General features: G+C 34.4%; 2 protein-coding genes and 1 pseudogene across 2 annotated transcripts; 1 reads left to right on the forward strand and 2 right to left on the reverse strand.

Moving 5' to 3' along the window:
- Window positions 1–11,737: 11,737 nt before the first annotated feature.
- On the reverse strand, window positions 11,738–15,751 carry LOC134256126 (bifunctional 3'-5' exonuclease/ATP-dependent helicase WRN-like; annotated as a pseudogene).
- Window positions 15,752–23,140: 7,389 nt separating this feature from the next.
- LOC134256128 (zinc finger protein 862-like) lies at window positions 23,141–25,609 on the reverse strand. The gene is made up of 5 exons (XM_062738735.1): window positions 24,884–25,609; window positions 24,534–24,760; window positions 24,218–24,339; window positions 23,806–23,929; window positions 23,141–23,708 (listed from the first exon to the last, which is right to left on the reverse strand). Exons 1-5 carry the CDS (start codon window positions 25,607–25,609, stop codon window positions 23,141–23,143), a joined length of 1,767 nt encoding a protein of 588 aa, XP_062594719.1.
- Window positions 25,610–49,306: 23,697 nt separating this feature from the next.
- Window positions 49,307–50,093, forward strand: LOC134256129 (uncharacterized). Its single transcript, XM_062738736.1, has 2 exons — window positions 49,307–49,773; window positions 49,940–50,093. Exons 1-2 carry the CDS (start codon window positions 49,307–49,309, stop codon window positions 50,091–50,093), a joined length of 621 nt encoding a protein of 206 aa, XP_062594720.1.
- Window positions 50,094–72,089: the final 21,996 nt, after the last annotated feature.

Raw genomic sequence — 72,089 nt, forward strand, 5'->3', positions numbered from 1 at the left:
ATCAAAAAAAATTATTATTTTCACGGGTAAAATATACACTCAGAAGAATTAATATATCTGTTAGAAGATCCTGGAAACTCTGACGAGTGTAGCAAAGAACCAATGAGGGCGCTTCTTACAGTTAGAAGGTGGGACTTAATATCAGTCAATCAGACGATTTAAGAATTTATAGGTCACCAAACAGACTTCGTGTCGAGATCGTCATGCCCTACGGAAAGTCCAAAGTGACGGACACCCCATCATGCTGTATATACTCCCGCTTTACAAGCAGGCGTATTTAAAAAAATAAGGTAAACGTGCAATTACAATAACCGTATAACTGAAGTAAGATTAGTTGTACTGATAATTATCACCTTTGGTCCTCCGTAGGAAGGCTACGCTATTGTTCATAAACTTCTTCTGATTTCCATGATTTGCAGCAGTAGAGGCAATATTTTGAAGCAAATTTATTGAGATGAGACAATAAATAACGAATTGTTATATTCAAAGTTAACACGATTACAGTTTGAAATGTTTCTCGGTTTTCCATTATGATGAGATGATCTCGCTAAAGGGGATGTGTTCCCAACCTGTTGAATTCAACTTTCAATTGTCATAAAACGCAAAGAAAAAATCTACCGTACTTCTCTGGAGATCTTAAAATCACCTTCTTCATTATACTCATCGTGATACCAACCCCAACATGTAACTACCTGAAACATAAGAGTATACTGTTTTCTCTTCAACATATCTAAAACTTTTCCTTTTAGTAGCACATTTGACAAAATGGCAAGAAACTGAAATTGAAAAATAAATTCAAACAATTTTAAGTCCTTGATATTTTCTATACTCAAAAAATGTCCATGTTATAATGCTGATGCACTTAGGACATTTTAAAATTATAAGCAAATATATTTAATTGGATATAAGTGCAAATATTATATCTTATAAATTCTATACTTGCATTAATTGAAAAATAAAATAAATTATCGTAACGTATTTGTTTTCATTTTCAGAAACACCAGTTTCCTTCCATGAACAAATCCATCTTTCTACAAAACAAATTATCTATTTCTGGAAATATCTTCTATTATCACAGCAAAGATAAAATATTTATCAATATATAAAACAATCAAGAATTAAACCATGATATACTGACGAGAATTAACGAATCTCATAAATTAATACAATCATGTATTTGTTTTCAAATTCTCTCTATTACAAATCTTGTTATCACTAATTTATTACTATTCAAAAACTGATCAATTGTATTCTCAAATGAATACTTATCTTATGAAAACAAGCTCTAAGATAGCTTTTCTTTGACCTCGTTTTCCACACTGTCAAATCTCTCTCCAACTCTATTTTCTGTGATTACATATCATCTACAATGGCTAAAACTGTCGATGAACCACTCCCTACACTACTTCGTTCTGCTTCTGAGATTTAAACTTTATCGTGCTCTACGTGTCGTCCTAAACTGGTATTTAAACCACTATTCACCTCTTATATAGCCTTGCTAACGAGACCGGTTCTAAAGAACCACGTGATATTCACCAGGTATTCGAATGAAAACCTTGTAATTCCGAAAATTAAAGTAATTCATTATCACACCAAGTAGAAATTGATTTCTGTCTAATTCGTTCCTCAAACGAAAGAAATCATATTTCTCCGAGGACAAGAATAACTCGCTCTGCGTTTTCTTGGCAGCATTGAGCTGTGATGAATTTCAATTGTATATATTCCTAAGAATTTTATCACATTGATTTTGGTTTCATATATCAGTAACTGTACTCCCTTGGATTTCATTTAGGCCTATATAATTTGCACACATTAATGGCATGTTTTATTATATCCACGGAAAAATAGCCTATATATAAAGAACAGAATTTCAGAGACAGCAGACATTACCATTAAGCACAATGACAAGTAAAGACTAATATCAATTATTACATTTGGAGATAACAAACTCAGAAAATCAATGAAAGGGTTCCTCCTACCTCTACTCACTGAGATAAAGATTAAGGAAAAACAAAATGTTAGAAGTATTCAGCCTAATGTCAATAATCGGAACGGAAATAGACAAGCTTTTTGTAGAGAAAAAAAACAAGCCCGGTCCTATAGGTCACATCCCTATTTATAATGAAGTGATCCTTTTTTTTAACGAATTTTCCTATATATTTCAATGTAAAATTTGGATTCCCTATTTTGGCCCCGCCCTACCCCAGGGGTTCTTGATTAAAACAATTGAGAATCCACACTATCCCAGGATGCTTCCATTTAAGTTTCAGCTTTTCAGGTCCAGTGGTTCTTGAGAAGATTATTAAAGATTTTTTCTATGTATTTCAATGTAAAACTTGGATTCCCTAGAGCTATTGTGACCCCGCCCTACACCCAGGGGGGGGGGGGGGGTTCATGATTTTAACAATTTAAACTCGACACTATGCCAGGATGCTTCCACATAAGTTTCAGCTTTTCAGGCCCAGTGGCTCTTGAGAAGAAAAAATTTAAAGATTTTTCCTATATATTTCAATGTAAAACTTGAATTCACTATTGTGGCCCGTCCTACCCCCGTGGGTCATAATTTGAACAATTTAGAATCTACACTATCCCAGAATGCTTCCACATAACTTTTACAAAAAATCGTACGACTTAGACTAAAATTTCACCACTTTTTAATTTTCTATTGAATAAAGATATTTTTAAATAATTATTTACAAAATTATCATAAAAAATATTTAAATACTGTAATAAAAAAGAATTTTTTTTGCAGCTAAAATATTAGTTGTAGAATAGGGCGAAACTTAAGTCTTAGTCGTAAGAATTTTTGTAAAAAGGGCCACATCTTTTCAGGCCCAGTGGTTCTTCAGAAAACGATTTTTACAGATTTTTCCTATACATGTATACTTCTACGTGAAACTTGGATTCCCTATTGTGGCCCCGCTCTACACCCGAGGGTCATGATATTAACAATTTAGAATCTACACTATACCAGGATGCTTCCACATGAAAGTTTTAGCATTTCAGGTCCAGTGGTTCTTCATCAGAAGATTTTTTTAAAAGATTTTTTCTATATATTTCAATGTAAAACTTTGATTCCCTATTGTGGCCCTTCCCTACCCGCGGGGGGAGGGGAAGGGGTCATGATTTTAACAATTTAGAATCTACACTATGTCAGGATGCTTCAACATAAGTTTCAGCTTTTCAGGCCCAGTGGTTCTTGAGAAGAAATTTTTTAAAGATTTTTCCGATATATATCAATGTAAAACTTCGATTCATGCACTATTGTGGCCCCGACCTATCCCGGGGGTCATGATTCAAACAATTGAATCTACACTATCCCAGGATGCTTTCACATAAGTTTCAGTGGCCCTTTTCACAAACCAGAAGTCTCTGTCGAGACTGAAGCTCTACTGGATTGTACTAATAGCAAATGAAGGGAAAAGTAGCAGTTGGGATTTGAAACTTTACAACAACAATAAATAGAATATTGATGCTTGATTGAGATCTTTTTGTGTCAAGATATTGCAATAGGACTATACAGCTGTAGGCGTAGCTTTTAATAAACCTGTACAGTATTATCAATTTTAGTAACCGTGGCAACACCTTTCATCGACATCAAAAACCGAAACACAGAATTATGTATCTCAGTGTAGTCTACCTGTGTGCCAAGTTATATTGAAATCAGATCAAAACTGTAGGAGGAGAAGCATTTTGGAAGTATTTCACAGAAATTTCTATTATTAGTAACCACGGCAACATCATTCATCGAAATCATAAACCAATATACAGAATAATGTATCTTAGTAAAGTCTACTTGTATGCCAAGTTATATTGTAATCAGCCCAAAAACTGTAGGTGGAGTAGCATTTTGAAAGTATTTCACAGAAATTTCTATGTTTAGTAGCTACGGCAACACCGTTTATCGAAATCATCTCAAAATCAATACACAGAATTATGTGCATTGTATCTTATTGTAGTCTTCTTGTGTGCCGTGTTATATTGAAATCAGATCAAAACTGTGGGAAGAGTAGCATTTTGAAAATATTTCACAGAAATTTCTATTTTGTGTATGAGTCTTAGTAGGGGCTTAAGGTGTCATCTTTTAAAAACTAAAAAACCCTATGAAGGAAAATAACATACAGATTATACACTGTTTGCATAATTATCCTTTTATTTGAGTTCTTTCACTACATTTTCAAAAAGTATCATAGTCTTGTTAATTTTCTAAGAAATTATACTTCAAAGTAAGAATATGTAATGTTTCAGGTAGTCTATATATTGTGTGCATGGACAAAAAAAGATTGCAAGGGTAGGCATTGAAAAAATTCCTGTTATTGTGCTTCTTCATGAAATGGGCATCTCATTTTAATTTTATCTATTTTTTTTTATTCACCGAGTTTAAATCTGGTTCTTTAAAAGTGTGAGTTAAAGTTAAACATTGTTGAGTACCTTAATTTTTTGTCTCGCAACTATACAGTCTAATTTTATAGTATTTTTAAACAAGCATTTTGTGATCTCTCATATCAGTGAAATAATCCAGAAAGGGAGAAAAAACAAGTATTGAACAAACAGAGGCCATATCAAGAATTTTATTTCTTTACAATCATTACATGTTTGAAAGTTGTTTTTGTTGTAGTCTGCCATTCTTGCTACAAGTTTTTTTGGTAATAGCAGTGCCAAATTCAAATAAGATAAACAGTTCACTAATACCTGTTTTGGCCACCTGTTACTGTATTTTGATGAAACATAGAAGTCAGAACCTTACAGCATTCCACAAGATGACTTCAGCTATTGCTGCTGAAGGAGGTCTTGATGACAGGGTAGGTTTTGAAATTAAAAGGAATGGTAATTAAAAATAATACCGGTCTCAACCTTCTTTTTTTGTCAGGGATGTTACTGATGTTACTGAAAGTGATTTCTGGCTTCTAATTACATTTAAATGCCCATATAATATACCGGTATTTCAGATAAATTCTCAAACAATATTGTTTGAAAAATATTTGAAAGACAGGCAAGATTTAAGAAAATTTTTGTGGTTAGAGCTTTTAGTTTTTCCTACATGAAATACTAATTGAAGCTACATTGATCTTGCATGGTAACATCCCAGAAAGCTTCTATTCATGGTTTTCAACTGATTCTAAATCGGAATTAGGTGTTTATATTAACTTGAATTCTGAGTTTGATTTTCTCTATGACATTTTTTTTTCTGTTTTTCATAAATTATCTGAATTTCAAAGAAACTGATTAATTGAAGATAATTCATAATTTACTTTATTCAAACTTTTTATATTGATACAAAACCTGATTATTAAGAATTTGCAATCAAATCCATTAGTGAAGGTGACAGGTAGGTTGTTAGCTGGGAATGTTTTTTTGTTGTTGTTTTTTTTTGTTTTTTTTGTAATTTATATGTTACCCTTACTTTATCATATATTACAAATATCACAAATACAAATTATCTAATGGCTTGCATACCATAAATGGGGAAAATGCAGTATTATTTACATGCTGTGGGTTAAAAATCGTAAAGATCTTTTTTTGAAAACAGAGAAGACTTACTTATTGTGTCTACTGATGTACTAAATATATTTATACACAAAGGATAAGGCTGAATTTCTTGTTTCTCTTTAACAGGTGACAATCTAGACCAATATGTGAAAGCTTCACAGTTAACAGCAGAGAACAGAAATAAAGATCTACACTTTTTCACTTCTAACTTAATATTTCCCTGCATTGCCACAGTGGACATGTGCAATGACCGCCCAAAGGTTGATATTGAAACACTGTCAGCAGACTGTATTCTTCTTGCATCACACAGTGTTCACAGGGAAAGACTGAAGTATTCATATTGTGTTCTACTGTGCAGAATTCTTTGTACAATTCCTGCATTTCAACACTTGAAAAGGTTGTTACCAGATCATCTTCCTCATGAGTACACCAAGAAAATGTCAGGGCCTTCAAAAGTTTATCCACTACCTATAATGTTCAAAAACGAAGCTAAACATGATGATTGCCTGGCAATAATGGATGGATATGAGAACCATTTGATTGATATTTATACCAAAGCATTCGGTAAATTAAATGAAATTCACTAAAACTTATCAAACAAACCTCACTACTGAAGGGCTTTATGATACGTCATTTGATTAGTTCTAAAATTATCATTTGTTGATAATGTTTGTAGTTTGTTGTAAAGCATCTTAACTATGTTAAAAATTAAATTAAAAGTTGTCAATTATTCTTCTAAAAAAAATAAAAATCTTAGCCTTTTATGCTGTTTTCCATTAAAGAAAAATGACATTTCACTAGAATTAGGAAAAACAGAAAATTTAGAATGGAAGAAAATAAACTTCAATTTAATAGGTAGTGTTGAGCTTCTGAGGAAATACAAGTGTGTCATAGGTGGTAACCAGTTGACACGACGCAGGCTAAAGGAAGCCAAAAACCTGCGAACGTTATCTGTCACACCGGAAAAACGGCTGGAAGATTTACACCCAATTGTTTGTGAAACACAGCAAGCAGGACTTTTTGGATGTAAGTACATGTATTCAATTGTAATACATGTGTTATGTTATGCTGTTGTCTAATTTAAGTAATAATTCCCACTTATGGGGAGAATATACCCCATAGTACGGAGATGTTTTGGGCAAAAAAAGACCGAGTCTAAGGGAAAGGTTTTTATTTGCCAACAAAATCTTGAGAAAGGGGTATATTCTCGAGCAATTTCGCTGACAAGAAAATTATTTCTATTCTGCTATGGGGATTCTTTTAACTCCGATATAGAGAAACAGAGAAGTAAATGTCAACATAAGTGCCTCATTACGGCACAAATGAATGCTACTTCTCATTCACTTCATGCATTACAAAAAGTATGAATTTCTTTGATCTTTCAAATACCATAGTTGAATTTGACTTATTCTATTTTCTAGCTTGAATTTAGGTACTAGCCATTTTTATGAAATTCTCACAGAAAGTGTAAATAACTAAAATAATTTTGAATGATTTTCAGGCAAGATATTCATATATTCATTCATTTTTATCTTGTAATATTTTTCTGTTTGTAGAAATGCTCCAAGAGGTTGTACACCAATAAGAATTCTCCCGGAACTCTTCATTACTTTAAAACCCTACTTCATAGATCAAACGTCAATGGAAAGGTAAAAGGAACATTTAGACCACACCATGATCTGCTAACGGTAACCGGTGAGGCAATGATCAAAGAGCAGTTTCTGGAGTTTTTCAAGATGGAAAATTTGGAAAGCAATCCTGAAAATAATTTGACAAACACAGATGAGAAAGCTGATGTTGAATTGAGGGAACAACTTTTTGACATTATCAATGAGTTTATGGATTATTATGGATACTGCAAAGTCGACACCGTACAGAGTGATTCGCCAAAGAATCTTGAAAATGTGCAGTTATCAGTTGTTAAATGTAGGTGACCAATTTGTGCTCATCCCTTATAGCATGGAGAAGAAAAGTGATGCTTTATATAACTGTTCTTTTCAACTATGTCACTGGTACCTGCATTTATTGCAAATGAATGATACTGCGAAAGAAGGAGACTTGTACAGAGCCATTCTCAACTGTCAGTACTCCCTTCCATTTTTCTTCTCTCACTCAGCATTGAGCAAATACTTGGTAGAGAACATTTATTATATTTGTAATGTTATCATTTGCTTTTTCCCCTTGAAATGATAAGAGTGTTAGAAGGATCCTTCACACGCCTGTATAAAGAACTCCGAAGGTTGAGGCCATTTCGACATACCCCTGACAGAACTTGTGAAGGTTTCATAATATTTGCCATAAACCATTAAAATCTGAAGACTTTCCTAAACTTAAATGCAGATTAATCAAATCATAAATCGTCTAACAAGGGGCTTTAATGTTACAGTTGAAGAGGAGGAAGACGACAATGAAGATGAAGTGAACTTACCACCTGTATGATTACGTATGCTCCCCAAAAGAAGTTTGGGAACATATTGTTTTTATATACTCTTCAAAAAAAAGAAACGCATAGTAGGAACAATGCCCTGAAAAATGTATGATAGTTTTGTCATACCTTTTATTTCTATATGGATATAACGTATTCGAGTGAAATGCGTGATTTTATAATGCAATTGTTGACTTTACAGCTATTCTACAAGTCTCACAGACAAAAAGACCTGAATTTGCAAAATTTCCCCAAAATTTTGATCTCAGTTTTCATTTGTTGAATTCTGATGCGATTCCTTTAGGTACAAAGGGGCTATCAACAGCGGGGGTTCTCGATATTTTGAATCTAATTTTATTTGAAAAATGACGCTTCCTAAAAATGCTGCATCTGAATGTTGCATAGCACAAAAAGGAAAATGGGCGGCGGGAAGCAGGGGTACCGCAATCAACATTGCAAGAGGTTTTAATGTTACGCACAGCGCCATATCTAACCTATAAAACGTAAACCATTAACATCAAACACCCAATGTTCGCAAAAAATATGGTAGACTACGTGTGACATCAGCAGCACAGTATCACTTCAGAGGATTACGTAAATTGCATGAATGTAATGCAATGACGTCATCTAAAGCATTAGCTATCCCTGAACTGCACAGATCATCTAACAAGACCGTTTTCAGTTGACTACGAATTATTGCAAGTTCAATAGAGTATGACCACAGCATCACTGCTGAACAATGGTTTAGCTACTAGTCCAGAATGTTTATCTGAAAGCCTCTTATAAGTTTAAGAGTGCTAATGCTTTGTAATGAATGTTAGACAGATAACTGCCTCCAGGACGTTAAAAAAAGTTGGTGGTGGTAGTGTAATGATATGGAAAACGGTATTATAAGAAAGTAAGATTGATTTGGTTCGAATTCAATGGACTTTAATGAAACAAGAGGCCCACGGGCCTTATAGATCACCTGAGTACCGTGTAACATCTTTCAACCAATTAAAATTGGTTCGTGTTTTAAACCAGAGGCCATGAAATTCACAAATCACAATTTTGAAAGAGGCACCATTGCTTATCATAATTATAAAGTTAGCATAATACATTACTTAATACCCAGAGGTAGATCAGAGTAACAAAGAGAAAATGCACTTCCACTTTATAACCAGTTTTGCACCTCAACCCAAAGCAACCACTGACCCTGGGGCCACATATTTCAAAATGTTGCAAATTTTATCATAAAATGGTTGATTAATACTAAAGAGCAGATTTCAAGGCATTAATTTATTTTCACACTATGTAAGTAACCCAGGGGGCATAAAAAATAACCATTTTGCTAGATGCACTTTTCTTCATCATAAATATATACATGTTTACTTGGATCACTGGCATAAGACCCAGGAGCAAAGGAAAAGATTTTCAAAGAATTAATGCATTTTCACTGTATAATCAATAGAGCCCCGCCCTAACACCAGAACCCCTGACCCTGGGGCCATAAAATTCACAATTTTGGAAGTGGCACTCTTGCTCATCATAACTATCTACTTAGTTAGTTTATTTGATACCCCGAAGCAGAGAAGAAGATTTTCAAAGAATAAATGCATTTTCACTCTATGATCAATACAGCCCCACCCTAACACCAGAACCCCTGACCCTGGGGCCATAAAATTAACAATTTTGGAAGTGGCACTCTTGCTCATCATAACTTTCTACATAGTACTTAATTAGTTTATTTAATACCCAGAAGCAGAGAAGAAGTTTCTCAAAGAATAATGCATTTTCACTATAAGATCAATACAGCCCCGCCCTAACACCAGAATCCCTGACCCTGGGGCCATAAAATTTACAATTTTGGAAGAAGCACTCTTGCTCATCATAACTATGTGCTTAGTTAGTTAAATTATTTAATACCCAGAAGCAGAGAAGAAGATTTTCAAAGAATAAATGCATTTTCACCATATAATCAATAGAGCCTCGCCCTAACACCAGAACCCCTGACCCTGGGGTCATAAAATTCACAATTTTGGAAGTGGCACTCTTGCTCATCATAACTATCTACTTAGTTAGTTTATTTAATACCCAGAAGCAGAGAAAAAGATTTTCAAAGAATAAATGCATTTTCACTGTATAATCAATACAGCACCACCCTAACACCAGAACCCCTGACCCTGGGGCCATAAAATTCACAATTTTGGTAAAGGACTCAATGCTCATCATAACTATCTACTTAATTAGTTTATTTAATACCCAGAAGAAGTTTCTCAAGGAATAATGCATTTTCACCATATAATCAATAGAGCCTCGCCCTAACACCAGAACCCCTGACCCTGGGGCCATAAAATTCACAATTTTGGAAGTGGCACTCTTGCTCATCATAACTATCTATTTACTTAGTTTATTTAATACCCAGAAGCAGAGAAGAAGATTTTCAAAGAATAAATGCATTTTCACTGTATAATCAATACAGCACCACCCTAACACCAGAACCCCTGACCCTGGGGCCATAAAATTCACAATTTTGGTAAAGGACTCAATGCTCATCATAACTATCTACTTAATTAGTTTATTTAATACCCAGAAGAAGTTTCTCAAAGAATAATGCATTTTCACTATATGATCAATAGAGCCCCGCCCTAACACCAGAACCCCTGACCCTGGGGCCATGAATTTCACAATTTTGGTAAAGGACTCAATGCTCATTACATTCATGCCAACAGTTTGCCTGTTTGATGTCCAGGAGTAAAGAAGAAGATTTTTAAAGATTGCAATAATTTTGATGGTTTTTGCCCCACCCCTCAGGCCCCATGGGGGCTGGGACCATAAAATTCACAATTTTTGTTCCCCTTCACCCATACATGCTGTATACCAAATTTGGTTGAAATTGGTTCAGTGGTTTCAGAGAAGATGCTGAAAATGTTCAAATGTTAACACACGACGGACAACGCACGTCGCACGACGACGGACGAAAACGGATAGCAATAGGTCACCTGAGTTACTCAGGTGACCTAAAAAGGTACTCTAACAATGTTCTACCTATACATGCCCATTCAATTTTGCAGCATTCTAGAGTCGTATTGCAATCTCACAATACACAGCCACATACGGCTTGTTTGACACCTCAATTCTTGCAAAGCAACAGCAACTTGTTTCTGTCACAGTCATCTAAATCGCTAGATTTAATCCAAATTAAGCGGCAAAGGACAAAATGGATTGACAAGATTTGCCAAAGACAATCGCATCCCCAGATTCTGCAACAGCTGACCAAAGTTCTACATTTGGAGTGGGAGAGTATTCCTATACAGTTTTTATTACACACATTTGCTTCCAGTAGATGCCGTTTGTGGATATCACTTGTGTCTGCGGGGGGCATACCAGATATTGATCTTTAATGGCCTTAAACTGACTATAATTTTAAAATTGTTAAGTAATTATGACATTTAGATAGTATTCCTGTTGCTAACCACATTTCTGTTTTATTAATGCATCATTTTACTAAATAATCTTTATGTTCAATGTGTCAATAAAATTCTACTATGCGTTTCTTTTTTGAAGAGTATATTATAAGCACTGTAAGTGAAGCTTTGAAACTATACTTGTTTGTTTGAGGTTAAACCTTTTTAGGGTTAATAGGTTGTGTACGTGTCCTGAACAAAGGTCACTGAGCATGCATATGCATGCATGTGTGTGTGCTTGGAATAATTATAATGACCTTATACTCTAGTATGGCCATAACTTCTACATGTTGTGATCAATATTTAATATGTACTGTATTAAAACTGAGTAGTAAATTAATTTTATTCATATTTTCTGACAACAGCAAGAGTTGGCAAAACATGAGTTTTACTGAACCATCTTTCCATTAAATCAAATACCAACACATTCCTCACATAAGCACTGGTTTCTACAATACGAACAGCATTTACAGTCGCTTATGTTACCATCTTTTTTGGAATCGAAACACAGACAGAAGACTGTTCCTTTAGCAAGAGTCATCATTTTTACAGTATTTAATGATGTCATCTTTGATGCCAGGAAGATTGGTCCCTATGTCGCGATTTCCATAATATGAAGTCGCCCTTGAGGGTTGTCCCTGGCGACCAGCCCTCCCAATCTCTTGCAGATACTGGGAAGCATTCCGAGGAGGGCATGAATGAATGACATGGGACACATTTTTTGGATCAAAGCCCATACCAGCAATGGAAGTTGTTAACACCAGTCTAATTCTAGGATCTTCCTTCTTCAGTTCTTCTATAGTTTTGTTGATGACATAGTCATCCTGCCCTGAACATATAGCACTGTATATTGCTTTATCAACGTTACTTGTTTGAAATAAGCAATTTAAGTACATTAACCCTTCACTCATATAGTGCACAGGTATGAAAAGCAAAGTGACGGGGGAAATCATTCTTTTGTTTAAAGAGTTGGTTACAAATTTTATGAACAATTGTCTCATATTCCGACATGACATCATCACCAGACACTTTCTTGTACTTCACCAGAAAGATGTTTGGCCTATCTGGTGTCTCCTCTGTCACTTTATAATTCTCAAGGCCTAACTGTTTAGGTGTTGTCCTCTTCTGTTCAATCGGCAAGGTTCCACTCAATCCTATTAGTGGTACATCTGGAAAAAAAATGCCTTAATTCCACTGAGCTTCTTGAAGGCTGTTCTGAATTCTCCCCTGTAAAAACAATAATCAAAATAATTAAGAAACTTATTCTTATTTCTAACCCTTGATAGGATTCAATAATTTCAAATATTAAAGACAATTGTTCATTAAATTTTCTGCTTGTTAAGTGGATGTTCCTAAAAAAATATACCAGAGAATCTATGAATTTAATAAGTATAATAAATGAAATGTTCAACTGCTCCAAACTGAACTTTTGCGGGGCCACCAGGCTATCTGCCCAACTTTGCACCAGCTAAAAAATGTTACCTGGGGAGGGAATTGAACCCTCGTACAAAAGTCTGTTTGGAGACAAAATTTCAGAATTGTCAAGTCATTCACTTTAGATATGGTTTATCCTTCCTTTAGATGAAAATAGATTGAATTAATTTCCCACTGAACTGCACATACCCTCTATCAAAGCCCTATGTCAGATAAACATTGATGCCTCAAAGTAAGTTACTGACCTAAATGTTTAGTCTACAGGTCTATAATACAGTTATTGTCCGTTTCAGTGGTCAATATTCATGAATTTTAGGCTGGTGTATGCTAGATTGAAGGAATGCAAGGCAATTAAACACCCAAAATTGAACTTATAATTTCTACATAATAAAGCTTGTGAACACTTCATACATAATATCCATTTGGTATCATGTCAACCATGGAATTTCTACAAAGATTGTGAAGGATATAACTTCAAAACTGTGCCCAAGACAATCTCATTGTTTGCAAATTTAATTTAGATTTAACGAGGCCCAATCTACCGGTAGTTTCAAATTATAAAAACGGAATGGTAAAAAATTTAATTCTTGGCAATATATTTGTATTTATTATGCTAAGAAAAATTAGAATGAAATTTTGTTTCCTTGCCTTTATTGTAGTCAGATGGGACCATTTTCAAAATATGGACCATTTTTTGTGTTTTATACACAATTACATAATAAAACTCCCCGATTAACAAAGGAATTGACAAATTAGTAAAAAAATAGATGATGAAATATTTTCTTTATATACTCACCGTCAATGGAAACGCAACACCCTAATTTTAGGATGAAAATTATATACAGGTTATAACTATGTATCAAAAAAAGTTAGGACATCTTTTACTTTGCCAAATCAGTAATTTAACGGTTGAATGAATTTCTTTCCATTACCGGAAGTTGCTTTTTAGCCCTTTTAACAGAATTCAAAATTTTCCATTTTTAATAAAATTTTAACAATATTTTGGGTTTCCAAGGTTTTGAAACTGTTAATCATAAGTATTGTACTAAAAGGCCGGGAAAAAATCCTTCTTTCTTTACCGGATGTGCTGCCTATATTTCCTCAAAATGACTGATAGCAAGAAGGGGGGGATGTTTTATGAGTTATGTGTTACCTTCAAAAGTTTAATGATAACATCAAAAATGAATATATTTAGGTAAAAAGTTAATTTACATAAAAATAATGCTCCATTTAAACATTAAATGTTATTTTTAGACCTTAGAAAGAAACAAATACCCGTTAAATCTTATAACATCCCCCCTTCCGACCATTTAATGAAAACGTACTAGTCCGCCATATACAACAAATGCAGCCCGATTTCTACCATGCATTAAGTTTATTAATGTCTTAAACTAAGCGAAATCAATATTCTTGGGCATTTTTAAATACATTTTTTTCAGATATTGGGGTCGAATTTTCTCTAACCTGGCGTAGTGTAGCAACTTTTTGACTTCCGGTCAAGAAACTGCCATTTATGCTATTGAAACACATGAACCTGATGGGTCGTTATATAGTGTATATTTGCATCTGTAGCTCTTTTTTTTCTTTATTTTGAGAATTTCTAGCATTAGCAATGAAAATCAGTCATTTTGAGGAAATATAGGCATCACATCTGTTAAAGAAAGAAGGATTTTTTCCCGGCCTTTTAGTACAATACTTATGATTAACAGTTTCAAAACCTTGGAAACCCAAAATATTGTTAAAATTTTATTAAAAATGGAAAATTTTGAATTCTATTAAGAGGGCTAAAAAGCAATTTTCGGTAATGGAAAGAAATTCATTCAACCGTTAAATAACTGATTTGGCAAAGTAAAAGATGTCCTAACTTTTTTGGTACATAGTTATAACCTGTATATAATTTTCATCCTAAAATTAGGGTGTTGCGTTTCCATTGACGGTGAGTATATCTTGAAATTTCATTCTTCTTTTAAATAATAAAAATTGAAGGTACCCTTTATTGCAGTGAAAAGGGGGCATATCAAAACACAAAAATAGGACTTAATTTGTCCAACTATAGGTATTTTATAAGTTGCAAGTAGGTTTACATAACACCAACAAACCATTGTGATACTGTATTTAAGTTTCTGAAAATTAAATCATTCTTTCATTATGAAATAATTTTCTCTCCATGCTTTATTTTTTTCTTAAAACACAACATTGTTTTACTCGGAAAAAAAGGGGGGGGGGGGGGTAAGGTGACAAAACTAAGAATTTACCGATATCATGTTATATATAGATTCGAGAAATAAAATATTTTTGGGAAGCATTTAATTGATTCGTAGACTAATATAGATCTATTATGTTGTCTGTCACTTTGGGAATTGAATGTCTTTTTTTGTGGGGCCAAACTGTCTGTCTTTCTGGGTCTGTTCATTTCCCCCTTATATTCCTTTTATTAGATATATTATGTTGTCTGTCACTTTGGGAATGTATTTTATTGTGGGGCCAAACTGTCTGTTTCTGGGTCTACTCATTTTCCCCTTATATTCCTTTTATTAGATCTATTATGTTGTCTGTCACTTTGGGAATTAAATGTCTTTTATTGTGGGGCCAAAGTGTCTGTCTTTCTGGGTCTACTCATTTTCCCCTTATATTTCCTTTGTTAAATCTAATTTTTCCAATTATTTTGTCTGTCACTGTTAGAATTTAATGTCTTTTTTTGCCATACTGTCCGTCCTTCTGGGTCTATTCATTTTGGGTTAAAATCTGTTTTCATTATGTCTGTTTTTGTTGGGATTTTTATCTACTAGCTTTCTGAGCATATAAATACACAAGTTACTCAAAGTTGTTCTTGTAAAACATATGTTAAACAATTACAATCAACATAAAAATAAATCATCAGATTACTTTAAATGAACACACACAGAAATAAATTCTTAATTATCTCGAATTATATACAAGATATGTACCTCTTCATTACTAAATAATTACATTCCACCTTCTGAAAAAAACTTGTCCACTTTTGAAAGAAGATAAAAAGGAAAATGATACCAATACCGAAGATCATCATAATTATGATACTTGTCACTAATATCTTCACAAGAGGCCCATGGGCCACATCGCTCACCTGAGCACTGTGGCTGGGAAAAAGTAGAAATTCGTTTATCATTGAATAGTTTATATCCAAAAGTAGTCCGCCACCCTACCCCGGGGGTCATGATTTGAACAAACTTGAATCTACACTACCTGAGGATGCTTCCATATAAATATGATCAATTATGGCTTAGTTATTCTTGAGAAGATTTTTAAAGAATTTTCCAATATATTTCTATGTAAAACTTTGGTTGGCCATTGTGGCCCCGCCCTTACCCCGGGGGTCATGATTTGAACAAATTTGAATCTACACTACCTGAGGATGCTTCCATATAAATAATGTAAAGTTTGGTCATTTCAAGTTTCCGTATTTTATTTGTATTTAAATTACAAATTATTATTGCATATTAATTTAATCCTACAAATGATTCACAATTTGAGTATTTTAACGGTATGTATTGTATATTTATAACGTGATGTTCTAAAATTGGATCCACAACTTTTCTTGTCTTCGTATGCAAAGTGAAAGTAGAACGAGTATATGTAATACATGCATATATCCTTTCGTATTTAATGATGTCCTTGTTGAAATAATTGCATAAATGTTGTAAAAAGAGTATGATCTACTAGATGTTTTGATTAAATTACGTTTTTCACTAGTATTTTACCTGTATTATGCAGACACGTGTTGTAAGCTGCAGAGAGTCTATTTTTCTATTTACATGGCGGCGCAATGCATTATGGGTGAATTTTCGTTTACTTCTTGATCCGCGCATCTGATATTTATGCGCTGACAGATTTTTTCCATTAACTAGAAAAATGAGCTTTAAGGTAATTAATAATTATGTTTTATGATACATCAATGAATTAAGAGTTTTTATTTATTAATATTTTATACTTGTTAAAGTAATTTTTAATAGACGGGAACTATTTTCCGTTGTATTTTCCTATTGAACTCCGTTGCTTTCCAACGGATTCCCTTGTGTTTTGGAACGGGACCGTTTCCCGAGGGTATATAAGTGAGCTACCGTTGTATAACGGGGACTCCGGATTTTTTGGGGTTTACGATAGGATGTAGGTGAAATTTTAATAACTTTGGGGAAAATTTCTTAATTTTTTAACTCAGTAAATTGGAGAAGTAATATTTTAGCATTTATTTATTAGAGTCGCTTCAGAAATTAATGATGTCTTAGGGAAGCTTAATATTTTGGGGAGTTTTAGGGTTAGGACGTCTGCAGCCACTTTAATTCTTTTATTGTGTTTTCTTGATTGAATTTTGTAAGTGTTTGAATTTTATTTAATTTGTTTGTTAAGAGATTAAATCAAAATAAACCATCATCTCAAGATATTTGAATCTTATTTTAATTATTTATGGAGTCCATCATTTCATTTAAAATCAATTGGTTTAAAAAGATCAGAATGTTGTCGGGGGTTAAAAGTAACATTTATTGAGAGCCATCCAGTTACTTATATTTACGGTGTCAGATTTTTGAGCGCTAACACGTTACACATTTTTCTTGGTGTCAGAAGTGGGATCCACAATTTTTTAGGCGTGGATCCAGCGATGCGGACTTGCTACAAATGTTAAAATTTTGATTGCTCGGTAAACCAATTGATTTTAAATGAAAACTCCCATGTCAATAAAGAACACAACAAATCACAGACAAAAAGTATGCTCAACAAGAGTACCAACAAGGACTCAAACAGCGATGAGTCAAGTAGTGAGTCTGACTCTAATGAAAATGCAAGTTCTGTCTCTACAAACAAAATTTTCAAAGAAAAACAAATTTTCAGTAAAACTTCCTGCTTTCAAAGGAGACCCAGATGAAAGCTGGAAGGCCTATATCAATAGATTTGAGGCTGTAGCCTGTCACAACAGATGGACAGACAAACAAAATTTACAACAGTTCTTGCCTAGCTTACAAGGCACAACAGGCGAGTTTGTTTTTGAGGAGCTAAGTTCGGAAATTTTGACAAGCTACAGGAAACTGAGAAGGGAACTTGGGAATCGCTTTGGGGTTTATGAATCTCCTAAGACCTTTCAGACAAAATTCAGGAGAAGGGACCAAAGAAAAGGAGAATCTGCCCAGTCTTATGGAGCAGCATTAAAAAGCCTCTACACTAATAAGGCTTACCCAAATAGAGATCATGTTACACGACAAGAGGATCTAGTTTCACGGTTTCTACTAGGTCTCATGAAAGAGAAGGCTAGGATTTATGTTGAGCTAAACAAAGACCCCTCTACCATTGAGGAAGCTGTCAAGTTTGTTACTGAGTATAAGGAGACAACTAGGTACCTCAGAGCAGATGATGAAAATGACCGCTATCACAAAAGGAAACAAATACGACAAGTAGGTCAACAGATGAAACCAGCTAGCTCTCCAAAGGCCACAGACAAAAATCCTCGAATTTTTACCAAACCTAAAATTTATCCAAGAGAAACAGGATCTCAACAAAAACCAACTCCTGAACCGGGCAGTAAAGACAAAAAGAATCAGAAAAGTTCTGATTTCATAACAAGAGCAGAACTCAAGGACATCCTGAACAACGTTCTCTCCTCAAAATCTTCTTCAAACATAGAACAGCCCCGTAAACCGAAATACCCTCTGATATGTTACCGCTGTGGTGAGCAAGGGCATTCTGCGAGAAATTGTTCAAGCGAAAAGAAGATTCAGAATGGAAATGCTGAGAGTAGACTTAACCCTAGAGCCACTGAATTTAAATCGTCAAACTAGAAAGGGTCAGTTCTGAGGGCCAAGGGATGACCCAGGTGGATTTTAAAAATGGCCAAACATTTCAAAATTGTTGTATAAATGAGAAACGGAATACCTGCTTTGATTTGTCTGGAGGCACAGAGGCAGTAGAGGATAATTTGCAACAAATTAAGGGAGATCACTGCGACTTAGATGAAGATATATTTTATGATGCTGAGAGTATAGGTAGTGGGCCTTGTAAATCTCACGATCAGCGGAAACTTTGTGAAGTAGAGGAAAATAGGGTTGTTGGTTGTTTGGACACACTTGGAGACAGTTTGGTGGACTGTGATGTGGTGCCCGTTGTTAACCCTGATTGTGAAACTCAGACATTTGGTGAGTCTGACACTCAACTTACATCAAGTGAGATGCTTGATACAAATGCAGGTGAATTCCTTAATATGAGTTGTTGCACGCATATTGAAACTGACCGTTTTACTAGTGTTTTAAGGTATCCGATCCATATTAGCCTCAGATTCAATGAAATTGAATGCATAATAGATATGTATGGGCTAAATACTCAGTGTAGTTAGAAATCTTCAATCATTAATTTCTGCTTAGGTAATAAATTTTTTTAAAATTTCTTTTGGTAAATCCCTTTCTACTCTAAAATGCTTTAAAATAATATCAGGATATTTTACAAACAACTGATAGAAATTCTGGTCCTAATATGGGTCGGATACCTTAAGACAAATCAACAGCTGTCCAGGAGTATATATAAATGGATCTGTACAAGGAGTAGATTTGATATGGCGCCCACGTATCACATACCCTTGGACTCGATCCCTTACTACTGTTCCCTCTGTCACTTCCAAACAGATGAAGAGGTCAAGTTAAAAGATCACATCAAAAATTATAGCAGACATCAGGAGGCCAAGGACAATTTGATACGCCTAGGGAGACAGCCAGGAGCTGACGAGACCTACTTATAACATAACAAAGATGGAATCATTCCGAAGGAAGATCAACATTTTGAGAGATTGGGGAAGGAAGAATCGAGGAAAGTGTGGCTAAACAGATTGAAAGGCTCTGGAAGGACTGTTGCTACTCCTCAGCCGGTGACTCATCAAAGCCCCATTGTCATGGATATTCCACCAGCACCGCCATCCACAGTAACATGTAATACACAAAGCCAGGTGAACAGCAGCGTCTTCCAACGGCTTCAACCTACCCCTACATTTCCAGACTTACTGCAGCTAGATGATGTGAACCCAGAACTCTTCACTTTTCTGAGCGAACCTATTGAGCAGACAATTGCCACACCAATCTGCCTGCCCCAGGAGAGAGTTGAGGCAGCAACGGTTGTCACTGCACCAGCTACAACTACTACAGAAGAACCAGCACGTGGAAGACTAGCACCAAGGAAGTCGATGGAAAAGCAAAGATCACGGAGTAGGAGCAGCAGTGGGTCAAGTGAGGAAGATACAGATAGTACAAGAAAGAGAGCGAAGACAGGCGAAAGAGAGAGATCGAGGGAAAGATCACGTTCAAGGTCACAGACCCGCCTCCTCTACGATATTGTCGGGCACCTTTTTAACGTTCCGAGGACCCTACAAAACATACATCATGAGATGCAGACACAGACAGACATCTTGAAGGGAATAAGGGATCAGAACGCCACCAATAATCAACAAACAGTCAGGAGTACAGACAGGAGTGAACCTAATCGACCTACAAGGAATGACTGGGCGCATAAACCTACAAGAAGATCCAGGTCACCAGTAAGACAAAGGAACAACGGTTACCATTATCAAAGATACCAGGCCCCCTTTAATAGGAGGAAATAAGGAAATTGTTAGGATTAAATTGAATTTATATTGTAAATGTTTTGTTAGGATTAAATTGAATTTATATTGTTAATGTTTTGCATAATCTAAGGATGAAAATGTACATTTGGGTTAACTGTTTTGGTAAATGTGGGTTAGAGGTGGATTTTTGTTTATACAGACATGACTGTATATCTTAAAAATGTTAAATAGGGTATAACATATATCTATAAGATATCGTTGATGTGAATCTGATGTATATAACAGAAAGCTTTGTCAGTGAATTGATGATTAGTTTACATGTTGATAACTTGTTATGAATGTTATTTTTTTTTTTTTATTAATATTCACAATCTCATCAACTGTACATATTTTTCATTTTATACTTGCAATGGCACTGTCATAGTATTTGATTATTATTCATGAGGACATGAATCTTTTTAACGGAGGGGTAATGTAAAGTTTGGTAATGACAAGTTTCCATATTTTATTTGTATTTAGATTACAAATCTTGGCATATTAATTTAATCCTATAAATGATACTCAATTTGAGTATTTTAACCGTATGTATTGTTTATTTATAACGTGATGTTCTAAAATTGGATTCACAACTTTACATGTCTTCGTATGCAAAGTGAAAGTAGAACGAGTATATGTAATACATGCGTATCCTTTCGTATTTAATGATGTCCTTGTTGAAATAATTGCATAAATGTTGTAAAAAGAGTATGATCTACTAGATGTTTTGATTAAATTACGTTTTTCACTAGTATTTTACCTGTATTATGCAGACACGTGTTGTAAGCTGCAGAGAGTCTATTTTTCTATTTACATGGCGGCGCAATCCATTATGGGTGAATTTTCGTTTACTTCTTGATCCGCGCATCTGATATTTATGCGCTGACAGATTTTACAATTAATTAGAAAAATGAGCTCTAAGGTAATTAATTATGTTTTATGAGACATTAATGAATTAGAGTTTTTATTTATTTATATTTTATACTTGTTAAAGTAATTTTTAATAGACGGGAACTATTTTCCGTTGTATTTTCCTACTGAACTCCGTTGCTTTCCAACGGATTCCGTTGTGTTTTGGAACGGGACCGTTTCCCGAGGGTATACAAACGAGCTACCGTTGTATAACGGGGACTCCGGATTTTTTGAGGTTCAAGATAGGATGTAAATTATAAGATAGGATAGGTGAAATTTTAATAACTTTGGGGAAAATTTCTTAATTTTTTAACTCAGTGAATTGAAGAAGTAATATTTTAGCATTTATTTATTAGAGTCGCTTCAGAAATTAATTATGACTTAGGGAGCTTAATATTTGGGGGAGTATTAGTGTAAGGACGTCTGCAGCCACTTTAATTCTTTGTGTTTTCTTGATTGAATTTTGTAAGTGTTTGAATTTTATTTAATTTGTTTGTTAAGAGATTAAGTCAAAATAAACCATCATCTCAAGATATTTGATTCTTATTTTAATCATTTACGGAGTACATCATTTCATTTAAAATCAATTGCTTTAAAGGGATCAGAAAGTTGTCGGGGGTCAAAAGTAACATTTATTGAGAGCCATCCAGTTACTTGTATTTACGGTGTCAGATTTTAGAGCACTAACACGTTCCAATATGATCAATTATGGCTTAGTTATTCTCGAGAAGATTTTTAAAGAAATTTCCTATCTATTTCTATGTAAAACTTGGTTGGTCATTTTGGCCCAGCCCTACCCCCGGGGGTCATGATTTGAACAAATTTGAATGTACATTACCTGAGGATGCTTCCATATAAATATGATCAATTATGGCTTTGCTATTCTTAAAAAAAGATTTTTAAAGAATTTTCCGATATATTTCTATGTTAAACTTTGGTCGGCCATTTTGACCCAGCCCTCCCCCCGGGGGTCATGATTTGGAAAAACTTGAATCTACACTACCTGAGGATGCTTCCATATAAATATGATCAATTATGGCTTAGTTATTCTCGAGAAGATTTTTAAAGAATTTTCCTATATATATCTATGTAAAACTTTGGTTGGCCATTGTGGCCCCGCCCTACCCCCGGGGGTCATGATTTGAACAAACTTGAATCTACACTACCTGAAAATGTTTCCCCATAAGTTTCATCTTTCCTAGCAAAGTGGTTCTTGAGAAAAAGATTTTAAAAAGATACCACCAAATTTTCATTAATTCCCAATTACCTCCCCTTGAATGAGGGTGTGGCCCTTCATTTGAACAAACTTGAATTACCTTCACCCAAGGATGCTTTATGGCAAGTTTGGTTGAAATTGGATCAGCGGTTCTTGAGAAGACGAAAATGTGAAAAGTTTACAACAACGACGAAAGACAGAAAAGCTCACTTGAGCCTTTGGCTACACAAGTAGACTACATTACAGTGGCGTAGCTAGCGAATTATAAACAGTATTCAGAAAGGCAAGGGGTCTGGGGGCCGCCTTTAGGTCTCCAGCGGGTCCAGGGCAGGGCCCTGATGGGGGCCCAGGGGGCGAAGCCCCCTTGAAGCTCATGCATTTTAAGGGTTTTGTACATTGGAAAACTACCTTAAAATAGTTCAATTTTTACAATTGTAGTTCTACTGCAGGGTTTTAAACTAACTTTAAACTTTTGCTAGCCATGTGGGCTACTGGACTTTGCCATTCCAGGGGCCCACATCAAAATTTGGTCGCCCACACTTTTTCAAAAAAATAAAAGTACAAAACACAGTTTATTTTTGTCTTTAGAAGGTTTTAATCATTTAAATTTAATTTATATATTCATATTCCATTTCAATTTCCCTCAAATTTTCAAAAACTTCATTTTCAGAAATGTCATCACTTAGATCATCTTCTGAATCATTCTCTTTATCTGCGTCTCTGACTTCAGATTCCTCTTCTTCACTTGCATCAATGTTTTCTTCTTCATCTGCTTCATGGTTTTCTTCTTCTTCTACTATGTGCATGGAATTATCCTCCTCAACATGATTTACAGCTGTGACACCATCACAGTTTTCAGTCTCTGTGTTCTTCTTCCTTTCAAATTGAGGGCGCCTTTGCCTCATTGAACTGCTGTTCCAAGAATGTATTGCTGGCTTTGGGTCATAGTCCAAGATGTTTTTAGAGTGGAGCTTAATAGAGAGAGCATGATTAAGTGTGTTTTGGTTGAGTCTAGATCTTAAATTTGTTTTGAGGCATTTCAATTGGGAAAACCCTCTTTCTGCTTCTGCAGAACTTGGTGAAAGAGTGAAAATGAGATCAATAACTGAAAGGATATTGGTAAACTTGTTCTCATATTTTCTCTGTATAAGGACCCAGTCGCTTCCAAGAAGATCGCTAAAAATACAATTAAAAAAAATTAACAAGTTTCTCAAAGATTTTATTGGTAAGTAATTAGCTGCACTCAACACTTTATTGTTGTTGATATATTTACCTCTTGTGTATTTCCTTTTTAATCATTGTCCATTCAATTTCAGCTTCAGGAACATTCACCCCAGCCTCTGTGAGAACAGGATCAAAGTGCTCAAGTAGAATTTGCAACTCCTTATCCCCAAAGTCTGCAATTATTTTAAATTATTTTAGTTATTGTATTTCAGCCTTAGTAAATAATTTTATTTTTTACAATTTTTACAAGCTCTAAATATACTTTCAAAGATTTTCTAGAACACAATTTCTTAACTGAAGTAGCAGAAAAAAACACACAAAATGATTCAAAATTAGAAGTGAACCTGAAATAAAAATCAATTGGAATTAAAGCAGGAAATTAAAGGTAATAAACTTGAATCTGGAACTAGAAATAACCATCAATTCAAACTTGAAAGTTCACAAAGGAACAGACTATAAACCTCTGAGATCTTCCCATTCCTGTGGCCATGCTTTTAAATCAGCTATGCGTGTTGCATTAACAACAGGCATTGTTGAAGATGGGGCAAAATCTGAAAATCTTTTCTGTAGAGCAGACTCTATGCTTTCAATGAAAGTAGTTTTTATTTGATTGAAGTGTTAAAAGCCAGTGTTACACAACTTAGTGCCTTCATACTGGTCATATTGCTTTCTGAGATTAGGTCCATCACTAAAATGCATTAGCACCAAACATCTGACTTTGATATTATGAAATATTAAATGTCTGTAAACACTGGAAAACTAAAAAAGAAAACAAACCATGTTTTGCTCTTCCTAACAGCTCCAAGTGCACTTTCCAGGGAATCATGCTGACATGATATTAATGCAGTCCTGTCCTGGAGGTTCAGTGATAGATGACGCAAAGGTGCAAGGACATCCAGCAGAAAGAGCAAAAATCCAACAATAACTTTTGACTTCAAGAGTTTCAAGAAACCTTTTGACTTTGCTTTAGCATCAGATGAAACCCTTTCTCTTGTCTCCAATAACTTCAAATAGAAAAGATAAATAGGAAAATAAATCAATTTTGACTTTTATGAAAATAAAAAAATTCATTCAAAAATTAAATTTAAAAAAATACATTCAACACATTTAGAGAGTTAAAAACTTACCTGTTCCATATGGGTTATAATAAATTTGTAAGACGTAATCACATGGAGGATGGCTGTGACTTGATGACCAATCCATCTTGTTCCTCCGACTCTAGTTGGAATTAACAGCTTTTCATCCTGAGACTTTGTAGCTTCATATGTTTTCTGCAGAACTGCTCTATTCAGAGCGCTGTTGTGATAAAAATAATACAACCCTGCCAATAAAATGTTCACTCTCTCGTATGTCTTTACTTTTTTAGTTACATCCTTCAAGCTTAACTCTAGTCGATGAGCCATACAGTGGATAGTAACAATTGATGGACAGTCTTTTTCAAGGATAGCTCTAACACCAGATTTGCATCCTGTCATCACACTGGCTCCGTCACAACTCAAACCAACTAGCTTATTTGATATCTGACTCCAGTCCATCTTCAGATTACTGACAACTGTCTCTTGTAAACCATGAACAATATTTTCTCCAGTTGCTTTATTTGCCGAATGAACACCAATGAAATCTACTGTCACAATACCTGCTCTGCATCCTCTAATGAACCACATCTCCTGCTCCTTCACAGCTGAATCAGTTGACCCATCTCCAATTACAGATAAAAATTTAGTGTCTTTGATCTGATTAGCTATTTTCTGAAATTCAACATCAGCAATAGACTGAATAAAAACTTTGGCCGAGTTAATGTTTCTATATGTTCTGCCTAAATCAAATCCTCTCATACCATCTAAGTCACACATCCATGTAAAATCACTCAAAGGTCTGTTGTTTTTTTATTAGTGCATGACAATTACGGAACATTTTTTCCAACTTTTCGAAGTTCTCTTTGTTTAGTGTAGAGATAATCTTCCCAGATTCAGACTCGTCTACAGGCTTGCTCTTACCCTCATTGACTTGAACAGCATATTTATGTTGTAAAGAATTTTCATGTTTAGTAACACTATCTAATTTGTAGGAGGTACAACCTGTAACGAACAGGCGGGATCCAGTAGTACATGTTGGTATTTGTTTGCAGTAGGTGCATATCATACCCTTTTCCGAGTCAACTAACCATTCTCTATTTATCGTCCATGCAGTTAAAAACTTTCGTTGCCTTTTAGTTTTGTCATAATTGTCATGATAGTCTTTTCTTTCTAACTTTGTTTTCTTCGGTTGACTGACGACATCTATAAACCGCCACATGTTTACAATTGTCAAAATGAGTTAGACGCTTGCAGAGTAATGTTTCTCGGTTTCAAAAACTAAACGCTTTACTGATAACGATCTAAAAAGTCATGATCATAAAGACGCGATTTTATTTTGGTAAAGACAAGCGTTTTCATGATCAAAAGTACGACTTATCGTAATGAAAATAGAAAACATTCGGGACAAAACTGGAAATTGTTTAATCGCCATGTGGGCTACTAAGATTGCATTTTAAAATCGCCCACACCGACTTTTAGTCGCAAATGGCGAGTGGGCGAGTGTTAATTTCAAACCCTGTACTACTATACTAAATATTATACTTGCCGAGTTTTGACAATACTTACAACTCCCCAAATTTCCTTTTTCTAAAAGCATTTCTTGTTTTCATGAAATAAGTCAATAAATTTTCAGTGAAAATCTTGTAATATGTTTAGGGCTCCGAACAAAACCTTGACTTTGTGAGGATGCTTTAACTGATATTTTCACAATAATTTTTCGATTACAAGAACATGTTCGCTTTTTCGTAAAGTTGGCTAATTTTTCGAACTTTTTTCTCATTATTTGTAGCAACTTTTTACGAGGGGTGATAAAAAAATTCGCAAATTATCTCTATATCTACAAATCCACAATTCAGATTAGAATGAAATTCGGTACACACATAGCCATACACAAGGTATATAAATAGCATATGCTGAATTAAGTTTCTCTCCTTGTTTGTGACGTCACAATGTGAAAATGACGTCACTATTTAGGTCACTTGTGACGAAAAATGGTTGTGTCAGTCGAACTCGTTCACCAAACGACTGTACAATTTATTGTAATATCTTAGAAATCCCTCTACAGTATCATATAATAATTTGTACACAGTTTATTGAGATAAATGAGTTCCTATAAATTCAATTCATGATTGGATTAATCGTTTTAGTGAAGGAAGGCTGATGGTTAAAAATGATACTTGTCATCTTGCCCAGTGAAAGCAAGTTTGAAAAGATATGTATTTTTAATTAAGCAATTTGCTATCAAAGACCTCCAATTAGCACTTTGAAAAATAGTTGAATATTTGAACAATGATATAAGTATTAAATACCTAAGATATCGTTTACTTTAGATTTTAAACATATTAGATATGATAAAAAGGATGCACCCATTCTCTATCCACCTTGAATAAAGGTCTCTCCTGAGACAGAAGATGTGTGTTTTAATGGTCGCCATGCTTATTTTTGGAAAGGATGTTATTATCCACCCATTCTGTTGCAGAGATATGACCATTTCTGACAAATTAACTGTTCTTGTCATAAAAATTAACTCACATGGAAAGAAATATAAAACTCGGAAAAATCTTTTAGCTTTTGTGACAGAACGCTACGGAGGGGGTCACGTGACCGCCAATATCACGTGATTCGCGCATGCGCAGAACGGTGGTTGATGTGCATTAAAATCGGGGAGGATTAATTTAAAATATAATCAATATTAAAACCAAATATTGTTTCTTGTATGGAACTTTTTGATCATCCCTCGTAATTAAAATTAACTGACGAAAGAGAATTTATTTTGGACAGCAGGGAAACCTTGGAAAAATTTGAACAAAAAAATTCAATGTAGTTGCAATAAAAATTATTTCTCAATTAACCATGTTTTTTTTAATCATTTTTAAAACGCGAAATGAAATTCTATATACAGGTATATCAACACAAAAACTTGAGATTCTATTTACAGTTATATCAACACAAAAACTTGAATATTCTCCATGTGTTAGATGTTAAAAATCAACTGATTTGAAATAACATGTAAAATACTAGTACAACGCAGTTACCTTTGGTTTAAAGAGAGTATTAGGGGAATTAGCTAGTAAATAACATACATTTAGTTTGGTATTACATGTATTTGCTTTCGCTTGAATTCACACAATTATGAAATTCGTCCTCGAAATTTTAAAAAAAAATTTAACTATATGTACACTGTATCAAAAATCTTAGGTAGAAGTTGAATATATTCATTTAATATATTTAGCAGGTAAGGATTAAAAATATCTTTTAATATATCTTATTTTTTTGAATTTACGACATTTTTTTCTTTATCATTTTTTATTTTTGGTGAAAAATTTGTGTATTCATTTGCGTTTTTGCGTAAAGGGCGCTACACCACTCAGGGTTCTCCATGATTTGAAATTTTACTGTGTTGCAGAGTTTACGCGAATCATTAAAATTTTGCGGTATTTTCGCGATCAAATTCGCGATTGAATCACTATTCGTTATAATTACAAAAGAATACAGCACAGTTTTTTTTAAATCACTAATTCGTTACACAAATGGTATGGTTGTACATATTAATAAAAGTAAAAAACATGTTCTGAAAAGCAATGGCAATTCTGGTCAATACAGTCTAACTATTTACTATTTTTGAAAGTCCATTTGCCATGATTTTTTTTTTTCAGTTTTCTTGATCGAATTACCGAATTAAAAAAAAAAACTTCAGAATACTTTTGAGAGTTCTTGTAAATTAATTTAAAACAACTTATTTACATCAATTGATTTCGATACGATGTTTAACTTTCAGTGCCAACATAATTCTATAGAGCCGTGTCTCTATAGAACCAGAAGTCTCTGTCGAGACTGTAGCTCTACTGGTTTATACTTAAAACAAAGGAAGAGAAAAGTAGCAGTTGTGACTTGAGACTTCAAAACAGGAATCAATAGAAAAATGATCCTTGACACTCAATAAAATAAAAACTGACGCACAGAATTATGTATCTTAGTGTAGTCTACTTGTGTGCCAAGTTATATTAAAATCGGACCAAAACTAAAGGAGGAGTAGCATTTGAAAGAATTTCACAGAAATTTCTATTTCAAGTAACCTCGGCAACACTGTTCATCGAAAACATAAACCGATGCACAGAATTATGTATCTTAGTGTAGTCTACTTGTGTGCCACATTATATTGAAATCAGAACAAAACTGGTGGACGAGTAGTATTTAAAATAAAATTTCACAGAAATTTCTATTTGTAGTAACCATGGCAACACCGTTCTTCGAAATCAAAATCCGATGCACAGAATTATGTATCTTAGTGTAGTCTACTTGTGTGCCACATTATATTGAAATCAGAACAAAACTGGTGGACGAGTAGTATTTAAAATAAAATTTCACAGAAATTTCTATTATTAATAACCATGGCAACACCGTTCATCGAAATCAAAAACCGATGCACAGAATTATGTATCTTAGTGTAATCTACTTGTGTGCCAAGTTATATTGAAATCGGACCAAAACTGTAAGAGGAGTAGCATTTTGAAAGAAGTTCACAGAAATTTCTATTTTTAGTAACCATGGCAACACCGTTCATCGAAATCAAAAACCGATGCACAGAATTATGTATCTTAGTGTAGTCTACTTGTGTGCCAAGTTATATTGAAATCGGACCAAAACTGTAAGAGGAGTAGCATTTTGAAAGAAGTTCACAGAAATTTCTATTTTTAGCAACCATGGCAACACCGTTCATCCAAATCAAAAACCGATGCACAGAATTATGTATCTTAGTGTAGTCTACTTGTGTGCCAAGTTATATTGAAATCGGACCAAAACTGTAAGAGGAGTAGCATTTTGAAAGAAGTTCACAGAAATTTCTATTTTTAGTAACCATGGCAACACCGTTCATCGAAATCAAAAACCGATGCACAGAATTATGTATCTTAGTGTAGTCTACTTGTGTGCCAAGTTATATTGAAATCGGACCAAAACTGTATGAGGAGTAGCATTTTGAAAGAAGTTCACAGAAATTTCTATTTTTAGTAACCATGGCAACACCGTTCATCGAAATCAAAAACCGATGCACAGAATTATGTATCTTAGTGTAGTCTACTTGTGTGCCAAGTTATATTGAAATCGGACCAAAACTGTAAGAGGAGTAGCATTTTGAAAGAAGTTCACAGAAATTTCTATTTTTAGTAACCATGGCAACACCGTTCATCGAAATCAAAAACCGATGCACTATTTTATGTATCTTAGTGTAGTCTACTTGTGTGCCAAGTTATATTGAAATCGGACCAAAACTGTATGAGGAGTAGCATTTTGAAAGAAGTTCACAGAAATTTCTATTTTTAGTAACCATGGCAACACCGTTCATCGAAATCAAAAACCGATGCACAGAATTATGTATCTTAGTGTAGTCTACTTGTGTGCCAAGTTATATTGAAATCGGACCAAAACTGTAAGAGGAGTAGCATTTTGAAAGAAGTTCACAGAAATTTCTATTTTTACTAACCATGGCAACACCGTTCATCGAAATCAAAAACCGATGCACAGAATTATGTATCTTAGTGTAGTCTACTTGTGTGCCAAGTTATATTGAAATCGGACCAAAACTGTATGAGGAGTAGCATTTTGAAAGAAGTTCACAGAAATTTCTATTTTTAGTAACCATGGCAACACCGTTCATCGAAATCAAAAACCGATGCACAGAATTATGTATCTTAGTGTAGTCTACTTGTGTGCCAAGTTATATTGAAAAATCGGACCAAAACTGTAAGAGGAGTAGCATTTTGAAAGAAGTTCACAGAAATTTCTATTTTTAGTAACCATGGCCACACCGTTCATCGAAATCAAAAACCGATGCACAGAATTATGTATCTTAGTGTAGTCTACTTGTGTGCCAAGTTATATTGAAATCGGATCAAAACTGTATGAGGAGTAGCATTTTGAAAGAAGTTCACAGAAATTTCTATTTTTAGTAACCAATGCAACACCGTTCATCGAAATCAAAAACCGATGCACAGAATTATGTATCTTAGTGTAGTCTACTTGTGTGCCAAGTTATATTGAAATCGGACCAAAACTGTAAGAGGAGTAGCATTTTGAAAGAAGTTCACAGAAATTTCTATTTTTAGTAACCATGGCAACACCGTTCATCGAAATCAAAAACCGATGCACAGAATTATGTATCTTAGTGTAGTCTACTTGTGTGCCAAGTTATATTGAAATCGGACCAAAATTGTAAGAGGAGTAGCATTTTGAAAGAAGTTCACAGAAATTTCTATTTTTAGTAACCATGGCAACAACGTTCATCGAAATCAAAAACCGATGCACAGAATTATGTATCTTAGTGTAGTCTACTTGTGTGCCAAGTTATATTGAAATCGGACCAAAACTGTAAGGGGAGTAGCATTTTGAAAGAAGTTCACAGAAATTTCTATTTTTAGTAACCATGGCCACACCGTTCATCGAAATCAAAAACCGATGCACAGAATTATGTATCTTAGTGTAGTCTACTTGTGTGCCAAGTTATATTGAAATCGGATCAAAACTGTATGAGGAGTAGCATTTTGAAAGAAGTTCACAGAAATTTCTATTTTTAGTAACCATGGCAACACCGTTCATCGAAATCAAAAACCGATGCACAGAATTATGTATCTTAGTGTAGTCTACTTGTGTGCCAAGTTATATTGAAATCGGACCAAAACTGTAAGAGGAGCAGCATTTTGAAAGAAGTTCACAGAAATTTCTATTTTTAGTAACCATGGCAACAACGTTCATCGAAATCAAAAACCGATGCACAGAATTATGTATCTTAGTGTAGTCTACTTGTGTGCCAAGTTATATTGAAATCGGACCAAAACTGTAAGAGGAGTAGCATTTTGAAAGAAGTTCACAGAAATTTCTATTTTTAGTAACCATGGCAACACCGTTCATCGAAATCAAAAACCGATGCACAGAATTATGTATCTTAGTGTAGTCTACTTGTGTGCCAAGTTATATTGAAATCGGACCAAAATTGTAAGAGGAGTAGCATTTTGAAAGAAGTTCACAGAAATTTCTATTTTTAGTAACCATGGCAACAACGTTCATCGAAATCAAAAACCGATGCACAGAATTATGTATCTTAGTGTAGTCTACTTGTGTGCCAAGTTATATTGAAATCGGACCAAAACTGTAAGAGGAGTAGCATTTTGAAAGAAGTTCACAGAAATTTCTATTTTTAGTAACCATGGCAACACCGTTCATCGAAATCAAAAACCGATGCACAGAATTATGTATCTTAGTGTAGTCTACTTGTGTGCCAAGTTATATTGAAATCGGACCAAAATTGTAAGAGGAGTAGCATGTTGAAAGAAGTTCACAGAAATTTCTATTTTTAGTAACCATGGCAACACCGTTCATCGAAATCAAAAACCGATGCACAGAATTATGTATCTTAGTGTAGTCTACTTGTGTGCCAAGTTATATTGAAATCGGACCAAAACTCTAATAGGAGTAGCATTTTGAAAAATTGTTTACAGACAGACAGACAGACAGACAGACAGACGGACGGACGACGGACGCATTACTATCGCATAAGCTCTTCTGGTCTCTGACCAGTAGAGCTAAAAAAGAAACATTTAGATATTTAAAAAACAATAATAAATACGCTGTATTTTAAATTCAAATACCAATTAACCGTTACTAGAAGTGTGAAAACAAATTGTTTGTCGTTGTTCCTTCATGCGTAAACTCCGGCGAGGGTCAAGGAGATAATTGATTAATAGCCAGGTGAAGCCCTAATTAAGTGCTAATTAAGTGCTCTAACAGTTAGATTTGTTTGACTAAAGTTTCAGTGAAAGAGAATTGATATGTTTGGATTTTCTGATTATCACAGGTCTTTCTGTGTCGGCAAAATTTTTACCGTGTCGCACGCATTAAATTTAAACCGTTACTGTGTCGGAGAAAATTTTACTGTGTAGGGACCCTGGCCACTGCATTAAGATACATAATTCTGTGTATCGGTTTTTGATTTGGATGAACGGTGTTACTAAAAATAGAAATTTCTGTGGAATTCTTACAAATTGCTTCTACCCCTGCAGTTTTGGTCTGATTTCAATATAACTTGGCACACAAGTAGACTACACTAATGTACATAATTCTGTGTATCGGTTTTCGATTTCAGTGAACAGTATTGCCGTTGTTACTAAAAATAGAAATTTCTGTGAAATGCGTTCAAAATGTTACGTCTCCTACATTTTTGGTCTGATTTCAATATAATTTGGCACACAAGTAGACTACACTAAGATACATAATTCTATGTTTTGGTTTTTGATTTTGATGACCGATGTTGCCGTGGTTACTGAAAATAGAAATTTCTGTGATTTTTTTTTTCAAAGTGCTACTTCTCCTACAGTTTTGGTCTGATTTCAATATAACTTGGCACACAAGTAGACTAAACTAAGGTACATAATTCTGTATCGGTTTTTGATTCGGATGAACGGTGTTGCAGTGGTTACTAAAAATAGAAATTTCTTTGAAATTCGTTCAAAACTGCTACGTCTCCTACAGTTTTGGTCTGATTTCAATATTATTTGGCACACAAGTAGACTACCTAAGATACATAATTCTATGTTTTGGTTATTGATTTTGATGACCGATGTTGCCGTGGTTACTAAAAATAGAAATTTCTGTGAATTTTTTTTTCAAAGTGCTACGTCTCCTACAGTTTTGGTCTGATTTCAATATAACTTGGCACACAAGTAGGCTACACTATGATACACAATTCTGCATATCGGTTTTTGACTTCGATGAACATTATTGCCTTGGTTACTAAAAATAGAAATTTCTGTTAAATACTCTCAAAATGCTACTCCAAATACAGTTTCAGTCTGATTATAATATAATATGGCATGCAAGTAGACTACACTATGAACATAAAGAGACTTAATCAATGATCATCATTCTATTTATATTATATTGCTATTGTTAAGTTTCAATTCTCGACTCCTTAACTACTTTTCTCTTCCTTTGTTATAAGTACAAACCACTAGAGCTTCTGTCTAGACAGAGATTTCTGGTTTTATTTGTATTTGCCTCTATCTGATTTTGTCGAAAAATTAAAAAGCTTCTTGCCAGATGTTTTCTGTTTTAGAAAAGTCTTACTGAATCTCAGTTGGACTTGTATTGCCTTCATAATTTCCATTTCATCCTTCAGTCTTGACATACCCCCGCTTGAAAAATGGAAGGGTATGTCCGTCTGTTACGCTTTGGGGTACCCATCTCTTATCCGCAATCCCTCTGTTACCACTGAATGAAATTTGATGAGACTTTCACAGAATCTTTATTACATATTATTATTGTGACCCCCTATTTTACTTTTTGATCCGACACATATTTTGGGTTTCCAATAGCAAACCATGGACACTGCATTTGTATTCATATGGGAGACTGGGGCTATCATTTATGGAGCTCATTGCTCACAGTACGTCTAGTTTACCTGGGTTTCACTTTGCCAGAAGCCATCAAAACTTATTTCGTTTGTTAAATCCTCTACTTTCTTCAGTAATTCTCACTCCAATCGTTCCAGTTCTTGGTGTCTCTGTTGTTGTGCTTTTAGACTTTTTCATTAATAATTTGTATCCGCTCTTTGAATTTATTGCGTATTTCTCTACATTCTTTTTTATAGACTCTTGCATTAGTTTGTCCTTTTCCTCTTTGGAAATAGTTGAAAGCCACTAGGAGATTTTATTGTACAAATACAACAAAAATGCTTCATCGGTTAGAACTGACGCATTTGGGCTGCATGATATTTAAAGATCCAGCTGACCAAAGATGAATTCTGGCATTTTATTGAACTTTAATTTAAAACTGATCTCGTTTGTGGTCAAAAGTTATCTGATGGATTCCAATACTTACCACCTGGTGAGTGTTCTTGTACCATTCGCTGTAGCAACTGCTTAATAAACAGGTTTTGAAGTAATGGCAGAACAAGTTTACCTATTTTGTCAGCTTTTTAAGCAATTTAGATACATGTACCATGTCATCTAAGTTTACAACTGTGTCAAAAGGAGTCTTTCCCCCTATCATGAATTTCAACACCGCATCAGGTTTGGCAGCTGCATCATCAAGAAAATTTACCAAGGTAACCGTATGGAAGTGTCATTCATTTCTAGGATGTGACCTGATGACTAAATCATCCGCCACAAAGGTGCAGTAATGAATTTAGAAATTAAAGCCAAAGGTTCTGTTCCTGCAAAAAAAGAAAAACAGATCCTCTTTGCTGTCCAAAAGGATAACTTTACGTAAGTCATTGGAGGTACACATGTACAATGGACATGATACAAAAAGTTGTAGATATCGTCCTTGTGATAAAAAAAAACTGCCTGTTCTTCTAGGAGTATCATATTGAACCCACTGTGTTTAAATCTTTGTATCAGTTATTTTTTTCTTTCTTACTATTCAGGTACATTTTCCAATTAATGAAAACTCCACTTTTTCGTTTTCTCCGCAAGCAAATGCTTAACCAGCCCATAAAAAGTCTTTTATCATGATCTGTCTACATTACTTAGATGATCGTAGTTGTCTATTATATTTGGAAGTCATTCTATATTCATCCAGCAATTTGATAAAGTTGAAGCTCAGTTGAAGCTCGATCAGACATGGTAGATAATAAATCATCCACCACATTAAACTCCCTCCTTTCAGCAAGCAAATGACAATGATCTGATACCGGTATATCATTTAGGATATTTTTCGGAGTTTTCAAGACACAATTCTCACTTTTATTCCGTTTCTCTAAACCAAGCAATTATGGATTCTGGTTAATATCATCTGTCAAAAGGTAAGATTGATTTCTTAGTTTGTTTAATATCCAAGAGAAGAGAAGAACGCATTTTCACTATATGATCAATAGAGCCTTGTCCTAACAACAGAACCCCTGACCCTGGGGCAGGTGAGTTTGGGAAAGTTATAAACAGAGAATGATATGAACTTTACTCAAGGTTATTTGAGCAAGATCAAGGTCAATATTACAAAAGGTGTAAAATTCGTGTATTTACTTTTTGTTCTCATATAAAAAATATTTCAGGGTGATACTTTCTCAAAGATTACTTATAACATGATAGTATCCTAATGGCTTCGGTACTTCGGACGATTCTCTAGTGAAAAAATATTGTTAATAGATAGTATAGATACCTCACAAACATTACTTATGACGAGAGGATTTGTCCTTGAAACTACTAGTATTACGTTTTGCCATCAATGCACATTGCCTAAATCCTAGAAAAATAATTTTTAATTAGGTATTTGGGGTATTTTGCTTGTTAGTTTGATTGCATCCCTTCGAGACAATTACTAGGCAATGAGCATTGAGGAATCCTTTTGTGCCATCACCTACTAAAATACGGGACCTCGGTTTATACAATTTAATAGGAAGGACCGATCTCCACGTCGCACAGTAGATTTGAACCCGCGACGTAAGGATCAGAGTTCCTTACTCTGCGACTCTAAAGCAAACGCTTTAACAACTGCGCCACGAAAGCGACATGATAAATTTGGAGATAACCCTTTAATGAAGTAATTTATCTTCGGAAAGAGACACCTATCTCATTTCTCACTCTTTATTAATTAGGACAACGATTATAATGACCATTTTTTAGAATACGTATTGGATATATGCCGAATACAGTTCTGTATGAAAAAATATCCGACAGTTTGAGGCCCGTCAGGGATGAAAAAATATCAGACAGTTTGAGGCCCGTTAGGGCCTCAAACTGTCTGATATTTTTTCATACAGAACTGTATTCGGCATATATCGTACTTAAAACATTGCTCTCTACATTTCTTTCCATTTACCTGAGACAGTCTGATATTAAAACAAAAGTATTTATGGCCATTGAATCATTCCTGAATGAAAACTACTCACTGATACTAGACCCTTTAGTTTCATTTGTTGATTTACCTGAGACAGTCCGATATTATAAGAATAGAATTTAGACTTGAATGAAAACTACTCACTAATTCTCTGACTGAGAGTGTTAGGAATCAGCTATTTTGTATTGGATAGTTGGAGTGAACAGATCAGTTTAAAATGGAGAGTGGAGATGAAATATTCTTGACACAGAACAAATTTAGACATGAAAGCAATGGATCAGATTATGATACCGATAATCTCGTAAGTGATATTCTAGGGATGGAGAAGGAAAAATACTAGTACTGCTGTGAACTTCGATTTAAACTTTGAAAACCCACCAAAAAATATCGATGATGCAACTATGCAGGGAAATTCTCGGTTTGCAGACCCGCTTTCAGAGACTGACATGAACAATCTTATCAAAAGTGCCGTTCCTCAGAATACCTAGAGGAAATCCAGATGGGCTGTAAATATTTTCACAGAATGGGCAAAAACAAGAAGTATTCAGGAACCTATTTTGTCTATGGACAATATCACCCTAAATCAAAGCCTATGTGGCTTCATCACGGAAGTTAGAAACAAAGCCGGGGAACATTACCGCCCAATTTGCCCCAAACACTCTCTATGAGATTATAACATCAATTCAACACTATCTACGTCAGAATGGCAAAGTCAGTTTTCTCGATGATAATGAATTCCGAAAAAAAGAGACAAGTCCTAGATGCACGGATGAAAGAAGTGGCTAAAACAGGCTTAGGGAGTTCCCGCAGGAAAGCAGAAATCATTAGTGTCGACCAAGAGAATATGTTGTGGGAGAAAGGTTTACTTGGCTCCGATACGCCAACCAAATTACTGGATACATTAGTATTTTCTTTCGGATTAAATTCTGCGTTACGGGCAGGCCAAGAACATCGGAACTTGCGCCGAGGGACCAGGTCACAGCTGGAAGTGAAGGAAGACAGCGATGGGCCCGTTATTTATTGTACACAGAGGATGTGTCCAAAACCAATTCCGGGGGGTTAAACTCAAGGAAGCTGGATCCTAAGTGTGTGCGTGTGCATGAAGATTTTGAAAATCCTGAGAAATGTGTCGTTAATTTGTACATAAAATATGTGTCATTGTGTCCAGAAAGTGGGAAAACGGATGCCTTTCATTTAAGGCCTAAAAAATATCCGACCGATGCATTATGGTTTGATGATGTTCCTGTTGGAATTCACCCTCTTCAAATACAGTTGCGCGTCTTTGCAAATCTGCAGGATTTACTGGCCACTTTACCAACCATTCTCTCCGTGCCACGGCTGCCACACGTCTCTATTCGGCAGGAATTGACGAACAGCTGATCTCGGAAAAAACTGGCCATCGCTCACTGGCACTTCGTGGATATACGAGAACATCGGATGATCAACTTAAAGCCGTTGATAGTATTCTGAAATCGAAGAATATGAAACCTTCATCTTCTACATCTACATTTCCTTCTGATGTGGTGTCTACTTCTTCGTGTAATGCTATGTCTACTTCTTTTTGTGATGTTGTGTCTACTTCCAAGGGAAACTCGACTGGGAGAAGTGTACATGTGAAGGCTGCAGAAAAGTGCGTTACAATTACATTAATTTCTAATTACAGTCAAAACTGTTATTCTGTTTCAATGAAAGAAAGTTTTCATTTTCCTTTTGTCATGCATAATTATTCACAATTTCAAAATATCCATTGTGTACATATAACATATTAAAGTTTACTGTTTGTTAAATAATTGCATTTTTTCTTTTGTTCTGTAGCAGTCTGATTTTGAAGAATATCAGTACTGAAACAGTCTGATATTACAATTCATATCAATATCGGACTGCCACAGATAAACTTTTAAACTGCAAGAACAAAAGAATGATGTCACAGCAATGTTTTAATACAGAATACTACCATCAAACAAGGATAATTCAAAGAATAAAATTTATTACAAATCGATATGACAGTTGTCGAAGATTTATGTCTGTTTAAATAGAGGATATCTATATTGTGTGATTTGGTATTGGCTTTATCCAACAACTTGAACAAGTTAAAATGGTGTATATATTCGCGTGGCTTGACGAGCGAATATACACAATTTCAACGAGTTGGATAAAGCCAATATCAAATCACACAATTATAGATGTTTTATTTATCTCATACAACATTCGTTTCATCAAAACTTCGAGATTTCCCCTGCGAAACTACAGGAATGATTGCTAATTGCTAATACACCTACATTACTAGGTAGGCATACATAGTTCAATATTGGAAAGCATTATTGACGATGTTAAAGGAATCTTATAACAACAACTGCAAGGCTTTACTTTTCTCCGAAAACGATTTAAAAAGGGGGGGGGGTAACGTCTTTAAGTAGCCATAAATTAAACAAGACATTCTTTGACATATACGAGTCTTTTTCTTGCTTTTTAACGATATAATTGCTCTTTATCATTTAATATTTTATAACGGCAATAATTTTCACAAATAAAAGTTTTAATAAAATAAATCTTGAAGCGAGGGATCGTGTCAAAACCGGAAAAGCTATTGATAAAGCATCTACCCGTGGATAAAGCATAAGTTTATCTCATGGGCAGTATCCCCCAGATAATATAAGTGTTTAACATGAGATAATAAGTGTTTATCATTTATTTTCAATTATTTTAATTGATTATTATTTATTTATTAATGATCCGACTCCTCTGGATATCGAGAAATCACTTGTATCTGTCAGTGTAGAATCGGGTGTATTTAACACAGGCCTTTAGATCGCTTAGAAAAACCAGAAGTCTCTGTCGAGACTGTAGCTCTACTGGCTTGTACTTATAACAAAGGATGAGAAAAGAAGCCATTGCCATCAGACCAAAACTGTAGGATGACTAGCGTTTTAAAGGAATTTCAAAGAAAATTCTATTTTGAGTAACCATGGCAACATCGTTCATCGAAAGTAAAATCCAATGCACTATTTTATATGTCTTAGTATAGTCTACTTGTGTGCCAAGTAATATTGAAATCAAATCAAAACTGTAGGAGGAGTAGCATTTTAAAGAAATTTCAAAGAAAATTCTATTTTCAGCAACCATGGCAACACCGTTCATCGAAATAAAAAACAAATGCACTATTATATGTATCTTAGTGTAGTCTACTTGTGTGTTACGTAATATTGAAATCAGACCAAAACTGTAAAAGGAGGAGCATTTTAAAGGAATTTCAAAGAAAATTCTATTTTTAGTAACCATGGCAACACCGTTCAACGAAATCAAAAACCGATGCACCATTTAATGTATCTTAGTATAGTCTACTTGTGTGCCAGGTAATATTGAAATCAAATCAAAACTGTAGGAGGAGTAGCATTTTAAAGGAATTTCAAAGAAAATTCTATTTTTAGTAACCATGGCAACACCGTTCATCGAAATCAAAAACCGATGCACTATTTTATGTATCTTAGTGTAGTCTACTTGTGTGCCAAGTAATATGGAAATCAAATCAAAACTGTAGGAGGACTAGCGTTTTAAAGAAATTTCAAAGAAAATTCTATTTTTAGTAACCATGGCAACACCTTTCATCAAAATCAAAAACCGATGCACTATTTTATGTATCTTAGTGTAGTCTACTTGTGTGCCAAGTAATATTGAAATCAGACCAAAACTGTAGGAGGAGTAGCGTTTTAAAGGAATTTCAAAGAAAATTCTATTTTTAGTAACCATAGCAACACCGTTCATCGAAATCAAAAACCGATGCACTATTTTATGTATCTTAGTGTAGTCTACTTGTGTGCCAAGTTATACTGAAATCAGACCAAAACTGAAGGAGGAGTAGCGTTTTGAAAAATTGTTTACAGACGGACAGACAGACAGACGGACGGACGACGGACACCTTACTATCGCATAAGCTCTTCTGGTCTCTGACCAGTAGAGCTAAAAATTGAGGTGTTGAAAAAAAAGGTATGGAACTCTTTTCATAGGGTTCGCCAATAAAATTCTTTTAAATCAAATGCTATAAAATTTTACTTTCTATCCATATCTATTCAAATATAAACATTTCTACCAAAGTTCATTCCGTAATTCCTTATTCTGAAATCAATTCAGCTTGGGCCTTCAATAATTGTAAAGCGGGAACGACGGGACAAATTTTCCCCGGAATCTATTCTAAACTCAATGAATATTTTCTCATTAGCTTTCGAGCTTTACAATGTTTTCTTTAATTTGATCATATGATCTTACTAAGTCAAACAAAATTTTAGCGGTCTAATTGCTTTGAAAATCGAAAGGTATATAATGCATTCCGGGAAAAATTCGTTCTACCATGGCTTCATTTACATTCATAATCAACATGGCGGTGCAGTTGTTGATGAAGACGTTTTCAAATTAATTTTTCGCGAAAGGAATTATTACGGACTCAACGTTACAATCAGGAGTAAGAAATCAACTTTAAATTGTTGAAAGATTTTGCATATACCATGCAACTCTTCGCTGCACTCCAAACACCGTCTGTTTACATGTGAATGACCAGGGGCCCAAGCTAATGTCGAGTAAAAGAAATTAGGTCATTTTTGAAATTCATTTCAGATTATCTCAAGAAATATACGGAATTTCGGAATGAGCTTTGGTAGAATTGAAGAATGTTTATCTATGAATAGATTTAAATAGAAAGGAGAATTCTAGAGCATTAGAATAAAAAATATTTTATTGGCGAAACTGGGTACCCAGTGTAAGAGTTCCATACTTTTTTTTTTTTTTTTTACACACAAATTCTTTTAAGCGATCCAAAGGCCTGTGGTATTTATTTACTGCTGTATACTATGATGAATTTTAATACATACATGTTTCGATAGTTGTGGAATATAAATTCATGTATGCTTTGCAAAATTGTTAACAGTGGAACCATCATAATGATTCACCATAAATCGAAATGTTGGGTTCTCTGTTATAAACTATTGTACATCCTTAGGTGATATTGTACATGGAGTTTTACTTTATTTTTCTTTCTTTTCTGCAATTACGTCAAATATTCACTGCAGGATTCGCCTCCGGTTTAGTGACATGGAGTCCAGGATGAGCTGTCAAGGGGGAAAAAAGGCCATGCACGGCCCGTAGTCGCGAAGCAAGTGTATTTTTTAAACTTAAATATATAACACAAACACTTCGGATACTGTATTAGTCGCAAAATTTTTCTGGCCAAACCTAGAGGATGGGGAAAATTTTATCCGTATTGTTTTTTTTTTACTATAAAAATGTCAGACTCCTGTGGTTTGAAGGAAGTGTGAACTTTGAAAATAGTACTGCCCGTCATCCTGGTTTTTAGCTCTACTGGTCAGAGACCAGAAGAGCTTATGCAATAGTAATGCGTCCGTCGTCTATCCGTCTGTCTGTTAACAATTTTTCAAAATACTACTCCTTCTACAGCTTTGGTCCAATTTCAATATAACTTGGTACACTAGGATACGTAATTCTGTGCATTGGTTTTTGATTTCATTGAATGGTGTTACCGTGGTTACTAGAAATAGAAACTTGTGAAATGCTTTCAAAATGCTACTCCACCTACAGTTTTGGTCTGATTTCAATATAATTTGGCACACAAGTAGATTATATTAAGATACATAATTCTGTGCATCGGTTTTTATTTTGATGCACGGTGTTGTCATGGTTAATAAAAACAGAAAGTTCGTTTTTAAAATGCTACTCCTCCTACAGTTTTGGTTTGATTTCATTATAATATCTTGGAACACAAGTAGACTTCTCTAAGATTCTCAATTCTATGCAACGGTTTTTGATTTCCATGAACGGTGTTGCCGTGGTTACTAAAAATAGAAATTTCTGTGAAATACTTTCAAAATGCTACTCCTCTTACACGCCTGCTAATCGATCAATTGCACAACCAGCAGTTGTGTATAACAATCAAAAGAGATCGATTTCCGATTGTGCATTTGATGCAAATAATTCTAGTGCACAGGTAATAAATGGACCCGATTCAGGCAATAATTGATATTTTTATTAAAATATAAGAATGTGATTCCATGAGCAATTTAATTTTCTTTAATTTTACACTCTCATAAAATACAGTGATTGTCGATTAGCGACTATATTTATTTTGAAGCAAGGGCTGGTAGAGCGAAAACGCTGATTGAAAATAGTATTCGCCGACTATCTCAACAAACCTTAAAAATTCAATGTTCACCATGAGTATGCTACAAGTGCATCCTATCCACCAAAATTGGGACTTCGATTTGTATATAATTTGACAAGTATTCGAGGAAAATAACATTGCTGATGCATGCGATCATTCAGTTATGAAAGAGATCTTGGGTTATGCATGAGATGAAGGTCAAAAAGTTTCAAACTTTATGAATAAAATTAAATATTAGATAATTATCACGTAGTCTTGCAAAATTTAAAATATAAAATTATAGGATTTTCTTGCAAATAGGTTGAAATTGTGAAAAAAAAGAGATATAAGATAAGTAAACTGTTGAAGTAGATTTGTTAGGGGAGGGGGTTAAAGTTTCAGTTACAATCAATATAATTACATTAAAAAAATTATGTGTGTATTATTTAGATCATATATCTTGAGTGAATTATCCAATGCATCTTTAATATGACTATTCCGTATGCAAAAAAAAAAAAATAATAATAATAATAATAAAAAAAAAAAAAAGATAAAATAAAATAAAAAATTAAAAAACAGCATATAAATAAACTTCTTTCAGTACGAAATTGTTTAACTCAAACATAACTTACCTTTATTTGACGGTACTGCAACAAAAGTGGAGGGAAAGACAGAATTTTTCATACTTTCATTTCATATATATTTTATAGTAAAAATTGCTGTCTGTGAAAAAAAATAAGAGGCAGGCTCTCGATGACATGTGTTTGCTATGAGGTAAGTATTTCCTGGTGTTTTGAAGCTGGGTATCCTGAATTTTGTTATCGAGATGGAAAGGATCAAGATGACAACACCACATCACAGGTGCTTGTGGACAGGACCCCCCCCTCCCGATATTCAACCCCCGGACTTGTTGGACACTTTTTTTCTCACAAATTATATTTATTACATTTATTCATCGTGTGTACCATAGGAGAAAAAATCGTCAAAAACCCAAAAAAAAATCGTTCGATAAAAAATACCCCTACTAAACATTCCAAATAAAATTGATGCAAAGCATCAAATCGGCCGCAATGTTTATAATTTCAAAAATTACTAGTACTTTCTTAATTTCAAAAGCATCAATGCATGGGAAGCACAAAATATTGAAAGCTGAAATAGATCATTTTCATTTCAGACCGTCAAAGCAAAAACAAATAAAATGTTTTTTTAATTAAATAGAAATTTTAGTGCATTTGTTCATCAAATGGAGTCATCAATGAATCAATAAACCAGAAGTCTCTGTCGAGACTGAAGCTCTACTGGTTTGTAATTATATAAAGAAAGAGAAAAGTAGCATCTAGGATATAAAACTTTACAAAAGCAATAAATAGAATAATGACAAAAACAGATACACAGAATTATGTATCTTAGTGTAGTCTACTTGTGTGCCAAGTTATATTGAAATCAGACCAAAACTGTAATAGGAGTAGCATTTTAGATGTATTTCAAAGAAAGTTCTTTTTTATTAAAGTAACAACAGCAACACCATTCACTGAAACAAAAACCTATATACAGCAACAGCAACTGATCTCTGACCAATAGAGCTAAAAAGTCAATGATGAATGATAAGAATTTATGAATGGAGATGTAGACCTCTCAAGATGAACCACATGCTGAAACCCTGGATCTTCGTCACGTGATAATACCCATGGTTTCTGCAGTATGCTATAATCAAGGCGCGTAGTATGATGAAAAAATGTAAGAAAAATCTTTTTGTTGTCACATCTGTAGCACATTCAAAATAATTTTTACTACAGTGTTGTGGAAAAACTTTTTCAATTTTCATTCACCTTGCAACTTTTACCACTTCATTATTATCCGGAAAATCACGACGATTTCCTTTCATATCTTGAAATACTCCCTGGTTGGGGAGTACCTATTGTAAACTCTTTCTATTTAACCATATATTACTAATTTCCCAATTAGAAATGACAATGAAATTGAAACAACAACAATAAATGCTCAGTTTAAAGCAAGTTTTTAAAATTAAGATTAGTTTAAAGAACTAATGAAAAATAACGTCTCATTTCCATATATAAGAGATCGGTCGCTGCTGCTGAAAAAGTCAAAATGTGCTTGCAAAAATGACTGAAAATCATTGGCAGATCTAGAAGGTGGTTCCTGGGGTTGGACACCCCCCCCCTTGATTTTTGCAGAGAGAGAGAGAGAGAGAGAGAGAGAGAGAGAGAGTTATGTAACATGGATATTTTATTACGTTTAATACTTTGAAAAAATAATACTTTGAATAAAATAAATATTTTGAATAAAATAAATACTTTGAATAAAAAAAATATTTCGAATAAAATAAATACTCAGTACACTGTACATGTTGTTCAATCTCTGTCCTTTCTGATTGCTATAAATAGAGTTCCCTCGTTTAATATGCTTTCTTTCGAGTACCGTTACAATCCCAGCCCTGGGTGCGACTACCAACACGTCCTATGCAAGGTTTCACTTTGAAACCAGTGGAAGATCCCAGCGAATTATAGCTACATGTATATCTACTGCTTGCTTGTTTGTGTTTTTGATTTATTTATTTGTTTGTTTGTTTGATTTTGGCTTGTCAAAGTCCCCCCATAGAACTGTTGAAAACTCAAAGTTGCCAGGTTTGAAGTGCCTACATGCATGAGTGTTGGAAATCTGGACCCCCCACCCCCTTTTTTAAAAAAATAACTGGATCTGCCCCCTGCAACGTCTTCAAATTATACTTATTATAGCCAATATTTAAAATTTTATAATTACCAAAAATAAAATAGTATAAGAGGTGAATTATGAAGATTGTATAATACTTTCGTAACTTTTTATCCTTTATCTCATTCATAACACGAGATCTCTTTCACAACTGAATGATCGCATGCATCAGCAATGTTATTTTCCTCGAATATTTGTCAAATTATACACAAATCGAAGTCCCAATTTTGGTGGATAGGATGCACTTGTAGCATACTCATGGTGGACATTGAATTTTCAAGGTTTATTGAGATTAAAACGAATTTTAGTCGGCGAATACTATTTTCAATCAGCGTTTTCGCTCTACCAGCCCTTGCTTCAAAATAAATATAGTCGCTAATCGACAATCACTGTATTTTATGAGAATGTGAAATTAAGGATTTAAATAAAATGCTCATGGAATCATGTTCTTATATTTAAATAAAATTATCAATCATTGTCTGAATCGGGTCCATTTACTACCTCAGTACTGGAATTATTCGCATCAAATGCACAACCGGAAATCGATCTCTTTTGATTGTTATACACAACTGCTGGTTGTGCAATTGATCGATTAGCAGGCTTGTCTTACAGATTAAGTCTGATTTCAATATGACTTGGTACACAAGTAGACTATACTATGATACAGGTGTTGCTGTGGTAACTAAAAATAGAAATTCTGTAAAATAATTTCAAAATGCTATTACAAATACAGTTTTAGTTTGATTATAATATAATGTGGCATGCAGATAGACTATTTTACTAAGATACATTATTGTACGATGGCCGATATGAGCCGTCAAATTACAAGTAAGAGTAGTTCTATTATGTACGCAGAATTAATTGACTTTATAGTATTACCTGTATCATTTTGTACATGTACACTTTGTCAATGGCAAAACGCTTGTAGTTGTAATAGTAATTTGTACATGTACAAATCTTGAGACAAAATACACTTGAGACTACTTAACATTCCTTAGATCTATTGAGAAGATTATCTGTAAACTTAGAAGGGACAAAATCAAAAACATGTATTATCTGATTTTTCTTCTATTTCCTCTTGTTCCTCTCATTTTTAGTTGTTAATGTGGCGGATTTAAGAGGGGCGCACCCAGGGCGGACAAACTACGTCACTTAGGGTTATCGCTTAAGTTAATAATGGCGGAAATTTTGAGCGCCTCGAGGTAAGTTTTTCCTTCAATTTATCTAAATTAAAGTTATGAGGTCAAATTAATTTCTGGCAAAGTACTTCAACTACTTTATGGGATATGTTAACATATTTGAATGACTGAAAAAGCCAGTATTTATCGTAACAACCCCTGGCAAACTTGAAAAGATGCGAGGTTATCGCCAACAATAACATGCCGTTTTTGACAAATGCAGATGAAAGCTTAGCTGTGCAGAATTATGTTCAAAATATCTATCGAGATTTTAATTATAAATACAATTACCTTAACGTCTGATTATTTTCTTCTTAATTTAACATGCAACTGTTGGCAAACAATTCAAATTTTAAAAAAAGTTGTCGCTCACATATGTTTTATTTGAGGTTATCGCACACATGATTATTTCATTGATGTTTTCAGAATATTGGAAACAAATCATGCCATTCAGGATAAAACCTAATTTGTCACTTCATAAACCAAAGGGAGAGAAAAGGCGGCGACAGCGTCTTGTTTTTAATGGCTCTCAGATTTATGAAAAATCAACTGCAGATGAAAAAAACAATCTTTATAGGCAGTGCCAGACAACACCATCAAAATCACCATATCCTTAAAAAGCCAAAGTTATTGTGCTGCAAACGCAGGGAAATACATTTCAAAAAGAGACAAATACAATTTTTTCCTGTGATCTCTCCGCTGAAGGGTGCTGAAAATATTGAAATTAAAGCAGGTACCCCGAAATCGCCTTATTTAAGAAAAGCAAGACTTGCTTTAAAGTTGCCCAATGAAAAACGAATTTTCGAAACGAAAAGACGAAAGTTGTTTTCACATCCTCATGATTTAGCGAGTACAGGTTTGGAACTTTATGAAGCTCCCAAAAATCACGCTAATAATTATGATGAGATAACAGATTTCGTTCCCCTAAGTGACTCTGACGAACCACGCAGGGAAAATGATAAAGTCCTTTCTAGAGAAAAAGAGACACAGTCTTTTTCGAATGCACCCAGTGAAAAGGAACTTATCGCTTTAATTCCAGAGGTTATAAACGAACTACAAAAAGTTGGCTTGGGAGATGTTTTGTCAGACTTTATGACATTAGTTGCAAACAGGACAATGCCATTGAATAACATAGCTCTTATGCTTTGGGCTGAGGTAGTACAATGGTTCAAAAAGGATAATACCACTGGTATGCGGTACTCTGATAACACAAAAAAATTTTGGAAATTAGGATATCGTTTATTTGGAAGTAAATTTGTGCGCTTTATGTCAGGCTTTAAAAACATGTCCAGCATGGACTTAGACACCGGAAGAGGAGGGGTGTACCATCCGGAAAACTCAGAAATCAATTTTGCTGTCCCTGATATCTCGGTGCTAAGGAATTTTAAACCATATGGAAAATATTCTCTTAATCGGAGGGATCCTGGGATATACATAGATGTTATTAAAAGAGTATCCTGCGCACTTACTGGAAAATCAGCCTGTCTTTCGTATGATGGCAAAAAGCTGAAACAAGGATTGACTGATAATTTTGGTGATGTTGATTTACTAGGTCATGAAAACGGGGAAAGCTTACTACAATCAAAACAGAGCATTAACGATAGCATGAGAAAGGTTTCTACTATTCTTAAATTGGTAGAAGTTGAGGACTTTGACCGAGAACTTTGTGAGTTACAAAAATCCATTAAACATTCAGTCGTTGAAACTTTACAATACAGTTTAAAAATTCTTGGGAATTATGCACAGAAAGCCAGAGACCTAAAATACAAGAAAGAGATAGCAAAGGCCAAACTTCTGGAAAGATACGGTCCAGATTGGCACCAGAGCCAATTTTCCGAAGAAAAGGTTTTTGAAACGAAAAATAGAGATATTGAACACAATACGCCTTACTGACAGTAATTTTGAATCCCTTATAAAATTGCTTAGAACCGACTCTACAGCAAACTCAAAAGGAAAATGGGATGGAAAAACGAAAGAAGAACTTGAATTCGCCATGAAGTCGAGGAGTGAAATTAAACTCAGAGACGTTGATCTTAAGATAATATGAAAGTATTTAAAACATGTGCATCAAACGGACTCTAAGTTAAGTATTCCAAAATTAGACAAAGTCAATGTCATCTCTGAAATACTTGGATATAACTTGATGTCGTGCTCGAACAAGGGAGACCAAAATTTTGTTAAAAAGAAGACAAAAACGAAGTTCAATCTTGTTATCTCTCTGAAGGAAAAGGCAAAAAAGGTCCTAAATGGAAAGACAGTCCCCAAAAGCGTATTGAACGTCGCATATGCCGAATTCATTTGGCAGCAAAAATTGCTTGAATGGAAACAGTCTTCTCCCCTCCCACCTGATATTAAAGTTAATGATTCGTCTTTTCCTGAATTTTGGTTTTACATGCCAGAATACAGTCAAACACGTTCTCAGGTGGAAGTAAAATGCATTGATTCGTCGCACCTTCTAACAAGAATGCGTCGGAAAGTTTGTAAAGGGGGTATTGAAGGACTCAACAATGCCCCATGGATTAAAACTGCATTGACTAGAAAAACAAAATTAACTTATATCATGGTGCAAGATGTGGTGGACCCATGTCCGTTCCCATGGCGGTGACTCATTTTAGTCCTAAAGTAGAACAAGTGATGAGAAACAATGGAGATGAAAGAGCTGCAAATTTGTGTTCTGATGTAAGATTATGGTGGAAATCTGAAGACGACCCAGGAATAAGTGCCAAAGACAGATTTCTCATGAGAATGAAACTTCGAGAACGGCTTCTCCAAGATGTTGAATTCCATACATTTCCCCCACCTACGATGTATATTAAAGGCTGGCCGATACAACTTTGGGAAGCTCTTCTTGCTAACATAGACGCAAAAAGCATTCTTTATGCTTTATGTAAACAAGGCACATATAACATTAGAGCTTTCAGTAGCATGATGGGTGAAACATTTTTTTCAGAAGTTTCAAATCAAGATAGGGGAGGTGGTCACGGAACACTCACAGCACAAGAATTTGCAGAATTCATGGGATCCAGCATAGAGCAGTTGCAGATACGACTTGATTCTGATAGGTATGAATGCTTCATGATCAAATGCATTTCTGTCAACAGTTCAAAACACCCATACACATCCTCGCCCTCACCCTCACTCATCCACCCACACACACACACACACATAGTTCTCATGACCATTTTACTTTATTCCTTACTGATCTTTGAGCTTATTTTCTATTTTCAGAACTTTTCCCTACAGAACGTCACGGACGACTGTTTACAACCTAGTCGGAAAAGATCTCATTGCTACAGATATTGTGTCAAGTGTAAAAGTGGATCAAAATTTACATAGAGAAAGAAATGGCCTGTTTCAGTTTAAAAGTATACATACACTGTAAGTTATCTTAATTTTCTATTTGAGCCTTTAGAGAAATCAATCTTTGGGTTTTTCATTCATGAAATTCAATTGTTCAAATTTCAGGGATCATTACTTTGATATTGAAGAAAGAAGACGTTTAAGGGGGATGTACGGCCACCTTTAGTGCAGTGAGAACAAAATGTAAACATTTCTTCAAATGGCTAAAATACATTATATTTTGATCAAATTTTAAGTCCTTATGATAAAGATACAATAAATATGCATAACTAAATGCATGTTGTGCATATATAATCTATACTTTTGCAGAAAAATGCTTTTGATATGCTCCTTAGAACTGCGCAGCTGCAGAATTCAGCAAAGCCTTAAAAAATCCAAAAAAATACGCAAACTCTGCATTAATGTTCTGTCTACAACCATTTGTTGAGAAAATGTCTAAATTTTGCACTTTTAAATGATAATTTCAAGTTCAAAACAAGGTATCGTTGTCTTCAAAAAGAGTGTAAAGAACCATGAAAGTAGTTCATGGATAGCAGCACGTGGTCTATTTTTAGCACAGAATTTTGTTTTCCAGACCTCTTCTTTATATGAAGGGACATAACGATCTTTAAATGTAGAATAGAATTACAGTTGTAAAATATTTCAAATAGTATGAACACTTTTAAAAGAGGAAATGTGTTATAGTGTGGCTTGAAGTAATTTATTCAATATCATTATCGAACAGTTGTCAAATAGTGTACGTATTGATATAAAAGAAAAAAATCTTAAACTCTTTGATTCATGGTAAGGAAAAATGAGTATCATCAAAGTTAGAATTAAGAGTTTGTAAGTTTGTCACAGATAACATAATATCTATCAAAATTTTGATTATCACCAATGAAACACAAAGAAATTAAACACATAAAATCGATATGAATGACCTTGTTTTAGTACCTACTAATACGAGGGGTTATCAAAAAGTTCGCGAATTATATCTACAAAACCACAATTTAGATTAGAAACAAATTTGGTGCACACATAGCCGACAAATGGTTGTCTCAGTGGAACTCGTTCAACAAACGACTAAAATATTTAATGTATATCTTAAACATGCCTTTGAAGTAGCGTATAAGAATTTGTTCACAGTTTATTAAGACAAATGACTTCCTCTAAATTCAATCAATGATCGGATAGATCGTTTTAGTGAAGGAAGGCAGATGGATAAATATGATACTTGTTATGTTGCCCGGTGAAAGCAAGTTTGAAAAGGGATGTGTTTTTAATTAAGCAATATGCTATCAAAGACCTCCAATTTACACTTTGAAAAATACTTGAATATTTCAACAATAATATAAATATCAAATACCTAAGATATCGTTTACTTTTTGATCACCTCTCGTATACTCTGTCAAATAAACATTTACAATTTTCATTACAGCGGAGCAACATTTGAAAAGGAATGAAATAATTCAGAGTGGGTTAGGAGATTTAATGAATAAAAAAAACTTTCTTCTATTTGCCCTTTGTCAAAATTACAATTTTACAGAGTAAAGAAAAAAAATCAACATAATTAAATATTTTATACCATCTTTAAAATGACGTTTGGTGGTCCTCCCAACTCAGGGAAAAATTATTGGGTCCGTATTTATAGGTGAGAAAAAAAAATTCCTAAATATTTAAGAGTCAAAATCAGCAAGCATCGAGCATTGAATGGAAAGTCAAAATTTTATTTTTTCAAAAGCTTTTGGTATATAAAAGATTTTGTCCTACCTAATGCTAAAACACAATTAAAATTTTTTTTGAACGTATGAAGGGACTGGTATCCAAGGAAATTCATTTCCTTAGCAACGGGTTCATAAATCCTTATGAAAATCAATGATTTTTAGACATTTTTCTATGAATATTTTTTCTGAACGTGATAAGATAAGGTATTTTGGTTACTTTATTTGTTAAAAGAAGGAATTACTTTATTCTCTCAAAATAGGAAAAACAAAATTTCTGTGGTGATATTGTTGCCATGACAACGAGAAAAGAACATGGCGTCAATGCTTATTAATTTTGAAAAAGTTACATATGTTTATCACTATATACACAAAATCTACAACCACTGCTGGAAAAATGAATGGTGTTATCTTGTTAGGGGTTATCCATATGTCATATCTATACAATAAAATTTGCAGGCAACTTTAGTAGAAAAAAGTTACAAATGGTTGAAATGTGTGATAATTTGGCATTTATAAGCTTTTTTGAAGGGGTGGGGGTAATTTGATTACATGTACAGTGTCCATTATATTGGTCATATTGGTTCTGATCAAAACATACTCATAATTTTACTATTGTTGATAAATAAATGCACATTCAATTTCAAAAGGAATTTTATATTCCTCACAAACGAAACTTGGAAAGGGGGGGGAGTAGGAATCACCTTGTCCACCGATCCATATGTATGTAAAATTTTGACTTGTCCATAACATTTCAATGAAGTGCCACTGAAAGTTCATACTTGATATTAAGATTGCTTGTGATCGAGAGATGTGTCAAAAACTTGACTCAAGGTCATTTGAACAAGTTCAAGGTCATTGGTAGAAGAAAAGTGCAATCTTTGCCCATTCTGTAACATTCTAATGAAAAGACGAAGTTTCATCTTGGATATAATTTTCGAGCTGTAGGTTTGTCATGACCTTGACCAAAGTTCATTTAGACATGTTTGACCTTGACTCAAGGACATAGCTTTTTCAAGGTAAAGGTAAAAGTGTACTATATGAGTTTGGCACATTTACATATTTAACTTTGAATGAAGAGAAATTGGAAGTTTATGCTCAACACAACAGTTTTACTACCTATGACTTGAGTATACATGTATGTCATAGTCATTTTTGGTATGTATATCTGCACTAGCAAAATTTTAAAAAGGTTTTAAATTAATATTTGGACCTTTTTTAAAATAAAAAAACATTTAATGCAAAAGCACTATTTTATGAGCTTGCTCACAATAATTATTGTTTATGAAAGAGAGTCACTATGACAGCTCACATAATTTTAAAGTAAAACCATATCAATCAGGCATGTAGCATCAGGTTTGGGTTAGGTAGGGGGGATGACATCCCCACCCAATTTTTTTCTCAACATAACCTGATGTTTACCCCCCCTCCCCCCCCCGCGAGTTTGGAGAATTTCCCCACTTTTTTCTTGCAGTTTTTTTACGCCTACCCCACACCATGCACTTTCAAAAATGATACCATGTCTGTCAAGAACGAATGACTGCAACCTTTGGTATTGAACCAATGATATATTCTCCTGCTGTCCTAATTAAGAAACAATATCGCAAGACAGCTAAGACCTCAGTAGCTACTGGTGCCTAAAATAAAAATCTTGAAGGGCTATATATGTATATATATGAATGTCTATACTTGAACTGACCCTAAAAGATATTCATTAATAACCCTAATGGGCAATCCTTTGAATGGCATATATCAAACTTTTTGTTATACATATGTACTTATATTTAAAAACATTTTGAAAACAATGTAGAAATCGGAAAAGAATGACAAATATGAATATTTTACATATACATGTACATGTATATAATACCTAGAGATACAAAACATAAATTTGAGGAACGTGTCGTCTGACTTTATACTAGTTAATCCTCATCATTTTTATTTCACTCACACCAACATCAGTGGTACATAAGGTACAATATATAAATTAGCCCTCTTTCTTTTTTCTCACAAAAACATTTTGTCAGTTTTAAGATTGATTGATCATTTAATATTGACTTTGTTTTAACTATGATACTTCAAAATGCAGAATTTAAAGATATGTTTCAGATTCTTCGACTATCTAATAATTATGAATCTGCATGCTAAAAATTGATAGGTATTAGATTTATATCAATAAAAAAATGCTAACAGAAAAACAAACAATGTTACTTTTGGATTGAACATATTTATTTGATCCACTTTCGTGAATACACTGTACAATTTATGGATCTATTTTCTCGATCCCTGAGTCTCCGGTAACACTATCCACTCACTTCCAGCATCAATGGTCTGTACTGTAATGATGTATTCCCATAATCTGAAAAAAGTGATAAAATTAAAATGTAATAATATTATACAGCTTTGTCGTCATATAATATACTTAGAACCATTTCTTGTTGAGCTTGAGGAATGATGATGACTGCAAAGCATGTTTATTGGAATCAATTAAATTCCAAGAAATCTCAATGGTTTATCATTTTATTTTAAAAAGTTAACGTTTTTTCTAAATGTGTTATTTACATATTTTTCCTGTCCAATTCTATATCCGCTCATCCAATTCTGCTTCTGCTTCTTTCCGAGTTTGGATTCAATTTGGATTCAATTTCATTCTAAAAACAGAAGTATACAATACAAAGTTGAGACCGCATTGATTTTAGATATTCTTTAAATTTAAAAACTTGCAATAAAAAGGTCAATTGGATCTAGGTTTTGTCAAAACTCTAAATCATGTTTTTCATTTTTTTCCCAATACCCCCCCCCCCCCCCAAGAAAAAATGGAGTATAGATATTCATTTCATAAAGAATGACTCTTCATAACATTGCGATCTGGCCCCTTTTTGAACACGAATTTATGCCTTTTCAAATCAGAACATTGACATATTTTAGCTAAAATGTACAAGTATGGTATGAATACAAACACTTCAAAATCTTTTTTGATAGAGATACTTTCAATTTATACATAATATCAATGAAATAAAATTGCATACATCAGTGCCAAATCTCAACTTCGCCATTGCGGCTATGTAGGTCATTGTATTATTTGAATAAGGAGGCGGAGCGTCAATCAGGCGTGCGAATAGCGTGAATATATTATCGAGTGTTCGACGTGTACTTAATATAGTTTTTTAAGTGATATCTTATTAAATAACTAAACAATCTTAAAACCCCCTCACCTTTTTTTCGGGCTTGGGACCGACAAGATGTAATAATTTTGGCAGGTTTAGGTTTTGTTTTTACTGCTTAGCTTTTAAACGAGTATATCAATGAAATAATTATTTTTGAAATTCGTTGAAATAAAATGTAAACACAATGATATGGTTTCTGTAAACATAATGTCTTACAAAAGATGGTGTTTTAGGACTAGGTAAGTATTTTTAAGATAACCTAGCTTATTTCTTAATGGATAATTATTTTAATTCTAAAGCGATAATAATTTCATTAAGTTTTTTTACATGTAGAATTGATTATCAATAGCATATAATTTTGCAAAAAATCTGAGTGTTCCAACAAATATTTGTATGCGGTTGAATTTTGATAGAAAGCCAGGATAATCATGTAAGAATTAAATCTCTGAATCATCATCACTGCTAGATGATGAAATGTCGGTATCTGTGTCTTTTGCACAGTCCAGAACGCTGTCGGACATAATCTGACTCTGAAGCTCTGTGTCTGCGTGTCTCTGCACTCCTATGTACCACAGTACCGACGCAACATGCGCACAGCTGCCCACTAACCGTGCTCCAGACTTACACTGACAGTACCAGTATTTGATGGGATCTTCCTCGTCTGATGCATCAAATTGTATCCATAAATAGTACGATTTTGACGAGACATGGCGTGATTGTATTTTTGCTTGAAGAATATTTGACATAGTTTTAGTAACGAATATTTCGTATCCCCCCTCCTCATCCAAATGTTCGCGAGAATATGAAGACGCTTGCTTTATTTGATATATTCCGAATGTTAATGATCTTAAGTAGTTTTCTGACAATTTGGGAAAGTCGGGAACAGCATCAGCGGCATCAATTTTTGACATTTTATTTGATAAAATACGTTTTCCAGAAGAATTTATGAATAAGTCTTTTAAAGGATTTGTAGTAAATTTGGATTTTTCAAGCATTTTACGGGATATTTCAAGATCATCGTCCGAGTCACTCGCGAGAGATGGCCTAAATGCATTAATTAATGAACCAACAATACGGACATAATCACCAATAAATGGGATTTGAGTATTTGTCACGACGTTTGCCAAAAACTTCCACCTTTTTAACCTCCCATTTGCAGATTCTACAGCCCATCTTATTTTGGTTACTAACCTCGACGTATTTGCCTCAAATAGTGAATGTTGCTTTTCCCCCTTCCCCAGAAAATATGGTGACTCGGACCTCAAACCTACAGACTCGATTACATCTAAAGAATCTCTAAAACCTCTGTCTAATACAAAAATGTCATCTTCTTTTAACCAATTTAGTAAAGCGTCATCTTTTAGCAAAGTTTTATTTAAAATATTAGCATCATTGTTTTTGCCATCCGCTAGATATGGACCCAGGATATCAACAATGTAGCCATCAGACGCAACAAACATCATTGGTTTTACAAGGGATCGACCTTTGTACATACTAAAGGATCTTCTCTGAAAACTATATTTTGCACTTTTCTCAATGTATATGTATGTACCATCAACTAATAATATGGCAGTGTCGTCGTCACCAGATGCAAGAAGTTCGCGGGCAAATATTGATGTATGTTTTGATATGATTTCATCCCTTGTTATGTGATTTAAGCCCATATATTTCGGAACAAACTGGTCCATCAAAACTGTTCTTGCACGTTTAACAATTTGACAAACGCACTTGCTTTTCTTGATGTTAAATATCGTCTAAAGTACTGTGCTTGAGAGACCTGTTCTAAGTTTCGTTAAAAGAATCCCTATAACCGTTTTCTTTGAATATTTCTTCTGTCTTAATCCATGAATCTGTGAACACAGTGCCTCAAAATCTTGTTTATTAATGCCAGTCAAATTCATATAATCCTCATCATTTAGGGATTCGTTGTCGAAATCTACTCGTGTACTCTCGGATTTTAACAAAAGTTCCCTACACTGAGATAAATAATCACTTAATTCCCCCGAGGACAATTTTTTAGTACCCATTTTCATCCTATGAAAATTCTCATTGATATGTTGATCTTTAATCATGTGTTCATTGGACAAGTGAGAGGGGCATACACGTGCTTTTTCGTGCAATATAACATTGTGTTTAAGAAATACCTGTGCGCAGGCTTTCTTAGAAACAGTTTTCATTGATTTTTTACGGGATCTGCAAATAGCACAATATTTGTGTGACTTTGTGCCGATGTAAAATGATTTAACGTCAACATTGCCCCCAGAAGTCTGAAGCTTCCCCCTATTCATATCGAGGGTGCATTTTGTGCAGATGTGGTCATCCCCCGTGACCTTTCCTCCCGTAATACGTGCTAATTCAGTCCTCCGTACTTCGTTTATCTTTCCCTTGAGAGTTCTTCGAGTAGATTTATTTGTGCGCTTTTTACAAACAACACAGTTTATACTTTTAGGCATGGTGAATACTAGTAAGTGTTTTTCCGATTATAAAACTGTATAATGACGGTTTTAAGAGAAAAAAAGACTGTATAACTTTAATATCTTCCAGCAGTTTAAGTGAGAGTTTTCTTGAAACAAACGCACGTGTATAATATATAAACACAGTAAAAAGCGGAATCAACGATACCTAAATAGAATTTTTAATTATGTTTAATAAATATAAGCAGTGATTAAGTAACAGATGTATGCTATAGGCCCCCCGGAGTAGATCGATAGATACTTACCGAAAGAAAAAAACAAAGGGAAATTGGCAAAAATAACGTTCAATAACAGGTAAATAAAACAATTCAACCTAGCATATAGATATATCAAGTATGCACTTTTCCAAATTATTTTCAAATAGAAGGGTTGTCCAAGTATTTTTAGCCGATGGAATAAGATTTGACAATGGATAGCCCGCAGACACTTTAGACACGATGTCGAAATGGTGTGCTCAAAGCGTGAAAGTGAATAGATTTAAATCACGTGTTCAATCCTTTGTTATTCATGAGGTCAAAGTCGGGTTGAAATTGGTAAACAAGGTAGCTTTACTATAGACACAAGTACCCGTGATTTTGAGGTTTTTGGGAAAATAACACATGAGCGCACGATTGTTTCAATTTCTTTCATGGATGTAAATGATTAGTATTACTTTTTACGTTGACCATAAAAACGGCAAATTGAAACATCAATGCGCTCATATAAAAAATAAGCTTACAAAATGGGGGTGTGGCCTAAAGTCTATGAGAAATCGATGTAAACAACGTACCCCTGCTATATTAATCAGAAAAATATCTAATTACAGTTTATGAAAGCAAATTTTTAAATTGAAATTAATAAACTACAATGTTTAATGGAAAGATTGGGGCAAAATTATGTAGATAATCTGAAAGTTATTTTTTTGTAAATATTAGGGGGGGGGGGGGGGCCAAATATGGACGTTTAAACGATTCATTCTTTACATGCTTTAAATCTAATGATGCTTATTATTTGAACCTAGGTAACTTAAATTAGTTCAGTGGTACCGGAGAAAATGTTAGCTGAATATGAATTTTCTTTTATAACTAAACACTGGATGACATCAGCTGAAAAAAGTTTTTTTTTAATTAATTATTTTACTGTGGTATATATACAATTCAAGTACCACTAGTCCACTACAGTACATAATACACTTGTCTGTATCACAATACTTCCAAGGAAACCCCCCCCCCCCCTGCCCCTTTTTCTTTTTTATGGACGCCATAACAAAGGTCATTCCATTTTACAAATATTTCATAATCGTGATGGTTTTCATAAATTCATAATTTTTCATGTAAAAAGCATGTATTACATGTATCTTAAATGGTAAATAAAGATATCTATTATTATATACAAAATTTTTATTTACTCGACCATCAATCAAGTTATAATCATTACATGACTGTATATAGCTGGTGAGTGACTTAGGCTACATACATACCGTGAATACAACAAATTAAAATTATAAACTAAATTCAATTTTATAACTTTCAACTTTAATATTCAACTTTATAATTTGGGATACAGTTATGTAACTGATCATTACCAAGTTTTTCACGTTAGTCCCGTAGAAACAATCTAAATTGGGGATTTAATTTTATTATATTATATAGTTTAATATCGGCAATATTATTGGAGGGCATACCCCCTCCTCCTTATAATATGCATAATCTTTTTTTTTTTAGTTATAAAATAAGTAATGCTAACATATATAATCAATCAGAATAAAATTGAAATGTGCAAAAACACTTGCCAAGTGTTACATATTTTACTGCATGGTTGATAAATTTATGCTATACATTCTTCAGTAACTGTTGTAATAGTAAATTGTAAATTGTAAAAAATTCAATCACTCACCGTAATTAAGACTCATGAAAACGCCAAAACTGAGGCTCAGACTGCTCCAAGTTTTGTAATTTTCTGCTAGTCTTGTGTACATTGTTATTGAAAACAATGTAAGCAAACTACCGTTTATTCCTCCTATGTTAGAGAGCTATACCAAAGGGAGGTAATTTGAAGCAAAAGTGACAGAAAATTATGGATTTAAATCAGTTGTCATATATAAATGCTTTAGTTGCCTGCAGATTTTTTTCTTGATTCTTCTAGTACAAATACTGTTTAGTAAATATTTTATGTTGATAAGCTTTAATGTGGTTGTAGATTTCTTATAGAGTACTTCGAATTTGCTGTTTTTTAAAGCAAAATAAACCCCCAAAAACTAGTTTTATCCATCAAAAGGTGAAGAGAATTTCAATAATCAACAGCTGTTAAAATAGAGTATATTTATATAAATAAAATAATAATTTAAAAAGCTTTTTTTAATGACTAGTAATAAAAAAGTATTTGGTTAACCATAAATTCAAGAGTCATGATAAAGTACAAAACATGCTTTTTGAAAGGCGCGTGGTTTCCATAGCAACAATGCGAAAAATTATTTTTTGCTTGCTTTTTTCTATCATACCCTTTGTTCTGAAAATTTCTATACGAGTTTTAACCAAATCTGTTTCTATGCCACTTTCCACATTTTTTAACTAAATGCTCGATGCTTGCTGATTTTGACTCTTAAACATATTTGTTGACGGAAGAAAAAAAAATCGTGTAATGAGATGTAAGAAAAATTGAGTCGGGCCATTTCTAGGCAATAGATCGGGAGAGAGGGCAACCAAATATTTTTGTAACAAATGATTGGTCTTATAAGGCTAGTACATGTTCCATCACATATTTAGTAATGCGAAATTTTTAAATCTTTAGCACTATTTTGAAAAACAAACATAGGGTTTTCGGGGAGGGGGGGGGGGGGGGCTCTCATTTTTTTTTTTTTTGCGATGATAGACATAGCATATGCAATGGACCTTTCTTTGCAAACACTGTGCTTGCTTCTAAATTTCAAAGAAACAACTCAATATATTTTATCAAGCTTCGTATGTTTAATGAGCGAGAGCTTACAACGTTGTCAACATAAGGAGACATGATGCGTTTTTATGTCCAAACATTACTCCATACAATGTGTGGTTCATTGCAAACAATCTAGCTATTTATGTGAGGTGCCTGAAGGAAATCCTCTAACTGCCTATTTTTTCTATCTAACTGCTAAACAAAATAGACATATGTACCAACTTTTCTAATGTAAGACATGTAATTATGTTCCCCAAACGAAGTTGGGGAACATATTGTTTTTACTCTGTTTTTAAGGTCTTCCGTCTTCACGGAAGACCTTATAGTGATTCTATTGTTTCTTATTATTATTATTATTTTTTTGACTTTCTAATTTTGTGCACGCGATTTCTCGAAGACTACTGGATGGAATTATATGAAATTTTCAGAAAAGATGTGTCGTAATATGAACTTGATCTATCTGAGCGATTTTTTGAAAATTCCTATCTGGTGCCAAGTTACGGGACATTTCCTGAAATTAAAATGACATTTTGTCCACGATTAAACTCAAAAACGGCAAAAGATATCAACATGAAACTTTCAGGGATTATAGATCGTGATATATACTATCCAGGACGCGACCTTTCGTTCGTCGTCGGTACTTCCGCTCGTTAGGAGAAACGAATCAAAAAAATTGTATTTTCTAACTTTTTTGTTTTTCAATATTTTTTATTTATTTTTGGAATATTAACAGAGACCCTTCTATTGATGCTTACTATATAAGTTGTTTGAATATTGGTTAATCTGAATCCTAGATATTAATATTTGAAAATCTGAAGCGGGTCCAAGATGGCGTCTGCCTCTGTCAACTCCGCCATTTCGCGAGTGGGGGTTTATGGAGGCCGCTGAGCGTTTGATTAAACCATTCTGACATAAAGATACATGAAATGTAAAAAACTACTTGGACTTTCACGTAGTATTTCGTTGTTATTACGTGTCAATCTTAAAACTTAATTTCCGTTTCAGTCTTTTAGTTTAACTAAGCTAGATACGATATGTAATGTGTACAATGTGTTAAATATACCTTCTTAACGTCGAAATAAAATAAAGGCGATAAGAACGTTTTATTTATTTTATTTTATTGAAGCTATCACACCTATTTAATAGAATATACTCCTGGCGTTTGGCGCGAAATTATCAATAGCGGTCCGCCTTTTATAATTCCTAGACAGGTGTATTGTTGCAAATGTATGCACAAGTATATTTAGAGCAGTGCTCCCAAAAGCTTAATGGTTTGCGCGTTAATAGATCACGTAGTAATTACGTTGCAATTCTGTGTCAAACTAAAGATTTATTCCAGGGGCTTCTCAAACGTCTTCTGTAACTGGTTTTGGTTGGTTCTCAAAGTAGAAAAAGAAAAGACTAAATGTGCAAATGAGAGATACCTATTATCATTTGTTTTGCAAGACGGAAAAACAGATCTTAAATCATAGTTATAAGTTATAGTTTTTCAAGAAACAATATCGATGCATGTATATAGTAAGTATAAAACGTATAACTACTGTTCTTCCCATGCACACTTGTGTGATATTAAACAAATAGAAAAGACAAAAATAAGAAAACCATTTTAATAAGATCGTCTAATGGAGTTTATATTAACATTCTTTTCTCAAAGATCTGAATCAAGTTATTGAACATAAATGGTATCTGATTCCTTGACTGTCGTAGAGCGAGGCATCTTTTTCGGCAAAACATTTCAACCTTTTTATGAAAGTGTAACTAATCGGCATAGTTCACTTCTGAGACGGGAAATAAAAAATTAAATTATAGTCATTTCACTGCTTTTGTGTTACTTTTCTATAGAATGTGTACAATGTGTTAAATATATTTTCTAAACCTCGAAATTAGGCTATGAGAACGTTCTTTTTTCTTAATTTCATTGAAGCTATCACACCTATTTAATAGATCAGTCCAATGAAAAGGCGCGAAGATTTAACGTGGCGTTTGGCGCGAAATTATGAATAATGGCCCGTCTTTTATAATTCTTAGACAGGTGTATTGTAGCAAAAGTATACACAAGTACATTTAGAGCAGTACTCCCACTAGGGTAATGGTTAGCGCGTTGGGGATAAAAGGGGAAAAAAGCGGATTGGATTTTCACGCTGGCGACCTGGTTTTAATTTGTGACCAAAATTTTTGTTTACTTCTCAGCTCGACTTTACGAGTTTTTTTTTTCCAGAATCGGACGGAAGACCTCTCGTTGCTCGCAACGAGATCGTTTCTAGTTTATTATTATTATTTTTCTTCTTCTTCCTGGGTACTTTTTTGTCCGCGAGTGATCTTGTAAACTGTTCATCCGAAGTAGGTAAAACCTTTTTAGGGTTAGTATACATGTTATGTAGATTTGCGGAATCAAGGTCATTTTGCGCGCACGTGCTTGCAAGAGCGTGCACGTGCAACACGTGAAATGACCAGTATAATAGATATAGTCGTAACTTTTCTTTTTTTTGACTATATGCTTTGAAACTCATAATATAAGTATATATTACTTGTATATGCATAATGACATGTTCCTCGCGCACGTGCTTGCAAGAGCGCGCACGTGCAACACATGAAATGACTAATATAATAGATGTAGCCGCAACTTTTCTATTTCTTGATGAAATGCTTTGAAACTCATAATATAAGTATATATTAGTAGTATAGACATGATGACATGGTCAAAATAGCAAGATCTCACGCGCTTGCACGTGCGCTTCGCTCTGATTGGCTGAAACTAAAGTCTCAATATTTTTCATGTTTCTTGTCATAATCTTTTGAAATTTTGAACAAAGTCTTAAATTATGAAGATCTACAGCCTGATATATAAAAATTTTCATGAAAGCATGCGCATGCGTGCGTGCTGCAATCTGATTGGCTGAAACTTAAAATGGCTATATCTCCTTTGTTTTTTGACGAAATGCTTTGAAATGTAAAACATAGTCATGCAGTAGGATATCCTACAATACGATATAGAAAGAAAATCATGAAATCACGCGCATGCACGTGTGCTGCAATTTGATTGGCTGAAACTTTAAATGGCTATATTTATTTTGTTTTTTGACGAAGTGTTTGGAATTTTAAATATAGTCATTCATTAAGATATCCTTCAATACGATTAAGATAAAAAATTCATGAAATCACGCGCATGCATGTGTGCTGCAATCTGATTGGCTGAAACTTCAAATGGCTATAACTCCCTTGTTTTTTAACCAAACAGGATGGGTTTTAGAACATAGATAAATATAAGGGACTCCTACAAGAAGGTGTATTCATCATGCACTTGCTTGCACGTGCGTGCACGTGAAATGAGTAAAATTAAAAATACACTCGAATGAGTGCATTTTTTAATACTTTTGGATAACATCTTTGATATCAAGTATATTAAAATATATAGATAGTGTAGACAAGATAATATGGCCGTTACGCACATGAACAAGCGTACAATGCTTAAATTTAAATATATTTTGTATTCTTCTGGGAAGACCTTGATAAATTTAAATTCCATTAAGTATTTCTTATTTAATAGAGATTACAGGGAATATGGCACCAAAAGGGAGTTGGGGAGCGTTTGGGGAACATCTGTAACGGTCTCCGTTACAATTAGCACTAGTTACAATTTGTTTTTCATGCACCGCATATTGTTTAACATTTTCAAATAAAATGCTACGCATCCTCCTTGCAGTGCCCCATTTGAAAATAACTTCTATCGCCACAGAAAAAAAGACCCACCGTAAACACATATGTTTAGAACATATTTTATCTTTTTTCTTGAGTTTTAAAGAAACCAACAAATTATCAAGACTTGTTCCATGAAAAATTAAATATAATCATAGTAATAAACGCATCTATCTATCTTAGTGTAGTCTACTTGTGTGCCAAGTTATACTGAAATCAGACCAAAACTGTAGGAGTAGCATTTTGAAAAATTGTTTACAGACAGACAGACAGACGGACGGACGACGGACGCATTACTATCGCATAAGCTCTTCTGGTCTCGGCATCTGTTTACATCCATCGTCAATTTCAGTGAAACTTAATAAGTTTTATACGTCGAGCAATCAAACTGCCATCGTCGGAAACCCACGGGTGATCTCGTCTTTACTTATCACCCGTGGGCAAACTCGCTGAAATATCGTCGTATGTAATTAAATATGCATGGCTCATTTGATTGGCCGCTTCACAAAGTCGCGATGCCAAACAACGAATTCAGTTCACGTTTCGTATGCATGTTCGGCATTGCCAAAAACATGAAAAACTCATTTCGTAGTAAACACAGCTGATAAATCCACTCACTGGTGCATTTTGCAGTTACAAAGAGGTACTCCTACATGTAAATAATATCTGTGGGGTATTAATGTCAGTTACTTGCATGAATTGACTTTCATTGTTTTAAATCAAACTTCGCACGTTTTAACGAGCGTCAAAATATTTACCATAAATAGCAAAGTAATAAACGTCTTTTTCAAAATTGAAGAGTTCCAACTTTCCGATTGGTTAACTAAAAACATCAAATTAGCATATTTTACGGCGACATTTCAGCTAGTTTGCCCACGGGTGATAAGTAAAGACGAGATCACCCGTGGGTTTCCGACGATGTCAAACTGCTGGTATGATTTTAACATGCTGTAACCCGTCGGTAGAGATCAGAACAGAATTCAGAGTTCTTGGGTTTTGATAATATATAAATGGAGAATAAATAACCAGTCTACATCACCCTATAGGCTATGCTATAAATCGTGCTGCTACCTTGACGATGTGCATAGATATGGGTATATAGGCGGGCAGGTAGTTTAAAACAGGTTTTGTTAGTATTGAATACAACTCACTCCCTCATATACCCCTTTTTCTCTAACACTAAATCACGTGACACCGACAGCGAATGACAATGAAGACAGACAATGAACTAACCACAAATAGGTGGATCCAAGATCTAACACCTGGCTACATATTCCCCTTGCCAGGAGAAAATGGCTCCTGACATTACCTTATAACCTAACAAGGGTACCAGGGCATATGGGTCAAATGGTCATAAAAAAATACACGAGCCATCATACATCAGTAGTAATACTGATGGAAGAAGAAACTTCATTGTTGTCATCATATAATATATACACATACTTGTAATTATACACATAGTAAAAAAATGATAAGAAGTATAACTTCATGAAAATATTTATAACCAAAAACACACTGACACACGGTCAAACTACACAAGTGTCTTTGACTAATCACATCTCTGCTGATGTTACACTAGTGTCTCTAAGTAAAAACATTTCTGGCTGACATCCTGTACATACTGCCACTCCCCATATCTCTCTGGCGGTTTACTGACTCTAGTTGATCTTCTGGGAGATGGAGTACTACAACTTGGTGAATTCACTGAAATTGATTGATTGATTGATTGAATATTGTTTAACGCCGAGTCGGCAATTTTTCAGCCATGTTTCGGAGGACCATTAGTTTAAATCGGTTATTGAACTTGAAATTGAAGATCTAGAATAAGAAGATGGTATACTGTAGATTCCTTATTTTTCGCGAGTACTTATCGCGGATGGGCTCTTCAACGGCAAATCGCGAGAATAATAATTCGCGAATGGAGGATTGATCAAGAGATTTAACATAGATTTCAGCACCATAAAAATAAAGGTGAGTATTTTGATTTCGCGTGTGGTGCTTCTCGCGAAATTACGCAATAATTAATTCCACGCATATATTTAGGAATCTACAGTAGTTGACTGACGTAAGGAAGAATGGTTTGTAGATGACTGTCGTAGAGATGAATGGTTTATATTTGACTGTCGAGGAGAGGAATGCTGAGGGTTTTGTCGACGACGACGCTGTGGTATGATGTAAACTCCTCTATCGCTCTCATCTGACGAACTTTGAGATGAATCATCTGAAGGAATAGTGGTTATGCTCTGATGACTGGTTCTTGTTGCCCTGTTTGGAAACTGGTGAAGAAATAACATTAGTAGGAATACAATTAAAAGGCAAAAGAAAATTTCTGTGGAGGGTACGGGTAGACCCTTTTCCATCCTCACGCTTAACAACATAAACTGGAACGTCTTCATTTGGAATACCTGAAATAATGTAAACATATTCATCCCACTTGTCTGCAAGTTTATGCTTTTCTTTGAAACCAACTTTTCTAACTAAAACTCTATCCCCAATTTCTAACTTAGAATTTCTAACTTTCGTATCAAAATTTTCTTTATTTTTATATGCGTTTTTCTTTGAGTCTTCTGCGGCAACTTTATAAGAGTACTGCAATCCTTCTTGAAGTTTATGGACATATGACTGGTGATCTTTTGCTCCTTCATTCTGATTCCCTGGTTTTAATCCTAAGAATGCATCTAGTGACAGGCGTGGGTGCCATCCGAACATTAACTAGAACTGCCCAAAAGGGACTAATACCCCCCCCCCTGGGTTTTTCAGAATAGGTGTCAAATATGTTCTGATATGGTTAACATTGAGAAGCAAGATACTGGTGTACCAAGGTACTGAATTCAAGGGTAGATATACTCCGGTACCAGTTTTGGTAAAATTGGAAGCGAGCATGTGGAAATTGTACAATTACCACAAATTCTAAGGCATAAGCCTCAATATAAAGAAATCAAATAAGACCAATAACATTAATTGTACTTTAAAGTCGTAGATTTTCCATCTAAAGTAAAGTACACAAAATAAAATTTTAATGACAGTTTACTTTAACGCGATTTCCAATGAACTCTTCTGCAAAAGAGACTCAAAAAGTATACATGTTGAAAACAAACGGCGACACAATAAATTGTCAGAATGGATTTCTTCAGATCATTTCCTTGGCATGAAAAGGAAAATAAGAATAATATAACTTGATAAAATTTTGGGCCTGGAAATATTTCTTTGTGTTATGTAATTGGTGATTACACCTGCCCGAAGGGCATGTGCTGAAAAAAAGATTTGGTGAAGACTGTCACAGAATAAAATATTTTTGAATTTACAACAATATACAGGATCAAATAAAAATCTATAATTTTTGTTTTTGCTGTTGTTGGAAATAAATGAAAGATACCTTTTATTTCAAACACATGAATGGTATTGCTGCAGATAAAAGATGGTGGTCACTGTAGTAGACTGGCACTGTGGACAAAATAATGTCCTCTGAATGTACATTTGTGTAGCAGTGGTCAATAAGACCTCCTCTTCTATGAGTAGGGAATTTACACAACTGGTGAAATCCATAATATTTAAAAAGATTTATAAGTTTTTGGCAACTGTTGGATTTACACAAAATGTCAACATTGAAATCACCTACTACAAAAGCTCTGACACTGGTAGGTATTTCGGATAAGAGTCTTTCTAAGTCGCATAATAATTGGTGTACAGAATTTTTTGGATTATTGTATACAGAGAGGATGAAAATTCGCACAGTCCTGTCAACACAAGGAGAGATAACTACCATCTGATACTGAATGATGATATTTTCCACATAATACTGATTAATCATATAGAAATGATGAATAAAAAGCAGTAGTCCACCACTTCTCCTTTGTTTTCTTTGGTTATGATTTTGATCATGAAGTTGATCACACCTTAAGCTGTTAAAGTTTGGTATGATGTTCATCAGAGGAAATCATCCAAGTCTCTGCTAATCCTGTAATATGACTCTGTTGTACAAATTTGTCTTTCATAAGTGAAGGGAAATGAGGAATTAGTGAATTTATGTTGATGAAGTTGATCTTGAAATAGATTTCAGATGACGTCTGGAAAGAAAGTGGCAGTGATGGCAGAAAGGGGACGTCTCTCTTCATCCTCTCAATTTCATTCAGAGAACTTATATTTACTTTTATTTTTGGTGATTCAATTGCACCAAGAATGTAGAGTCCTTCTAAAGTTTTTGTTCTGCTGATAGCTGTGTAGAATTGTCCTGTGTGAAAGGAACCTTTCATAGAGAGTACTAATACATCTTCTGTTTTCCCTTGCTCTTTGTGTATTGTTAAACCCCAGGCATGTGCAAGTGGAAATTTGTTTTTTTTTTTGAAGATATCTTTTTTGACTTGCCCAAAGGGATTGGAATTTCGATTTAAGATTGGAATAGAGTCTTTATATGTATTGGGAAGAACAGATTGGTATTCGTCTCTTCTTTTCCTTCCAATTTTGTCATCGTCAAACTTGACAGGATAAATTTCGGGTTATATTCAATGGCATCAGGAGAAGGTTGAGGAAGAAAGCCCGTGACAGTTCCTGCTGCTGAGTTCACCAATCCCTCAGAGACATCTAAATTCTTTGTGAGAATGATACGTGCTCCAATCCCAAGTACCAATGTCTTTGACAACCCTCCAGCCATATCACAAAATGAAGAAACTTCTACTCTGTTTGTTTGTTCATCTCGTTTTGAATCCTTTGCTTTAAATGTACAAAGCTGTTGAGAGAGTGTTTGAAGCATATGGCAGCATTGTGTGTGTTCACATCTCTGTTGTATGCAAATATATGTGTCGCATGTTGTGGGTAGTTTTCTACAGATGGAGATGTTTGTCTTGTGTTCAGGAGAGCAATATCCTCATCTGTCTGATCTCCTGTTCTCACTCTATTCAATAAGGAGGCAAATCTACTGTCATTTTTTTGGCGCTGTATTTCTGTAAGTTCAAGGATTTGGAAGTGAGTTTGCCATAAAGAGCCATATATTGCTGACATTTCATCTGAAGGTTTTGCAAAGATAGGCTTTTGAGCAACAGCTGGTAATTGTAAAAGATCTCCTACTGCCAATATTGAAATGCCTCCGAATGTTTGTGTGTTTGACATAATATCACACAAACGTCTGTGAATTGTCAGCAGTGTATCTGCTCCAACCATTGAGATCTCGTCTATCACAATTAATTTTATGTTTGAAAATGTTTCTTTCACTACTGCAAGTTTTTCTGTGGAAAGTGGTATGTAATCATCAGTTTTCTTTGCTTGGAGGGGCAGAAGGAATGCTGCATGACATGTGTATCCTGAAATATTATATGCAGCAGCTCCAGTAGGTGCACACACTAGAACATGGTTTTCATTACCTTGCTGATTAATAGCAAAGATTCTGTTTACAGTTTGCACAATGGTTCGTACTAGATGGCTCCTACCAACACCAGCACCTCCAGTAAGAAACAGGTAAAAAAGGATTTGGTTTTTGAATTCTATGCGAGAGAGTCATTTTGGATGCCCATTCTACAACGTACTGATGAAGAGCATACTGTTTTTCATTCAGGGACAAAATTCGTTCCACTCATTCTGAGGTAGGCATTTCTTCTGATAGCATTTCATAGTGAAATGAGGTACATCCAGAATCAAAGTTTGCTGCAGTTTTTTGATGAATGTCAGAGTCAAAAGCATTCCCAGGATTGCATTCAATTTCTGCACCTTCAATTTCTTCTTCAATTTGTTCTTTTTCAGTTTCTGGTGCTATTACATGCCAAGATTCTTCTCTGATTCCATATTCTTGCATATCATCTAAAACGTCACCAACTTCATCAGAAAAGTATTCAAATCTACTTCTATTGTCTTGAACAATGTCCAACTTTGCCAAGTAGCTTTCCTTATAAGAATTTCCTTGAAGATCTGCTATCTCTGTTCTCCAAGGAAAGTATAATAGAAGTTGCGCTTGAAAATATTGTTCTGGTTGCTTTTTCGGTGACCACTGATGATATCTAATTAATGCTGGTGTTTGTCTGAGAAGCATGTGTCCCATGTTGTCTTTGAGGTTAATACGTTCTGACTGTCGTGTGTTTTCGTTGCATTCTCTGTTGATTGCTCTTGCTTCATTTGTTTCCAAAGGCTTCCAACAGGTTCTATATAAAGAAACAAATTCATGGAGACACATTCTTTCTGAGTTATTGGGTCGAGCTGGATATCTATCAAGTATTCCATGTAGAAAAACATCAGGATCATCATCATCCAGCAGGGGTGTGCAATTAGAAAAATTTATTACTAGCCCACGGGATAGTGGCAACTATAAAGTTACTAGCCCCAAGTAAAAAGTTACTAGCTCAAATATAGGGGCAAAAATTTAAATAAATTGAAATATTAATTGTTGAAAAAGTCAGGGTACTGAGTTAATTCGTTTTAAAATTAATGTATAATTCTCACTATTAAATTTTAACATCATGTTTAAATTATCATGAAAGAAAATTAAAATGAATTTAAATAAATCATCGTCCCTTTTTCTGAACATTGCACTAGCAGCAGCTCATTTAGAATGAAATTAAATTCATTTTCTTTTCATGTTTAATCATTAAATACACTAGAAATATATTTTATGTGTGTCGCAAAACGCGTATTTTTCAGTTGATTGAGTGATCGTAAATATTTCAATGAGATATCTGCATGTATTTACCATAAACGAAGGAATAGAGGAAATTCGGATTAAGAAAAAAACGATCGTTTTTGGAAGTAAACAAGTCAGGTAATACTGCAAAACAGATAAGATTATTGAGATTTATTGACAGTTGGAGCATGCTGTCTGGAAAATAGTTACTGGTTAAGAATTAAACTGCAAAAAACCGGTGAAAATACCGGTTGTGCTTTTCATGTATTGCGTGTGTAGTTAAAACTTTTACTAGCTCGACGGGCTACCTCCTTGCAGAAAATCACTAGCCCGACCCAAATAAGTGGTAGCCCCAGGCGTCGGGCGATGCTAATTGCACACCCCTGCATCCAGTTGCTAAAGAATATTCATTGGCTTGAACAAACGTGTTCGGTTTTCGGGCAAATCTGTGTCCACATATAGTATAGTTCTTGATCCTTGACTTAATGGAAGTGATAAAAGGCGATAAACAGCTTCCTGGGCCCTGACCTCACGGTGGGTCAGAAACTTATGTGCAACACTTCTCATTGACTGTTTAGCCCCAAGGTGTTGTGAAGATTTGCTAACAGCTTTTAATACATCACCAAGTGTTTTTTCAGGCTTGGAAACATAAGAAGCTAGATACATCACACAGGAATAAACATTTGTTATTTGTTAAACCTGCAGCTGTAGCCATGCTTCCTGCAAGCTATCGAATGAGAGTGTTTTTGTACTTGAGATATCAGGTCTGCAAGGCTAGAGTCATTTTCTGGAATTCTGCAAGTTATTTTGGTATTGATATAATCTGCTATTTCTGATTCAGAGTTTGTATCTATAGATGGAGCATTTTTGACCCAAGACAACATATGGACATGCGGAGACCCTCTGTGCTGGAACTCAATTCGGTACTTGTAGTCAGTAATATGTCCGAATGGCATCAAGTTTGGATTCAATAATATGCATCTCAGAAATAATTGGACTCTATTGTCAAAATGGCGAGCAGCTGTCACTGGGTTTGATTTTAAATATTTGCATTTGTCCTCCCAGGTCATTGATTCTATGTCCTCAGATGTTAAGGAGATTCCTTGTTGTTCAGCCATCACTGTCAGTGTGTCCGTCCACTTTAGGTCAGCTGCTGAAAGTGCAATAAACCAGGTTCAAGGGCCCAAATGGCGGATCATTCCTAGTAAGTCGAAGAAGAGTTTATTAAAATAAGCAGGTGATCCTCTGATCTTCTGCATAAAATGAACTCCTAGATCGTGACGAATATAATCTTTAATGTTATCTCTAATTTCGCCTGCTGTCAAATTACTCTGTTTTCCTTTTCTTAGAGCAACACTTAAAGAGTCTTGAATTTCTTTAACTTCACAACGATACTGAGCCTAGAATATGTATTCAATATTGCTGGCAAATCTAGTATCATGACACAAAATTCTGCACTGGAAG

The sequence above is a fragment of the Saccostrea cucullata genome, unplaced genomic scaffold (genome assembly GCF_032062105.1).
Source record: "Saccostrea cucullata isolate Sc308-1 unplaced genomic scaffold, CSIRO_AGI_Scuc_v1 ctg141, whole genome shotgun sequence".
NCBI classification, from domain to species: Eukaryota; Metazoa; Mollusca; class Bivalvia; order Ostreida; family Ostreidae; genus Saccostrea; species Saccostrea cuccullata.

What these genes read in the sequence shown, in the direction of transcription:
- LOC134256128 (XM_062738735.1), bottom strand. Translation starts at nt 25,609, where the DNA reads ATGTGTGACTTAGATGGTATGAGAGGATTTGATTTAGGCAGAACATAT. An exon ending in GGAATGGGAAGATCTCAGAG is followed by an intron (nt 23,930 to 24,217) that starts GTTTATAGTCTG and finishes AAATAATTGCAG; the next exon opens with ACTTTGGGGATAAGGAGTTG. An exon ending in AAAAAGGAAATACACAAGAG is followed by an intron (nt 23,709 to 23,805) that starts GTAAATATATCA and finishes TTGTATTTTTAG; the next exon opens with CGATCTTCTTGGAAGCGACT.
- LOC134256129 (XM_062738736.1), top strand. Translation starts at nt 49,307, where the DNA reads ATGGCGGTGACTCATTTTAGTCCTAAAGTAGAACAAGTGATGAGAAAC. An exon ending in ATACGACTTGATTCTGATAG is followed by an intron (nt 49,774 to 49,939) that starts GTATGAATGCTT and finishes TTCTATTTTCAG; the next exon opens with AACTTTTCCCTACAGAACGT.